This window comes from Sciurus carolinensis, unplaced genomic scaffold (genome assembly GCF_902686445.1).
Source record: "Sciurus carolinensis unplaced genomic scaffold, mSciCar1.2, whole genome shotgun sequence".
Taxonomy (NCBI): domain Eukaryota; kingdom Metazoa; phylum Chordata; class Mammalia; order Rodentia; family Sciuridae; genus Sciurus; species Sciurus carolinensis.
The window spans coordinates 13,701-85,789 of record NW_025920344.1 but is presented as its reverse complement, the minus strand read 5'-3'; the positions used below and the strand labels follow the sequence as shown (position 1 = coordinate 85,789).

General features: G+C 32.9%; 1 pseudogene; it reads right to left on the bottom strand.

The window, feature by feature from the left end:
- Positions 1-29,329: 29,329 nt before the first annotated feature.
- Positions 29,330-59,481, bottom strand: LOC124975620 (cyclin-dependent kinase 17-like; annotated as a pseudogene).
- Positions 59,482-72,089: the final 12,608 nt, after the last annotated feature.

Here is a 72,089-nt window from a genome sequence, read left to right as displayed (position 1 = left end):
AATACATAGCACCACCAACAGACTAGTTCTTGTGGAAGACAGAATCTCAGACAATGAAGATATAATATTTAATCTTGAAAATAAAGTTGACAAACTGGGAAAATGGTAAGAAATCATGAACAGAATGTCCAAGAATTATGGGACATCATGAAAAGACCAAAATTAAGGATTATTAGGATTGAGGAAGACACAGAGATAGAAATCAAAAAAACGAACCATGTCATCAATGAAATAATATCAGAAAATTTCCCAAACCTGAAGAATGAAATGGAAAATCAAATATAAGAGGCTTACAGAACACCAGGTGCAGAAAACTACAACAGATCCTCACCAAGGCACATTATAATGAAGATACTTCACATACAAAATAAAGTTATGATTTTTAAGGGTTGTGAGAAAAAAATCATCAAATTATATATAAGGGGAAATCAACACAGATATCAGCAGATTTCTCAGAACAGAATCTTCTCAAAACAAGAAGGGCCTAGAACAATATGTTTCAAGCTCTGAAAGAACATGAATGCCAATCAAGAATCTTATGCCCAGCAAAACTAACCTTCAGATTTGATGATGAAATAAAACCTTTCCATGATAAACAAAAGCTAAAAAAACATAAAAATAGAAAGCCTGGGGTAGAGATCATTCTCAGTAAAGTATTCATGAGGAGGAAGTGAAAAACAACAATACAAGTCCACAAATGGAAAACTACCCTAAAGGAAAAGTCAATCAAAGGAGAAAGCAAGTCAAGTTAAAAACCAAAATTAAGCCAAAATGACCAGAAATACAAATCATATCACAATAGCAACCCTGAGTGTTAATCCTAAACTCATTAATCAAAAGACATTGGTAGGTTGTATTAAAAAGAAAGACCCAACAATATGTTGTTTTCAAGAGACTCATCTCATAAGAAAAGACATCCACAAACTAATGGTGAAAGGATGCGGAAAAACAAACCATGCACATGGGCTCAATAAAAAAGCAGGGGTCTCCATCCTTATATAAGAAAATGTGGACTTCAAATCTAAGTCAGAAGGGATAAAGAAGGATATTTCATACTTCTTAGGGGAAAAATAAAGGAGCAAGACAAAACAATTTTAAATATTTATGACCCAAACAATGATGCATCCATGTACATCATACAAACCTTTCTCAAATTGAAGAATGAAATTGACCACAACCCAATAATACTGGGTGACTTTAACATGCCACTCTCACCACTGGATAGATACACCAAACAAAGAATTACAAAGATACTACAAAATTAAATAATATAATCAATGTAATATATTAATGTGCATGTATAGAATATTTCATCCATCATTGAGGAAACACACTTTCTTCTAAGCAGCTCATGGATCCATCTTCAAAATAGACCATATGCTATGCCACAAAGAAGCCATTAGTAAATACAAAAAATAGAGATACTATCTTGTGTTCCATCAGATCATAATGGAATGGAATTGGAAATCTATAATAAAATAAAAAACAAAAACTTCTCCTACACCTGGAGCCTAAAAATATGGCATTGAATGATGCAATGATAACAGAAGACATTAGAATAAAATTTAAAAATTATTACAGGTAAAAGAAAACAGCATCCCAACATATCAAAATCTCTGGGACACTCTGAAAGCAGTACAATAAGGAAAGTTCATTGCATTGAGCTCAACATTAAAATAATAAAAAGTCAACTACTAAATGACCTAACATTACATCTCAAAGCCCTAGAAAAAGTAAAGCAGATCAACACCAAAAGTAGAAGACAGGAAGTAATTAAAATCAGAGCTGAAATCAATAAAATTGAAGCAAAAGAAACAATTCAAAAAAATGACAAAACAAAAAGTAGATTATAAAAGTAAACAAAATAGATAAATCCTTAGCCATACTAAGAAAGAGGAGAGAGAAAACTCAAATTACTAAAAATCATGATAAGAAAGAAAATATCATTACAGACACCATTGAAATACATAACATAATTACAAGTTACTTTGAAAATGTATAGTCCAACAAAATAGAAAATATAGAAGACATTGACAAAGTTTTAGAAACACACGATCCTCCCAAATTGAATCAGGAAGACATACACAATGTGAGCAGACCAATTTCAAGCACCAAAAGAGAAGAAGTCATCAAAAGTCTATCAACAAAGAAGAGCCCAGGACTAGATGGCTTCTCAGTTGAATTCTATAAGACCTTCAAAGAAGAACTAATACAAATATTCCTGAATGCATTCCAGGAAATAGAAAAGAAGGGAACCCTTCCAAACTCATTCTATGAAGCTAATATAATTCTCAAACTAGAACCAGACAAAGACACATCAAGGAAAGAAAACATTAGCTTAATATCCCTGATGAACATAGATGCAAAAGTAATTGAAAAAATTGTGGCAAATAACATACAAGAAGGTATTAAATGGATAGTGCTCCATGATCAAGTGGGGTTTATACCATGGATGGAAGGTTGATTCAATGTCTGGAAATTAATACATAATTCATCAAATCAATAGACTTAAAGTTAAAAATATAGCACTCCTTCATCCTCAAAACAGTAGAAAACATAGGGATAGTAGAAACATATATCAACTATATCTATGCTAACCCCACAGACAACATCATTCTTTTTTTAATTTTTAGATGTTGACAGACCTTTATTTTATTCATTCATTAATATGTGGTGCTGAGAATCGAACCCAGTGCCTCACACATGCTAGGCAAGTGCTCTACTGCTGAGCCACAACCCCAGCCCGAAACATGATTCTTAGTGAAGAAAAACTGAAATCATTCCCTCTAAAAACTGGAACAAGAAAGGGATGCTCTTTTTCACCACTTCTATTCAAAATCTTCTTTGAAACACTAGCCACAGCCATTAGACAGACCACGGTAATTAAAGGAATATGAAAAGAAGAAATCAGGTTATAACTATTTGCTGATAACATGATTCTATATTTATAGGATCCAAAAATTTCCACCAGAAAACCTCTAAAACTATTATATGAATTCAGAAAAGTAGGAGGATTTAAAATCAATAAACATAAATCTAATGCATTTCCAGTTATATTTGATGTATCCTCTGAAAGAGAAATTTAGAAAAGCACACCTTTCACAATAGCCTCCAAATAAAAACACTTGGAAATCAATCTAACAGAAGAGTTGAAAGACTGCTACAATGAAAACTATAGAACACTAAATAAGAAATTAATGAAAACCTTAGAGATGTAAATATATCCCATGTTCTTAGATAGGCAGAGTTAATATTGTCAAAATGACCATACTACCAAAGGTTCTAAATGGATTCAATACAATTCCAATTAAAAACCCAATGATATTCCTCACAGAAATAGAGAAAGAAATCATGAAATTCATCTGGAAGCATAAATGACCCAGAATAACTAAACAATCCTAAGCACAAAGAGTGAGGTAGGAGGTTTCACAATACCAGATCTTAAACTATAGTACAGAAAAATAGTAATAAAAATGGCAAGGTATTGGCACCAAAATAAACAGACAGACCAATGGCATAAAGACACAGAGACAAAACCACAAAAATACAGTTACCTCATACTATACAAGGGGTCAATAACAAACAATGGATGAAAAATAGCCTGTTCAAAAAATGGTGCTGGGAAAACTGGAAATCCATATGCAGTAAAATTAAATTATAACTCTGCCTCTCACACTGCACAAAACTCAACTCAAAAGGGGTCAAAGACTTAGGAATTAGATCAGTGACCCTGCACCTAATAGAAGAAGAAACAGGCCAAAATCTTCATCATATTGGCTTAGGATCAGACTTCCTTAACATGACTCCCAAAGCACAAGAAATCAAAGCAAGAATCAATAAATAGGAATTCAAACTAAAAAGCTTGTTCTCAGCAAAGAATGCAATCAATAATGTGAAAAGAGAACCTACAGAGTGAGAGAAAATATTTTCCATTTGCACTTCAGATAGAAAACAAATCTCTAAAATTTATAAAGAACGTACAAAACTTTTCACCAAAAGTACAAAAAACCTAGTCAAAAAATAGGGCAAGGAACTGAACAGACTCTTTACAGAAGAAGAGATACAGGTGACTAATAAATACATGAAAAAGGATTCAACATCTATAGTAATTAGAGAAATGCAAATTAAAACAACTGTAAGATTTCATCTTACTCCAATTAGAATAACTATTTTCAAGAACACAATAATAGATGTTGGCATAGATGTGGGGGAAAAAGTACACTCATGCAATGCTGGTGGAGTTGCAAACTATTGCAGCCCCTCTGGAAAGCAGTGTAGAGATTCCTCAGAAAACTTGGAATGGGCCCACCTTTTGACCCAGCTATCCTATACCTTGGTTTATACCCAAAGGACTTCACGTTAGCATACTATAGTAACGCAGCCAAATCAATGTTTATAGCAGCTCAATTCACATAGTTAGATTTTAGAACCAATCTAGATGCCCTTCAAGAGATGAATGGATTAAGAAATTGTGGTATATATACACAATGGAATATTATTCAGCCATAAAGAATAATATTATGGCATTTGCAGATAAATGGATGGCACTGGAGAATATCATGGTAAGTGAAAAAAGCCAATCTCAATTAACCAAAGGTTAATGCTTTCTCTGATATGTGGGTCATGATACATATAATAGGGGTGGGAGTTGAGAGAAGAATGGAGGAACATTAGATTACATAGAGGGAAATGAGAGGAGGGTGGAGGGGGCAGTGGTATGAAAGATGGTGGAATGAGACTGACATCATTACACTATGTACATGCATAATTACATGAATGGTATGAATCTGCATCATGCACAAACATACAAATGAAAATTTGTACACCATTTCTGTACGATTAATTAAAATGTAGTCTATAGGGGCCTGGGGAGATAGCTCAGTCGGTACAGTGCTTGCCTTATAAGCACAAGGCCCCGGGTTTGATCCCCAGCACCCAAAAAAAGAAAAAAAAATGTAGTCAATAGAGATAAAAAAATAAATTCAAAAAACTGAAGACTTAGTTACTTTATCTTGCCGAACTCTCTGGATTAGGAGAGCATTGTTTATTATTCACTTACATGCTAGAATCTTGCAGTAGTATCACTTTCTATAATGTGGATATTGGTAATTGTTTTCTTTGATGTCAAAATATTGTTACTCATCCACCCACATTATTATTGTTTGGATATGTGAGTATAGGCAGGACAGATCCTAGGGACAAGAATAAAGAAGGGTTAGACACAGTGCAAACTCCTCCTACTGAACTCTAGAGTTGTTTCAGCCACCCTGCATCCTGTATCCCCAGTGTGGTTCATTTTAAACTTATTGTCATTTAGCACTTAGTATTATGCCTGTTGATCTGGCAAACTTCAGTAGACAGTGGGCCCTCAAGATTGGAACTGTACCCTGTTCCCCAAGGTGTCTCCCAGCATCTAGTTTGTTGACTGGAGTACAGATGATGTCAGTAATTATCAATGACCATCTAAATGAAAAGATACCAAAGATTTCATAAAGAGATGCCAACAAAAGGTAAGGGTTAAAAAAATTAAGTGTGTTAACCTTTTGAGTGGGTCATTTGGCTTGTTAAAATTATACATGCCAACTACCATCTCTGTGCCAGAAGTATGATGTACACAATGAGATTTAGGGTCTTATAGGAAAATGGTAATCTAAAGAGATTCTAATTGCTATTTCACTTCTCTGGCTTACTACTGGAATTGGGGTAGGCTATAATTATGTGACGATGTCCCAGGAGAAATCGGGTTTCTTTCTTTCCCCTGGCTCTTATTCCTATCACATGAAATCAAGCTTTAGTCACACAGAGCAAAACATCACATTTTTATGATTTTAAATTCAGCAGAGAAGCAAAAACTAGTAATTTTAAGTAAAATTAGCAATGAGCAAATCTAATACTTTAAAAAAAGTTTTAGCCTGGGCATCCTAATCTTTTGTGAAAATTGTACACACCAACTACAATCTCTGTGCCAGAAGTATGATGTACACAATTAGAACTAGTGTCTTACTGGAAAATGGTGATAAAAGGCCTCATTTTCTGAAAGTTTCAAGGTTAGAACAGCAGAACTCTGGTAATGAGTAGAGAGGAAAGGACTTATGTGGCTACAGTGAGCTCCTGGGGGAAGGACCCAGAGCCTTTGTGGAATTCAGCAAGTATTTGTCTACAATTAATGGCCTCTTCTTTTCCTCTTTATTGGGAATTCTGCAACATGATTGAAATATTACTTGGTGACATTTTAGAAAACGTTTGGGGAATGACAAAATTATACTAATTTTCTCAGAGAGTATTCCCAAGAATAAGTATTGTTCATGTCAATGGTTGTTCTATACATTATCAGGATCTTTGGGAGTTGGGAAGTAAGTACCCAGGGGATATGAAAATTAGGGTCCAGTCATCTGGATTTTGTATTAAAATAAAGATTGCTGAATCCTTAGGTCTTTGATAGGGTCTGACATATATATTTTATTCAAGTGCCTAGTAATGTCCTTGGTTCAGGGATGATACTTTGTTAACCACTGAGGGTCAGTGGTTCCTAGTTTACACTTAGAAATCTGCAGAATAAATTGCACTGTATGTGGTGAGGGGTGATATTGGTGATTGTTCCAGGGGTGATCTACCATTGAGCAGCATCGTCAACTCCTTTTATTTTAAGACAGTGTATTGTTAAGTTGCTGAGGCTGGCCTTGAACTTGTGATCTTCTTGTCCCAGTCCTGAGTTATTTGGATTATAGTCCTGTTTCACTGTACCTGGTTTTATTACTAAATTTAAAGACTACTTGCTTGAGAGTTTTACCAAATAGTCCTGAATTTTCTCTTGGTGACATTCAAAATGAAGCACCCCCCCAAAACTACAACACACTCTGGATGACTGATGGGTTATATGGCCTTGGGTCCTCTTTTTTTGGTTGGATCATGAAACGAAGGGAGAACAATTTTGCACCTTTTAAAATATCATTACTCTTCCAATGAAAGGATAGTTGAACAGAGCAATTTTTAAAATGATAAACAAAAAACATGATATGAGGAAGATTTTCTGAACCTAGACATTTCAATTGATGGGTTTTCACTATGTGGATTATAATTATGCCCCCAATAAACTTAAAAAAGTAATCTCCTTTCAAAAAAACAAACCTCTTCCACATATGTTATTAAGGTATTGGGCAAAGGAAACAAAATATACTTGGTCTACAACAAATTTTAAGTGATGCTAGTAGGATTCCTGTTGTGATCTTTTCAAAGGTAGGCTCTGAGTGTGACAGAGCTGAGGAATTTCTCTGCACACAATCATTCCTGTACATTGATTTTTCATCATCTACAATCATTATAGCAGGCTATAGCAGTTATTAAAGAATTCCAAATAAGGAGAAAAGGCACTAGGCTTTATGGAAGAGGTAGCCTTTCAAACTGAGATATATTTTATAAAGAGATAGATACCAAAGACACTGTGCTAAGTGTTGAATGTCAAGAATATAGATTTACAAATAAAGTGAAATATCTTTTTCAATTGGATAATTTGGCATTTTGAGCTTACTTGTCTGTTCCATTCCAACTTTTTAAATAGACTTTTATCAAATTTGAAAAGCATCCAGTAGTTACAGATATATGTTGAAACCCATTGAAACTAGTTTAAATTTGCATTTGATACTGTGTGCTGAAATTTTTAGTTTGACTAATCTAAGCCAGCATATATCTGCAATGCTCTGAAGAAGGGACTGTTAGAGATATACAACATGTGAATTAACAGGAGGGTAAAAAAAAGTGAGCTGGGACTGAGTGTTTCTTTGAATCCAGGGACTAGACAGATTCTGAGAAAGAAATGCTGCCTGAGCTGAGCCGGGAGAAGGGACAGGATTTTGATAGAGAGCAAAGCATATTTTGGAACTCAATAGATCTGCCTAGTTTGGATAGGGAAAGCATATTCAGGAAGAGACCTGGTGATAGATGAATTCTGAAAAGGAGGTGTGGGCCTTGAAGAGTTTCACCTTAATATGTTGTTATACCTTCAATAGTGATATCCATGTGAAGGAAGAACTCAGTAGAAAGTGGAAGAAACAGGAATATAGGAGAAAATTATTACACTACTTCAAATACTGAAGGGATAGTGGACATAGGAATCAATTTTGAAGACATTTCAGAGGCAGCATTGATGAGAACTTGGGTTTAGATTGAGGAATAAGTGGGTAGTAAAAATGAGAAAGAGGCAAACTGACTATGATACTGGCAATATTTTAGTAACAATAGCTAATGTGAATTGAAGGCTTCCTGTGTGCCAGTCTGGGCCACTTATCATAGTTTTTCATTTAATGCTACCAGTAATGCTATTTTAAAGTTGAGGAAACTAAGGCACAGAGATATTGCCCAGTTTACACAAGAACACACACTAGTAAGTGTCAGAACCTGATTAAAATTTAGTTTGCAACACCAACCACTACTCTCACTGACTTAGAGCAACAGAGAAGAGCAGATCTCTTGGAAAAGGAGCATTGACTGGGGACACTGAAAATGAAAATGGTTGTCAGGTTCATATATGGCCCAGAGAAAAGTAGGCCGAGGACTGAAGTCTGGCTTATGCTGCAATGTAAAAAGAACTGTGATCTCTCTTCCCTGACTCCCATTCCTGACTCCCCCACACAAAACACATGTCCCTCAGTCAGGAACTGATCTTCCTTTTTATCAAGTGCATTTTCCTATTGGTTTCTTAAAGTTGTCCTAGGTTATCTAAGGCCAGGCATTCCAAATATCCTTCTGATGCTACAGGGTTGATTTGACCAATCTTACTCTATAGATTAGATGCTAAAGGATAGGAAATGGGAAGAAATAAAGTTCAGAAACAAATGGGGTCTGACCTGAAGCACTGGGCTCCAGGTTTGCTTGGGGCTTCTGCCAGACATAAGTCCCCAACATTAGCTACTTTCTGGACCATCTGTTGGATGTCTCATATTCAATATACTTTGTACTTTTATTACTGCCATTTCTATTAAATACTTATTATGTGAAGGAAAAATGGAGGGCTGTAGTAAAGAGCCCATATTAAGGACTAAGAAACATGCTAGTAAAGTCATGTTAATGAGAACTGTGACAACTGAGGGTACTCAAATAGTTAGGGGCAGTAGTCAGGGATCTCTTTAAAACAACAGACAAGACTAATAAAACCAAAGGGGATTCATTTTTTAAAATAATTTTTATATAATGATGGACCTTTATTTTATTCATTTATATATGGTGCTGAGAATCAAACCCAGTGCCTCACACATGCTAGGCAAGTGCTCTACCACTGAGCCATAACTCTAGCTCCAGAATGGGGATTCTCTTGAAAATATCAACAAGATGGACAAAACCCCAAACATAATATTTAAAAAAACCCTAACAATGAAAACTTAAGGCCTGCTCTCCTCCATTGTTCACTCCAAGTCAATGAGACTAGTGGTTAGGAGCATAAATAAAAAAAGTATAAAGTATATGTGAAAAATTTGAAAACAGAGTTGAAGTAGATAAAATTTTAGAAAAAATTAAAATTTTAAACCACCAGAAAAGAAAAAGAACCTTGAATATATGAATAACCACTGAATACATTGAACCAGTAATTAAGACAGCCCCTAACCCCTTCCAAAGTAAGAAGTTGGGTAATTTAGTACAGATAAAATCTAGTCAGACCTTAAAATTAGGTGTTGCTGCTTATTAGTTGTGACCTTTATGTAATCAGAACTTTAACTGCTCATTTGTAGCCCATAGATATGAACTGAAATGACAGCCCTTGATAAGCAAGAAAGCACAGATGTAAATAATTTACTGAAATAGTCTGAGAAGTAAAAAATTATATTTACTTTTCTTCAGATATTTATTGTGCTTCTAACAGGAGCCAGGCTTTGTAGTTTGATACTTAGTGCTGAAATTTAATATTTAATTAAACTTACTCTGGACTAAATAGGAATTAAGCTACAAGACATTATAGGAAATTATTTTGACATATATAATCCTAGGCAAAAAAAAATCTAGGTGCAGATAATCAGGTATTAACAGGAGGACTTTACTTCAGCTTGTTCAGTTGGGAGCACAGATGATGGATTTGCTTCAGACCTGAAACTTGTCACTAAAACATAAACTTTTATATCTTGTTATTTATCATATTAGTTGCTAGCAATACATATATTAACTATACACTGTTTTTTTCTTATGAGTCATCTTTCTAATAAGTTTGATACTATTTATCAGTGAAAATATTTTTTCAGGAGCCAGTGTTTAGAGCTCAGTTATACCGGGCTTGTATAGCATGTGTGGGGCACCAGGTTCAATTCTCAGCCCCACATATAAACAAATAAAGGTCCATTGACAACTAAAACAAAAAATAAACTATTTGTGCAAAATGAAACTAAATGCATTCTGCTGTCATGTATAACTAAGTAGAACAAATAAAATATTTTAAAAATACATTTTGATCTCTAAAAGAGATATTTCTTCTTAATATTTAAGATAAACAATTCTCATTTTTAGTTTACTGAGAAACATCTTTGTAGTGCTCTGGAAAAATGATGACAAATTCCAAAATATAGTATTAGAAATTACAGATTTATAAAGAGTCTGATTTACTATTTCTCAATATTTAAAGCAAACCAGCATTCCCAGATAGCCTAGAACTTTTTTAAACAGTATTTAAATATGCTTTAGTAACATCTAAATTATGTACTTTTTCTAGTAGCCTGTCATATAGAAAACATTAAGTACATTATGGGCTTTATTCTTCTTTGCTCTAGGTAATCTTGCAATTGTCATCTGTAAATTATTGTATAAAACAGATTGGCAATTGATCCATCACAGGGGTGATGACAGAACAAATTACTGTAGTCTGTTTGGGAATGTAAGGAACCCAATTTTTTCCCAGGGGATTTGTAATAATTATTTTAATTGTATTGCTCCCTGCAGTTCCCCACACTGCTTAACAGTCACATGTCAGTGCCAATAACGTATGTACAGAGCTGCTTCTCCAGTACTGCTTTCTTTGAGCTCTCAGAAATTATGATGAAGTCTGGCTGAAATTAAAGCCTCATTAAGTAATCAAGTTTGTCCCCCTAAGCTAGTTTACCTGTGTCAAAAGAAGGACATTCTGAAACACTCTGTCCATTTGGTTTGCACTTTTCATAACATGGATAGTCTACATTTATGTTGGCATATTAAAAACTATTTTTATATATTCAAGTATATATGAAAATCCATTTTGCTTTAAGTGAATTTTAATGTTTTTTTATATGCTCAGCTCTTAAGCATTGAACACTGTTGGCAGTGAAGAACTTTTCTTAATGTTTTCAGTGGAACTAATAAGGATGTGAACTTTTTTCTCTTTAATTCTGCATGTGCTGAACTGTGCTTGTATACACACTATAAACAGCTGTGCCTTTGCATTCAATTTCATGTAAAACATGTATATATTTTTATTATTAAGAGAAAATATTTGAAAGACAAAATAAGTAACAAAATACTCTCTAGTAAAATTTATTTTTCATAAGTAGGCAAAATAAGACAGCATATTCATATCACTTTTCCCTTTTAACATTTAATTGCATAAGAATTGCCTTAGGATCTTTTTCAATTAAAATTAAGCAAATGTAATATCCAAATAACATTTTTATTGGTAAAATAAGTCATACTTAGACAATAAACATTCATAAAAGTGTTCTGAAGAGCATTTTTTAAACTTTTGTCACTTAGATATTCATATCTTTTCTCCTCCCTAAAAAAAAATCTGATACAGATAGTCACCAGTCCATAGCATCCAGATTGCTATACTTTCTAGTTGAGCATATTATTTCAAGATTAGCCCTGATTCTTCCTATAGATAAATAACACCCACCTGATATATTTACTGCATCAATAGGAGTTGGGTTTCTCTAAATACCTGCAACCATAATTAACATTTAAAAATCTAATATTTTGAAAACTCACTGGTGATGAATTCAAACATCAAAGAAGTGATTTTGTAGCACATTTGTGAGGATAGTCACAATTTTTGAGGGATCAAAAAATGTACTATAATACAAATATTGAACTAGGTATGAAGACATTGCTTGTGGAAACTGAGACAAGATAATCTGCTTTATATTTTACTAAATTGATGGTAACATTGTAAGAAAACCTGGTAAAAATTCTTCAGGCATCACATCACTGTGGAAATACCTGCAGATACAACAAAGAGATTTTTTTGTGTAGTATAGTTTAGAACAGTGATAAAACATTTTATGTTCTGTAAAAAACAAAAAACAAAAAAACATGAGGCACTGTTACAGTGACACCAAACCTAAACATGAAGCAGGAATGTTCCAAAGTAGGTAAATGAACTAGAAAGTGCTCATTGAAGATTAGGTTAACTGTAATATTTAACTATAAAGTAACAAAAACCAACTTGAAATGTGTCTAAATAGCTGATCCAAACTAGGCATTAAATGGCAGGGATTATGAAAAGATTAAAAAGTGAACTTTATGAAAACAAATTACCTGAATTTTCAGAAACTAAAATTAAGTTTCATTAGAAATTTCAATTTTCAATTAGAATCAAGTTTCTCTCACTTGTGTGGAGACACAGGTTTTAGGGGAAAAATTCAACAACTCCAGTATGCTGTAACTGCAAAGTAATGGGACTGGCTCCAAAATCCACAAACAGTCACTACTGGTACTCCTTCATAAGTTCAATCTTTACTAAAATAAAATGAACTGGTTCAGGGAACTGGCAATTACTGAAAGTAAAATGTGTGATCTAGAAGCTAAAAGGGGCCTTTGAGAATGCTTCCCTGTTTCTTGATCAGGACAGATTTGTAGAAGAAACTGAGAGTTGCCTGGGACCACTGAATTCACTGAAGGTAAAACAGTGATGGGCATTTCTATTTCATTTCCCCAAGGCCTAGCTATAATTAACTAGTGGTCAAAAATGGTTAGAAAAAAATATCATTAAAAATTGTAGGATAAGGGCTGGGGTTATAATTCAGTGTATAACTCAGTAGGGAAGTAGAGCACTTCCATAGCATGTGTGAAGCACTGGGTTCAGAACCAGAAATAAATAAATAAAATAGAGATCCATTGACAAATAAATTAAAAAAAAATACTGTAGAATAAAAGAAAACATAAAAAATGCAAGATTCTTATGGAGAAACTAAGTCAATGGGCAAGAATTTCAGTTAAAATCTTAATATGTTTTTAAAATTAAATGCTGATTGGAAATATTCAAATGAACATAAATCTTATTCTTGTTATCTTTCTTCCTCAAAATACTTTAACTACACTTTACATTTACTTACTAGAAATGGGATAATAAAATTTTTGATAGATCAAAATGCTGTATGCAGGAACAACTATAGAAATAGAGAATAACTCTCAGAGCACTGCTTCATGCTGTGTGTGTTCTTAAAATTAGTACTTTAGTCAAAATTGGCTGCAAAGGGCAGCAAATCCCTCATGTTCTTTTAATGTTTGCTTGATCTGTACTAAAGTGCTATAGCTGAAGATTTTTAGAAATATACAACCTGAACATTGTCTCTGTACATGTCTTTTATGTGTTTGCAAATATTTATTCACTTTCATATATGTATCATTCTTGCTGTGATATTATTCTTGTGGAATAAATACTTTGTGATGAGAGGTTTTAGAGGTAGTATGTTAGTTTTCCTCCATTTACTTGGAATGACCCAAATTACACTTTTTCCATACGGAAACAAGTGTGGAAATGTATCTTGTTACCTACCCTTAAATATGGCACATCAAGAAGCAATTTAATTACAGGTATATAAAGAAGTATGTATAATTATTGAGGTTGAGTTTGAGAGAGTGAAATGGGTTTAAAAAATGGTCCCTTTATCATTTGAATCTTAAATTATATCAACTGCTCTGTATTGATAAGGGATATATGATGAAGAAGAAAAACCCCGAACCATTTTTCTTCCTTTAGGCTACTTTTTTGATAAAGGAGAATGTGATCTGCCAGGTTTGGTGACAGAGGTTACTAGTCTACCCAATCTCACTTCCAGGCTGACCTATTTCTGGCTTTTAGGGGTGAGTTCAAGAACATCTCCATCTGTTTCTGATACAGAAAGACTGGTGTGCATGTAGGGGAGGAGAGGCAGGAGAAAATAATAGAAAAATGGAGACTCAGACTGACAGGTTAAGTACCTCTACAGTGCCAGAAAGGGTCACAGAGAACTGCTACTCACACATTTTATAATGTATTCTTTTAGGTAGAGTAGGAAATCATTCCATTTGTAAAGAAACAAATATTTTAAAATAAATTATTACAGGTACCTCTTCTCAATAAGGAAAGAGATTTTCTTAGTCCAGTTTACTCATGAAATATTTTAACTCAATCAGATTTACAAAATGCCCTTTTATGCTTCAATATGCACAGGCACCTCCTCCCACATGCACAATCCCTTTCTTAACATTACCTGGTACTGTAGGACCCTGACCTCAGGGTTACCACTGGAGAACATACCATATTCACTACCCTCTCCCAGATGAGTCAGGTCCCTAAGACTGTCTTTTTTTCACTAGATGACATAATTTCAGTAAGTGACAGCAACTATTTATAAATTACTTTTTATGTATATATGTTGTTCCAAATTTTTGTCAAAGCTTACACTTTCTGTCCTCTGAACAATCTTAGGAGAAACTGCTATCATGTAGCATTCTGTAGATGAATAAATGGAGGCCCAGAGTGGTCACCTAACTGGCTCAAGGACACTGAGTTGGCCATATTTTAATACCTGCATTGAATATAGATCCAGTGATATTAACATTTATGTACTTCAAAAGAACTTAAACTTACAAGCTGCATCATTGCACAGAACACTACCTGACATATATAAATCTTAAACACATTTGCTATATCACAGTTTTTCTGAGAGAGCAGATTATTGGTCCTTATAAATCTGGATCTACTAGACTTCTCTCATAGTGACTTTTTTCCCAGTCCTTCTCCCCAAGTGATGTGTGCTGAGAATATTTTGATTATGGGTTAGTTCTTAAGTTTCTAAAGTTGCACATTTTTACCTGTTAGGAAGAAGTTTATCTTCTAATTCTAACCAATTTTTGACTGCTGACTTTGTCTTTGTTTCCATCAGATAGAGGAGACAAGATAATTTAATGCACCTGACAAGTTTTACTTAGGACCCAGATTACTTCATGTAGGTGTGCCTTCATTCAATCAGCACATGCTACTGCTTTCCTAACATGTCTCATGTACTAGGGACAGATGAGTGAGACATAATACTTTCCTTCATGGGGCTTACTATTTAAGTGAGAGAAATAAAATGTGAATAGTGTTACCACAGGATTAAGTCTTAGACTGCTAATGGGATGAAGGTAGTAAAATGGCAATGCATGTAACCTAGTCTATGATAAATTAGGGCATGGGTCAGTGAAGTCCTTCTGGAAGAAATAATTAAATGGAGACATGAGGAAAGAAAGTAGTAAAGATAAGAACAGAAAAAAGAACAAGTAGAGAAAAGAGAAAGGTTAAAGATGTGAAAGAAGAAATATTATAGGAACAAAAAAATCAGTACAGCTGGATTTCCCTACACCCAGAGCAGAGCCTATAAATCATCACCATATGAGATAATAATGTAGAATTGGTGTCAAAACATTATAAATTCAAAGGAAATTTGGAGCTTCCAGAAAATGGAAAAGTAAAGAAGGAGTGATTAGCTAGGAGTATTAGAAGAGCAAGATGACTGGAGTGGGCCCAAAGTGATATTTTGCTGATTTTCAATGTTTCTAGAAAAACTATGTACAAAAATCATCCAGAGGACCATGATGTCTACACTTGACATATCATCCATTCATTATCTGACAACCTTAGCTGCATACACAAACATGGAAGAATATATTATGAAAGCTAAACAAATGGAATTAGTGTCAGTACAGCTGGAGAAAATGACTGAAGTTTTTGTGGCTCTTTTAATCAGCACTGTTCCATGAAAGACTCAATGAATTCCAAGTCTGTAGTCACTAGAATTCCATGTTCCAACCTGAGCACAATGTAGTCATCCTTTTGTAAATATGCAAGACCACTGGTGAATGCCAAACTTTACTTAGTTCCTACAAAGTGCTTTTTTATCATCCAGTCACCAGGGACATCTTTATGCTCATCTTTATGAATTTTCCAGGCATCTCAACTGAAGCAGGGCTAAGGTGGAAGAAGCCATTATTATTCCTATCCCAGTCCCTCCTATTTATCTCTCTGCCTCCCTCTCACAAATGTGTATCTATAATGTAGTCCCTATATATAGTGTCTGAAGTAGTAACATGATTAAAAATTTTTCCAGTAAGTTAATTTTTCCACTTCTCTTAGAAGCTGCCAATGAAAAGTCTTCCTGAACACTAAAGATCAAAAATTTACCCAGGCATTGTGATGCATGTCTGTAATCCCAGCAGCTGTGGATGGATCCTACAGGAGTATGGTGAATTTAAAGCCAGTCTCAGCAAAGCAAGGCACAAAACAACTCAGTGAGACCCTGCCTTTAAATAAAATAAAAAATTTAAAAGATCAAAAATTCAAGCAGCTTTATATTCACTAACTTAGTGATAGTCTTTCTATCTTTGTCTAATAGAAAATTGGTGAGTTCAATGGATTTTCTAGATCAGTGATGGAATCTTTTGACTTCAGCTAAGAATCATAACTGAGAGAAACTCCTAACTAAACCCACAATTTAAAATTAATGTCAGAAAATAAGATCCAGTTGTGAACAGAACAGGAAGGGGTGAAAATATTGTAATGTTCCTTAAGTCTACAGTAATGCACTAAAACTTTGGAGATTTCAAGTTTGCTATACATATTTTCTGATATACATTACAAACACACATACATACACACACACAGTTTTCTCAGTAAACCACTCATGAGGTTCTACTGCCTCTTACCATTTGTATATGGTAGACCTTGTTAATGAAAAATGTAATCAATTAAAGAATCTATTAGAAATTTAAAAAACTGAACCAATGACATTAGAAATAATAAATTAAAAGATAAATGTTTTAAAAATACACAAAATTAAAATAACTAAAAAAACCCACAAAGCAGAGAATTAAAATAGTACTCTACAAAAAAAAAAAAAAAAAAAAAAACTACCTGAAAAACAAGGAAATATCAGAGGACTTAAAGCGCAAACTTCATCTGAGACAAAACAAATAGCTATTTGGCAGAACTAAGTCCTTCCTTATCAGTAATTATTTTAATTTTAAATGTTTCTAAGTCCAAAGTTAAAATTCAAAGATTTGAAAAATGATTAAAAAATAGTTCATCAATATACTATCCACAAGAGTCTTAGTTTAGATATACACACACACACACACACATACACACAACACAAAGAGGTTGAAAGTAAAAGAATAGAAAAACACAATCCAACCAAATAGTAACCAAAAGTGTAACAAGGTGGCCTCACTTTTGTGTGGGAAAAAAATAGACTAAGAAAAATTATAGGAGATGGAGGACATTATATACAGATAAAGGTTCACTGTATTAAGAAGATAGAGAATGACTAATCATATATGCACCCAATATAAGAAGCCCAAAATAAACACTGAAAGGCTAAAAGGAGAAATAGTTAGGTAACATTTGGAGATTTCCATAGTCAACTTACAATAAAGGGTAGGATAGCCTTGCAGAAGATCAATATTTCAACAAACGGAACACTATTAATCAGTCAGACACAAGAGACATGTACAAACACTCTACTCAACAACATTCTTCACAGAATGAGAAATAAATACAAAATATTCTCAAGTACAGGCAATATATTCTCAAGAATATTCTATGTTGGGTCACATAATAAATATCAATAACTTTTGAAGAACTTAAATCATGCAAATGTCTTTCCTATTATAATGGAAGAAAACCTGAGATCAATGGAGGAAAAAGAAAATTCACAAATAAACACAACTCAGGGGCACTTGAACACTGAGCCATATCCAAAGTCCTAATTTGTATTTTACTTAGAAACAGGTTCTCACTGAGTTGTCTGTGCCTCACTTTTGATAAGGCTGCTTTGAAATCACGATCCTCTATTTCAGCCTTTCAAGTCACTGGAATTACAGGCATGCACCACATCGCCCGGCTACAATATGCTCTTAACCAAGAGTTACAGAAGAAATCATAGCAGGCATTAGAAAATTCTTTGGGTCAAAAGAGAAAAAAACACAATATATTTACATCTATGGAATAGTCTGAAAACAGTGGTGGGAGAGAGATTTACAGCTTCAAATGCTTACATTGAAAAAGTAAGATGTCAAATCAAATAACCCTACATTTCATGGAACAAATAAATAAATAAGTAAATAAACCTAGCAGAAGGAAGAAAAGATTAAAGATTACTGATAAAGAAGACCCAAGAAAACCAAAAGTTGGTTCTATTGATTACATTAATAACATCCATCACAGAATGAGAAGTAAAAACAAAATATTCTGAAGTACACATGAAATATTCTCCAGAACATACTTTGTTGGATTGATGGGAAGAAGAGATTTCAATTACTAAAATGAGAAATGAAAGAAAAGCATTACTACTGAATGTACAGAAAGAAAAGAATTAGGGGAGAAGAGCATGAGCAACTGTATGACAACAAACTGCTTAACAAAGACAAAATGGATAAATTCCTAGAAACACAGACTGCCAAAACTCTTTGAAGAAGAAATAAAAATCTGAAAGAACTATTACAAGAAAGGGGATTATACCATTAACAGAATGCCCCAACAAAAAATGCCTAGGACCAGATCACTCCACTAAAATTCTAACAAACTTTTAGAGAATGATTAACATCAACCCTCAAAATATTCCAAAAGAATTGGAGAAAACAGTTCTTTTTATCCCTGTGTTTAGACTGACTCTGAGGGCAAGAACCGAATACTGATTCTGTTGACCTCTTTGTTTTAACCTTAATCTTTAAGTCTTGATCTTAAACATCCAGCAAGTCAGTTTCACCAGTCATACAGTAAGAGTACGGGGCTTTAACTTTAATATTTATGATTTTACAGTCATTTACTAAATTTTATTAAATTGGGGATCATATTATCTGTCCCATAGGTGATGGCTTATTATCTTAAATTAATTTAGATTTTTCTTGAAGCAGTACCTCTGTAAAACATTAATCAGTCAACAGTTACAGAGTTTACAAGAAAAATACAAAATGGAATTAACAACAGTAAAAACATATTTAGTTGTGTAACAGATATCTTAAATTTTGACTGAGCTATATATTATATCCCCTGTTTGAGATTACAGTAATTTTACAACAAAAAACCAATCTTTTGAATATAACTTTAAGTGAACTGAACTTTAAGTGAAGTCTGACTTACTTTGGAGCCACTGTAACATGTAGTAAGGTGGGAGGCAGAACTTTATCTCAGGTAAGGCAGGGCTCTACACAAATATATGAATGTTAATTAACACAGTATGATATTACACCTAAAGTATGAATCAAAGAAGGCTGCGAGAGCCTTTAATTTTCCTTTTGTGTAGTAAATTGGCAAAAATGTTTTTTTGTGTTTCATGGTATTAACATTTAAACAGATCAGACTCTCATTATCTTTTAGAAATACATTTACATTTTTATCCCAGTGCAGAAGGCAACTTAAGGTTCAGGTTCAGTTACACAACACTAAATGATATAAATAAATCCCCAATAAAATTTCTTATTTTGATAAGTTTAAATTTACCATTACAACTTTAGGTTGGAGAACACCAGCTTGATAAAATGTTCTTTTAAACCTTTTAAAGACTTGTATACCTGGAAGATATAAACACATTTAATATAAGAGTGATAGAATCATAATTACATTGCTGTTTTTATATTAACCATGTTTAACTTTTAAAGAAAATTTAGACTTTGTAATGTAGTACAATACTTTAACAGTTGCTGTTTAACCAGAGTTGTACAAACCCCTGATTTTTAAGACTAGTTGCTCTAGAGAATAAAACTTAACAGACACAATGTTAAAAGTAAATTAATGCTTTCAGAATTATTGGTCATTTTAGCATATATACTGAAATTTGGTTTATATCAGTACATTAATATTTGACCTTAGGAAAAAACCTTAAATAGTTTCAACTGTTGTGTTACTCATATATACACATAAACCTTTTAAAATTTACCTTAATTAACACTTTTTAATCATATAGACACTCCAGTTGTTTACTTAGATGTATTACAGCCTTATTTTATCACATAAAGACATTTTTATCTAGAGACATTTTTATTAAATACATTTTTATATCTAAAACCTTGTAATGTTTTAATCTATTGATCCCCTTTTTAAAATTTATATTCTGAAACAACACATATAAATCTCTGAATTCAGATAAATTATTCCATTTTAATCCAATGAAATACTTTGTTACTTATAGAACTCTATTTAAATACAGTTGAAACTTTTGGACCCTTTATATAGAATAATACCTGTTAAGACTTTTAGTAATCATGTTTTTAGTGATAACATAAAGTAAATTTAAACCCTTGTTTTATTTACCAATTTATGAAAACACCAAAAATGTTTTAAGTATGTTACCCTGCGGAATTTAAGGAGTTAAGAATACTTGATGTTATATTTAACAGTTAGCATTTTAACTCTCTGAACCAATCCGATATCTCTAACAAACACATCCATGATCAATCCCATATATGTTAAATCTAATTTAGTTATTTTTTGAAAGTAAAGATATCAGAGAATTGTATTGAGTCATATCAGTCATTTCTTTCCTGTTGAAGAAAAACCTAGAAACAACAAATATTAGACATTTTATAAAAGTAATATTATTTATATTTTGACCACCTGGAAACAAAACTGTTAGTAACTTGAAAGCCATACTTTTGCTTACCGACTTTAAAAATCTTTTAAATTATATGAATCAAAATATTTAGATCTATTTTTTTAAATTTTAATTTATGAGATCACATGTCAACTTTGGTACCAAATATATGTAGACATGACAATACACCAGTGTTCATATACATAAAATAAACAGATGAACAAAGACTTTATAGTTTATTTTTTAAACCCATTAGATTGAGAGTTAACCCTTGTAAACTGGTCTCTGAATGAAACAGAGCATTAGGAAAACTTTATATTTGGATAAAATAGGTCTGATTAAAAATTAACCTAGGTGCACCAGATCAAAATTATGAACTCAAAAACAGTAGAATTTTAAAAGCCTTTTTAGCATCCATCACAAAATGAAAAAGAATTAAGAGAATATTACAAGGTTATGGTTTATCCCTTCCTGAAGGAGTTTCCCGAAGAGACAACAAGGGAGCTACTTCCATTGGTCTCCTGGGAGAGCCCCCTCAGGTTGCGGTCTTGTTCTTAACTGGTTTTTCTGTTCTCTTGGATAGCAGCCATCAAAATTTTAGCCTGGAATTTTGGTGGACCAACTCCAATAGTTGGAAGTTCCTATTGGCAGCAGTTTACATTTTAATGTAAGCTTCAGTGAACATGGTTAAAAACCTTTTTAAGCATTTTTTTCAAAATTTGATTATGAAACATTTGATCAGATTGTTCAGGCTGCCCAAAGACAATTTGGTGGTCCCCTGAGGGGGGGCATCTAACCTCAAAATTTGATCATTCTCTCTCACAGAATTTAGAGAGAGAAAAGACATTGCAGCAGGTTCCATAGTCACTGGCTCTCTTCTGGAATTCCTGGAAATTAGTTAACATGCACTGGAGGGGAGTACATGACTGACATGAGAGAGACTGACCCTTATTTACATTTAAAGGCAACAAAAAAACAGAAAAGGACAAACACAGAACAGATAAAACACCAAAGACACAGACAAGTGACCACTCCAGATTCCAGACCAGAAGAACTGAGCAACATCTTGCCAGCCCCAGACTTGGGAAGTAATGCTGTGTCCAGCCTTCCTCAGAGTCCCCAAATGTGGAAGCGCCAGAAACAGACTTCGTTCACCCAAGGATGCAGAAACAGGTGAATCTCTCAGAAAATTTACTTCAGACCTTGGGCGGAGCTCCACAGACCATGAAGCCTGGGACTGAGGAACATCTCTCAGAGGCCTGTCACTAGGAGCAATGCTGCGGCCTCTCCCCTCTACAGGAGTTTCCAGGTCAGTGGTGAGTGGTGGTTACCCACCAGGCAGCAAGGATCTCACTGGGGCCTCCAAATGTTATGGGGTGCAAATTAAGAACAGAGCAATCACTACTGAGGAGTCCAAATTTGAGAGTCTTTATGAAGGTGGCCAGCTGACTGTCTCATACAATGCCCCCCAAAAAATGGTTATTGGGAGAACAGCCCTGACCACAGGGTTGTAGGGTTTCTTATACCAAAAATGACATCAATCATAAGTGTCTGTTGCTGTGATTCAAAATTACAAACTAGCATCATGAGATCATCAACAGAGGGGGAAGTGGGTCAAAATGATTTCTTAGAAGTAAATGAGAACAAAGACACATCATATCGAAATCTCTAGGACACTATGAAAGCAGTACTTAGAGGAAGATTTATTTCATGGAGCGCATTCAACAAAAGAAGAAAAAATCAACAAATAAACAACTTAACACTACAGCTCAAAGCCCTAGAAAAAGAAGAGTAGACCAACATCAAAAGTAGTAGAAGACAGGAAATAGTTAAAATCAGAGCTGAAATCAACAAAATTGAAACAAAAGAAACGATCAAAAAATTAACAAAATAAAGAGTTGGTTTAAAAAAAAAGAAACTCATTACTCCTTCACAATAAGAATATCCAGTACACTAGGAACAGAAGGAAACTTAATCAGCATGATAGAGGCCATATACAGAAAGCCACAGCTAATGGTATAATCAATGATAAAAAGTGAAAGTTTTTTCCCTAAGATCATAAACAAGTGAAGGATATCCTCACTTTTCAGTTCTAGACAGAGAAATTAGGTAAGAAGAAGAAAAGGAATCCATACTAAAAAGTAAGAAGTTAACTATCTCTCCATAGAGATGACATAATCTTCAATGTACCAAATCCTAAAGAATCCACAAAAAATCTTTTAAACCTAATAAACAAATACAGCAGCATGGGACAATATAAAATTGAAACACAGAACCATTTGCATTTCTGTATGCAGGCAATGAAAAATTCCCAAACCAAATTAAGAAAACAATTCTACCTACAATAACTTCAAAGCCAGAAAAATACTTAGAAATAAGTTTAAGCAACAAGATAGAAGACCTGTTCACTGAAAAATGTTTAATGTGCTCAAAGAAATCACACTAAATAAATGGAAAGACAGCTCATGTTCACAGTCTGGAAAATTTAATATTGTTAAGATAATTATACTACCTAAAGTGATCTACAGATTCAAAATTAGTGAAATCTTTATCAAAATCCCAATGGTATTTTCTGTCATTTTTACAATTTGAAGAATAGAAAATTTCATTCTAATATTCAAATTGAATTTCAAGGGACAAAGAATAACTATAACAACCTTGAAAAAGAGTAAATTTGGAGAACCCATACTTTCTGATTTCAAAGCTTACAATAAAGCTGTTGTAATCAACACACTGGTACTATCTGTATGGACAGACATACAGTCACATAAGACTATTGGATTAGAACTGAGAGCCCATAAAGAAACCCTTACAAATGGTCAACAATTTTTAATAAAGAGTTGACTTCCATCTGTGTTCAACTATTTTTTTTTTCTTTTTTGCGGTGCTGGGGATCGAACACATGGCCTTGTGCATGCAAGGCAAGCACTCCACCGACTGAGTTATCTCCCCAGTCCCGTGGTTCAACTATTTTTGACAAGGGTGTTAGTATCAGTCAATGGAAATGAACAGTCTTTTCAACAAATGGTCGAAACAAACAGCTATGGAAAAATGGATATTCATATGCAAATGAATAAATTTGGGCTGGATACAGTAGTTCATGCCTATAATCCCAGTGGCTGGGGAATCTGAAGCACAAGGATTCCAAGTTTAAAGCCAGCCTCAGCAACTTAGGAAAACCCTAAGCAACTCAGTGAGAGTCTGTCTCTAAATAAAATATAAAAGAGGACTGGACCAGAGATGAGGCTCAGTGGTAAAGCAACCCTGGGTTCAAATCCTAGTACCTAAAAATAAGAGAATGAAGTTGTACCCTAATTTTACACCACAAACAAAAATTAACTTAAAATGGATGATGGCCTCAAATGTAAAAGCTAAAACTATAAACACCTTAAAAAGTAAAGGGGCAAATATTTATTATCTGGAGAAACTGGCAATAATTTCTTAAATATGACACCAAAGCCACAGGCAAAATATTTTAAAAAAAGAAAAATTGGGCTTCTTTAAAATTACTAATTTTGTGCATCACAAGGGTACCTTAAAGAAAGTGAAAGAAAACCCACAGAATAAGGAAATTCTTACAAGCAACTTACCTTATAATGGTATGATGTCCAGAATCCATAAAGAATTCTAGCAACTCAACAACCAAAAGACAACCCTATTTTTAAAATAGGCAAAGTACTTAAAGATACTTCTTTAAAGCAGATATACAAATGGCCAAAATGCACATGAAAAGATGCTCAACATCATTAAACTTTAGATAAAGCTATTTTAAAGTTACAATAAGATACCACTTTACCCCTATTAAGATGAAATTAATAATAAAGAGACAATAACAAGTATTAGGAGGATGAAGAGAAACTGAAATCCTTGTGCATTACTACTGGGAATGTAAAATAGTACAAGTTCTATAGAAACCATTTGATGACCCTGTGAAATTAAACAGAATTGTATTCCACTTCTGGGTGTATATGTTATACCCCAAAGAATTTAAAACAGGGACTTATATAGATATCTGTACACCAACATTTCATATAAGCATTAGGCACAATATCTAAAAGAGAGAAATGACTCAGTATCCATCAATAGATGAATGGATAAAGAAAATGTATATATTCATAATAGAGAATTATTCAGTCACAAAAGAAATGAAGTTTGGATTTATGCTAAACAGGAAAGAGCCATGAAAATATACCAAATGAAATAAACAAAATGTGAGAGAAAAATACATTAAGACTCCTCTTACATGAACTATCCAGAATAAGAAAAGTCATATAAATAGAGAGTAGATTAAAGTTATCAGGACTGGGGACAAAGCAGGGAAAATGAATCTTAAAAAAATGATTTCAATTTCTGTTTGGAATGATGAAAAATTATGGAAATGGTGTCAAAGATTGTACAACTTTGTGAATGTCACTAATGCCACTGAACTGCACACTGGCTAACTGTTAAAATATTGCCACTTAAACATCATAGACAAGTTAAGAAAAATACCCATATGAATTGTTCCAATTCTCATAGATAGGTAATTATAACATAATAAGTAGTCTTTCAAACCTTATTTGTTAAAGCCTTAGAAAACAGCCACTCTGTTCACCCATAGTGACACATTTTGTGTGTGTTACCAATACTGCTTGGGAAGAAAACAGAGGAGACATCTTCTCTTACCCTTGAGAAACTTGTCAATTTAAGAGGTTTTTTAATATTCAAATATTAAATGTTCAGATATTTCTGAGTTTAAATTATCTTCACTGTAGTTTTCAGGACCTAAATGATCCTCAAGTATCAATAAACAAATGAAAAACAACCCTAACAAACACTTGTTTGACTGCCAAATTTCTCAAGGAAATAAAGAAACATCCCCAGAACATCCTAGAAACAAGAATTTTATGTAATAACTAAATGTATTTCTTCACCATTAGTATGCAATAATCAAACTTACAAATAAAAATAGACCAAAATTGCAACAAATGAATTATATACCACGTGGAATGGCAAACTTAAGATTGCTGCTATATAAAATGAGAGTAGAGATTATTAAATAATTATTTAGCACTAATACAAAGCAGATATCACTCTTGACATTGTGACTTCATGGTCTTACAAAAGAATCATAAAAGAATATTATCCCAATTTGCACAGTCGTCTTCACCAAAAAAGAAATATGACCCAACAAAATCACATTTTATACAACATGGAGATTTTGTGATTACAAATTTAAAAACAAAATGGAGGAATTTCCAAATAATATTTATAACTTACAAAGTACAATATCAATACAGGTCAGTTATAAATAACAGCAGTTTTATAGGCTACAGGGTTTAATATAAAACCAATTTACAAATGTGAAAAACAGTAATGGTCCATTATTCACCATTACACATGAATCTGTTTCTTCCATAATTTTTAAGTAAAAATTTCAGTATCATAAAATATTTGTGAAATTTTCTGATATTATTTCATTGAATAGATTGTTCATTCCTTTGGTTTGTTTCTCTAAGCCTTCCTAAATCTCAATAATTCTTAAATTTGACATTTTCATGATATCACATAGTTCTTGGAGATTCTGTTCATGATTTCTTACCATCTTCTCTGTTTGTTCAACTTTGTTTTCAAGGTTAAATATTTTGTCTTCAATATCTGAGGTTCTGTCTTCCAGGTGTTCTATCCTATTGGTTATGCTTTCTATGGAGTTCTTAATTTGTCTTATTTTTTCCTTCATTTCAAGGATTTCTGTTTGGTTTTTTTTTCAATATCTCTAACTCTTTATTGAAATGATCTTTTGCTTCCTGTATTTGCTCTTTTAACTGTCGATTGGTGCGATCATTCAATGCATGCATTTGCTCTTTCATCTCATCGTTTGCATCCCTGATCATGTTAATTATGTACATTCTGAACTCCCTTTCTCTAATTTCTTCTGCCATGCTCTCATTGGATTTTATAGATGTAACATCTATATTTGTTTGAGGCATTTTCTTCCCCTGTTTCATATTGTTCAGGTATAAGTGGACTGCTGAGATGTTGCAAATTTCCTCTATTGACTTATAATGTCCCTGAAGATTTCTAGTATATTCCCTCTTAGCCTTCAGTAGCCTGAAGTCTTGGAGGAAGTTGATAATGTGGTGCTCCACAAGGAGACTGCCTCTCTAGGGGTGGTGGCCTTCAGGTGGGGTATATTCCCTGCTAGTGGGCAGAGGTGCCTCCACTTGTTGACCAATGGTCAACCAAAGGGGAACTAGGATGCGGGCTGAGGCAAGGCCTGTTTGTGTCTGTGTCTCTGGTTTTATCATCCTTGTGGGAAAATCTCACCTGGCAGGGAAGTCTCACCTGGTGGGGAGGTCTCACTGGTCAGTTCCCCTCCTGGAGATTCCCCTCAATCCACAACTACCACCTGGGCAGGGCAGCCTTCCTAGGCAATGTTCCCTGGGATCCACACCTACCTCCTGGGCCTGGGAGCCTTGCCCTTTGCAGACTGAGTCTCCTTAGGCTGCCCCTCCTCAGAGAAGCTTCCTGCAGTTCTGGAACCTTCACTCCGCCTCTCAGCTTGTCTCTGTGCGCTCTTCCACCAAGAAGCCTCCTAGGTCCTGGGACTCTGCTCTGCACCTAATCATCTGGCTATGTGACCCCTCCTCTGAGCAGTCACCTGGAGCCTTGTACAGATGCTCCAAGCCCCAGTGACCCGCCTCATTCCTCTTCCTCCAGGCAGCCATCTGGTGTTTTGTGTGGTCGCTTGGAGACCAAGTAACTCACTGTGCACCTCCTCCTCCTCAGGTAGCCTCCCCCATTGTTCAGGAGGTTGCTCTGGGTCCAAACACCTCACCATGCAGCTCTTCCTCTGGGCAGCCGCCGAAGCCCCGGCGGGTTGCTCTGAAACCAAGCGCTATGCTGAGTGGCCTCCTGTACAAAGCTCCCAGTTGTCCATGCTCACTGCTCCAGCAGGGGGAGGGGTGTCTCACCGGGCAACTCTACTTCACAAAGTTCCCTGCGTTCCGGGACTACCACTCCATCTGGGATGCCTCCCCAACGGGAGAGACTCACCCGGCGGCTTTGAGTTAGTCCCAAGTCTCTCAATATCTCCTCTTTTGAATCCTGAGTCCTGGAGCAACATGAAATGCAGCCACCCTCTAGTCCGCCATCTTGAAATAACTCCAAACTTGCCACAATCACTATTCTCAAATAAAGTTAAAATGAAATATATGAAACTCAGTCAATATTGTTAATGATAATAAACTACAAGATTTCCTGAACAGAAATGGTAGGACTCCCAAATGTTTTACAGTGAATGTCAGAAAAAAATTAAGCTATGACTATTTTCATGATATATAGGGCAAAAATTTACATGACCATTTCAACATATACCAATTAAGATTTAGTTTGTAAGATGCACTAAATGATATTCCTTACAAGTGAACACAGAGGTTTAAAAACACTGTTGCCAACACCAAAGTGTGTTTATGATGTTCAAGGAGTTGCATAATTAAAACTGTAATATTTAGCATCTCTGCTAAACAGATAATTCCTTATAATACTTTTAACACAAAATCCTCTTAAGTTCTCATTTCTCTCATGGCTCATTTCAAAAGACATGACAATTTTTAGCTGAATGTCATTAAATGTTTCAGTGAATGTTATTGAAATAGCCTTCAAATGAAACAAATTGTTCCCCAATTATGTATCCCAATTATGTATCACCCAAGTTATAATAAATGTATTTAAGACAAGCAGGACATTTCATCTTTCCGTGGGCTTATATTGTTAAGTTTGAACTAAACTGAAGCACAGCATAAATCATTTAAGTGAATTCTTATACAAATATCCAGTAATATGCAGTGGACATTTCTCAAATTAGAAATAGGTGAAAATAAATAATTTTGGGGCTTTAATTTATTGGTATTTAATGTGAGAATCCAAGAATGTCAGATATTCACTTCACTGAATCAACTTCTCTCACATGTTCTCTTAAACATAATGTGCTTATCACTCTCAGCAACTCTATTTGCCAGTGTTCAGTAAGAAATTATGTAGCATGAACATAAGAGTGTTCAACATGGCTCACTTATTTTACTGTTAAGCAAACTAAATATACATTCCAGGAAACACCGTAGTTTAATTTTCAAAACAAAAAATATATACAGTAGAAAGACAACTTGTGAAAAGAAATGGATGCATTCACACACAATACAGTCACTGCTACTTCTTCAGTCATTCAACTTTGTGTTAAATAAGCAGGAAAATAGTTACTTAGCAGCAATGATTAAACAATACAGTAATGCACTGTATTTCCTCAGTCCTGCACAAAAAATTGCAGCTGTGTTACATCGATAGCTGTAACCTACTGACTCTAATGGTGGAGAATACCTTAAAAATGACTGTACAGAAAAGCATCATACCATGACAAATATAAATACAATGTACTATAGGTCTAAAATAAAGACTCCAATGTGAAGAGGACAGTGTAGACAAATGGAGATTCCAAGTCCACCAAAAGAAAAAAAAATGCCTCCAGATCTGAGCCCTTGATTAGTAAGAAAAGCTGAGGTCTGGACTTGACCATGTTAACAGACAGCATGCTGTCTTCTGTTCTTCCCATGTCCTAAAATACAAAGTCATCTTATGAGGCAGTTCAAGGTTCAGTTTTATCCCACATACAGTATTTAATGACTCCAGGAAGCTACTGTTCCCACCAACAAAGCTCATATTCCACAGTAAGAGTGATCAGCACCATCTTACATGACCCTTTTGGTGATGGGGTCAGTCTTCAGCTTCTATGCTTCAAAGTGATGACCCTGGTGACTAGGGAACACAAGATGTGTCTTCTGCCTCAGGTATCAGGGATGGCATATGCAGTGATCAAGCCAGGTCACTTGTAAAAGATCTTGTGCCATCTGCAACCTTCAGGATCCCTCATGTAACTGAGTCAGATTTCTTTCTCAAAGATTCCTGAACTTCCCACATCATACAGAAAGGTGATTACATGCAATGCTAAACACAAACAGTTGTGGAATGCACTGTATATTGCAATTTTATATAATTTTTATTTGTTCCTGGACCTTTATTTTATTTATTGATATGTGGTGCTGAGAATTGAACCCAGTGCCTCACACATGCTAGGCAAGTATTCTACTACTGAGCCACAACCACAGCCCTGTACAGTGACATTGAAATCAATAATGTTACTCATCAATTTATAAACTAAAAGCTTGGTTCCACACAAAAATTCATGATCAACATGTAAAACGGTTTATGACACACACACCTGTCTCTGGGTGAGAAGAATTTCAAAACCCCATTTCCTTTTGCAACAGAATCTCTTTCAAACCGAATACTGACATGCCTAAAATGCACAGACAAAGGCCTTAGGTGAAGGTCAATATTATTACAAACATATACAATCCAACTATAGAATAGCATTTAAAAAGTATATAGTGATCCAACATAAACATACTGTACTTACAAGTCTATATAGCCCTGCTCAAAAATTTGTCCTTTTTTGTCCATTTTCAGGAGAAAACTAAAGGAAGTAATCCCTTTTCAGAACCCTTCCACAAACTTTGCTTTAAAGCACCATGCAAGTAGGTTTCTCTGAGAAACAAACAAACAAAAAAACAAACAAACAAAAAAACATGCTATTTGTTCCAGAACTTACTGGTTTGGGAGACCTCATCAAATGCATTACCAGGTTCTTATTCTCTCTGTCCTTTATTGCTATCTCATGATGGCATAGAGGTATCAGGTTCTCAAACTACCTTCAGATTTTAGTGAAGAACATGGAACAGATTAGTGCTACTACCTTAAACTGAAATTTGGTATTAATGCAATATCAACTTTAAAAAAAAAAAGAAACACCTGTATTTCAATTCTCATTTCCAATCTCTGTCATAAAGTAGTCTTATGTTAAAAAATATCCTGTAAATGCTGAGTAAAAAGTCTAAAGGATTACTTATTCAATTTACTTGTTGCTGATTGCTATATAAATTTCAATGAATCACTATCCTCTAGTCAATGAGAATGGGAAATAAATAAAAGCTTTCCATAGCTCAGTTCCCAAATTTTCTCCTAATCCCTCACTTACCTTACTACATTTTAAAGTAAAACACTGGGCTAATTTTTGAAACAGAATGTCAGAAGTAAAACTGAAGAGTTACCTCCCACATGGGAAATGTATTATTTTAGTGGCTCTGATAATACACTGATCCCTGTCATAGGGATGGTAAAGTCAGAGTGATCACCAGAAAGAAAAATTATGTGTATATATTAAGGTAAGGTTCTTCCACAAGGAAGCTATCTTATGTTTCAACTGTGTCTCATTAATCTTTATAGAATTCCACTCTTAACAACTGAATTGAAGCTGTATTACACCCACAGATGCCATCACAGATTGTATATTTCAAATTAAATGCAGTAAGATTGATGACTCATACTTAAATATTATTGGTTTCTGAGTTTGTTAGAGAAGTGGCTATATATATATATTAAAAATATACAGAATGAAAAATTATTTCTGATTTGAAAAACTAGAGTGGGGTTCCTTCCTTTAAGAAATTTTGATCTACTTTTGAAAATGACCAATGTTTCATATATAAAATCAGCAACCCTCTCTTTCTAAAGCTCTAATCCATCTCATTCCCCAACACTAGAAAAATTAATACAAAGGGGGGAACTTTTCTATTTTCTTACTTTCTGGTAAAGCAGGTATTCTTGGGTCTAGATTTTGAAAGTATGCATGCTTCATGGCCTCTTCTGCTGAAATCATTTTCTTAGATTCAAACTGTAATAAATCAAAGAACTGCTTCATCAACTTTACTCAGTTACTATAAAAGTTGGACAAGAACAAATCAGTATTTAGAGCATTGTTTTAAAATCTTGGCTGTTTAATATGAGGACTATTTTAAGTACTGATTTAGAGTACTCCAGATACATTTGAATTTGAATTGTCATTGAAATTATATAGTAATAATTATATCTCAATTCCACATTTTCAAGTTAAGACTGGACCTTAAGTAAAACTTTAGATTCCTCTATTTTCTGAAGTGATGAAAAATTACAGTGTTCAACTTTTTCTTTTACTTTTCTTCATGAATCACCAAGGACTGGGGGCAATACACTCAGTGTCCTTATGGCAGATGTTCTTAGTAACCTATCAATCCCCACTGTCCCTTTTCCTTGTTAATTGACAGATGGATCATAAATCAGGACAGATTCTAAGTTTACATTAATTACAACAATCCTGCTCCCAACTTCCAGCCTCTCTTAAAATTAATGTGCTGGCCAATGAGACTTGGGAAGAAGCCTTTCAGGGGTTTCTACTTAAAGCCTTGCTTTCAAGATATAAGAGTAAATGTGGCTGGTACCATCCTTTACCTTCCACTTCTTCTCACTCTGAAGAAAATGTGAGTGGTATTTGGAGCTTGGCAACCTGAAAGGCATTAACTATAAGAAAAAAGAGAACAAAAGGGATTAAAAATTTGGAGAACATGGCCTCAATATAGTTGATAAATGCCAGCAGCTCTTCTTGGTCACAGTGAGAGATCCAGATCATTAAGGGAAACTATGTAATAAATGTAACATATTGTATTATGTATTATACATTTTATATATATGTATGCACATTTATATGTATGTTTAACTTAAGCATGTTCCTGAAATATTCTCAATATTAACATAAATAATCATTATCATTCTACATATGAGGAAACTGAGGCTTAATGACATTTAAGAATTACAAAATAAGATGTGACTTACCTGTAGAAATTTTAACAACTCAATTCCTTCAGAATCTAACATAGATATAACAATAATAAATGTAAAATTTTTCATCTTACCTGATAGAAAATTTTCAGCTAAAACTACTTCCTAAGTGTTTTTGTTTGCTAAATTTAAGTGCCCTAAAACAGATACTCTTGTTGAGTTCAAATAGACTCAAAACTATTTTAGTCTAAAGAGGCTTATCTTGTCATTGACTTAGGAAGAGACCATAAGTAACTTCAATTCAAATTTTCAATGTTCAAGAAAAATATTAAAGCTGTTGAATGTGAGTCTGCATTCTGTCTCAAAACCAAGTGAACTCCATAATAAGTAGAGCTTAATGACTACATCAATTTTCACAGTATTGAAATGAAAGCAAGTGCATAAAAGCATCATTTTTCTATCATATGAGTAAAAACACAGAAAAGGGACCCCAAAATATATTGGTGTGGTTCAAGATAAACACAGATACAAGCCATTCAATAAATTTTTATAGTAGTGGGTACTACAAGGTACTAAACTCAATTTAAATGTGCTTAACTTTATGCAACCTCATTAATCAAGACCACCAAGCCAATAGTTAATAAAGAAATTATCATAACCAGGAAGAGTGGCGGTAGGAATTATTTTAATGGGATTATCTATGGTTGAGAAATCAGAGGTTCTATCTTTCACTGTCTTTCACTGATTAAGTACCATTGCAAGTAGAGAAGTATTCTCCCCTGAGTTTTCTAAGTGGGTCCAGGGGATCCTGCAAACCTAGATATTCTCCAGACTCTTACAGTCTTCAGCATTTTGCCATTCTGGCACATATCCAAAGTACCCTAGGCAGTGACAAGCTTGGAGCTAAGTTCATGCACAATCTGCTTCACAGGCCTTCACCCTTCTACACTGAACATTACCATAGGCAATGGGCAATGGTATATATAGGTTTATATATAAAATATAGGAAAATAGGAATTATACTACTTTGGAGAGACCAGAAAAGGTTAGCATACATGATGATTCTTCCTAAGAATTTCTACCTGAGACTATAAGGTTTTATACTAACAATAAGAAAATCAGTACATACAAATATTTACCAGAAATATTTTGCTATTACTTCCCTTGTTTGAGAAGAAATGGAAGTACAAGAAATATGTTATGTTGTAAGCAATGTGAATTTTTTAATTAAAATAGACAATGTCCTTAATTTGATACTATAGTGACTTAAAAATTTTAATGGAAAATAAAGTCAAGGGGTTATTCTATGTTACTGCAAATATAATGCATTCCACAAGTTAAAACATTCAGAACAATTTTACTGGGAGTTTTGGACTGATCTGGGTGTAGCTGTGAGAAGAAACTGCAACAGAACTGCTGACATTCAGGACATTACATTTTGCTGTGGACTCACAGTTTTTATTCTTCAAGAACACATTATGTCAGTAACGCTGAACAAAATACATATGGGTCATCTGATGTAAGCATCAAAGTCAAAATTTTACTTACAACATTTAGGTGTTTTGTGAGTAAATAGAGAACAATTCTGTAGAAAGCAAGACAAAATTGTATCATGATCTTTGTGGTACCAAATAAGGCATTCTTTCTGGGAAAAGGAACTACCTAGATAAACTCTGGAATTATAATACATAAGTTCTACACTCATTTTATTTACAACTCAAGCTACTTTATACTTTACTAATTTCTCCTTACTGAATTATATAATTAATATGACAAAGGAAGGGGATAATTTAATTAAATTAGGTTCAAAAATATTTAAGAATTGTATGTATTATGATGTGGATGGAACTTTTATTGTGACAAATACTTGAAAAAATTAAAAAGAATCATATAATTTCTCTCCTTTTCATTTAAAAAAAGTACCTGGGTGCATGGCTAATTAGAGGCTGTGGTTTATATTTTGGAAAGTTATAGTTCTTGAATATTGTGAAACATAAAAATCATTTTGCCACTTTGCCACACAAAAGGAAAGTCAAAAGCTCTCTCAGTCTTTGATTTGTGTTTTGGATATAATGTTAAATTGTGTTGACTAATGTTCATATAGGCTCAGGAAAACAATATATGTAAGCTTAAAATTATATTTAAGGAACTCAAAGATCAAAATCAGAATTAAAACACTTATGATTTGTGAGTGGCCACGCCTTACCTCAGATACAGCTCTGCATCCCAACTTACTGCATGTTACAGTGGCTCCAAAATAAGCCAGACTTCAGCTTCTTTAAAGTTATGGTCAAAATATTGGTTCTTGCTGTGGAATCACTGTGATCTCAAATAGGGGATATAATATAGAGCCAAAATTCTCATCCAAATTTCAAGATAGCTCTTGCACAAACTGAATGTTTTACTGCTGATGATTCCATTTTGTATTTCCTTGTAATCTCTATTGCCTGATTAATCTTTTGCAGAAGTACTGCTTCAAGAGCAAACACCATAAATTAAATTGAAATTGTACAGAACAGATAATGTAGACCCCAATTAGATCAAAGGGATAAATAACTGTAAGTCATAGACATTGAAATTAAAACCCAGTACTCTTACTTTATGACTGGTGAGACTGGCTTGCTGGATGGTTAATATCAAACTTAGAGATTGAGATTAAATACAGAGGCCAAGAAAAGCCAATATTTGGGTCTTGCCCTCAGTCAGCCTGAACCCAGGGAACAAGAGGACTTTTCTAAGGAGCTTTGAAACTCCAGGTCACATGACATCCTGATCAGGAATATTGATGAGGACACTAGAGGATGAAAAGCCAATCAGTGTACCTGCCACCATGGAGGGTCAAGAAAAAAGGGAGACATCCCTGGTGCTTTCAAGGGAAGCCACCTCATTGAGGAGACCGTGCCTAATGGACAGCACTAAAGTTAAGGCTCTCAAGTTCTCTATGATTGACCCCTGTGGGAACTCAGCTGAATCTTTAACAGAGAGGAACAGTTCACTTTAAACAGCTTGATCTTAGACACCTAGCAAAACAGTTAAAAACAAAATATAGCCATTCTTGGGCATTTAAAGGAAATAATTGTTCAATGTAACTTAAGATATATACTTGCGCTAGCCCACTAGAATAAAGACTAAATGCTACAAAAGAGAGATTCTTAGGCAAATGTGCCTGATAACTATAAACAGAAACTGCCAGACTCAGAAGTTTTTAGTCAGTTTAAGGCCTACAGACACAGGTAGGCTTAATCTATGTTTGCTAGTAAGAGAAATATATAGATCTCTACTAAATGTTTTGTTTACATTCCTGATAACCTGGACAATATTAAAGTTCCCAAATAAAGATCTTGTCCTCTCCAGCCTTTGCTAGGCCTTGTTATGGGAACAACTTCTCAGTTCTTCGACCCCCTGGTGAGGATATTCATTGACATGTTCCAGATTCTGCAATATTTATCTTGTACTAATCTCATTTTAGTACTCATGTCTTTTTGTTCTTCTCTCACAGAAGCACCCACCTCCAGATGACTTTACAACCTACTCTTGCCCAACCAGAGTTCTACTACAGACCCTTCAATTGACTCAGTTTCTAAAAGTGAACTCCAACTCCTTGCCCCTCGCTGCCCCCTTTCAGCTTGAAGCAGCCCAAGTGGTCATCACCCCATTTCCCTACAGCAGTAAAGGAGTTTCTAAAATTAGAGGGGGGAATGAAGCCAGAATTGGGGACAGGCAGTTAGTGTAGAAATACAGGATCAGTCAAATCGAGGAAATGAAGTCCATGAAAGTCATCTGCTTCTGGAAATCTGGAAGGTGAAGACTGCCCCTGGGAGAATGAACTTTTTACATCTCACCTGCAAAACTAGGCCTAATCACATAGGCAAGAAGGAGAGATAAGGGGGAAAGAACTGTAGGAAAAAAAAGGGACCTTAACCTGTAAAGGATATAAAGTGCACTTGCTTCTTGGGACATTATAACATGAGCTGTGGTCTCCTACTCCCTTCAGGGAGAGGTCTATGTTATCACCTTTAAATAGAACGTGCTTAATATGCTGAATCCTACTACAATGTTAGGATTAGCCTGTATACTCTTCCTTATAATTCTTACAGATCTTAAATGTTTGTGGTCCAATTTCAACAAGAGACTCACGAGGGTTGAGGTCAATCAGGTCCTTCTAAAGGAATCCCTTGATCAAATTAATAAAAATGGGGGAAATGTTGTGGAGAAATCCTAGTTCTTAGGCCACAGCAGTTAATATCTCAAGTGTGTAAACTTACAGAGAGGAGCATTTCACTCTGACCACCTAGGAATGTAAACAACTGCCCCCAAATTTACCTAGTGCTACCAAGGGAACCTGTATAGGGGCCTGGTGGTCTGATTTCCTGTGGCACATTGTGATTGGGTTAAAAGTCTATAAAATGTGTGTTTTTTCTCCTGCAATAAATGAGTTTGCAGGTTGCTCGCCACAAGTCTTCTTTTACACAACTCCTGGGGCCTGGGTTTTGGCTCTATCAGCTTTTACCTATACCTGAGCTAGCCTGGCACACACCCCTACACTTGAATTCATCATTTGAAGAAACATCTGGCCAAGTTTCCTGAGATGGAGTTCCTGAATTTAAAAAAAATAAATATACATAGAAATTTATACATATTCATGTAAATTATCCTTATGCACATATATATAGTCATTACTAAGAAAGTGCCTTAGAGAACATTTTACATTTATTAGATATTTTATTTCAACTGAAATTAAAAGGATGGCAATTATAAATACTTATGGACTGAAAGGTGTAAGACAGGAAGAAGGATCAATAAATAAGGAGATTGTTGTGGTAATTTGGGAGATGATGGTGGCATGAGCTAAGGCATAAGGTAACTGGGATAAAGGAAAACAAATAATGCAACACTTTCTAATGCAGGAAGAAGAGATAATATGGAGATTCAGGGTGGTTTGTATGTGTTTGTAAAAGAAGAAAAATAGGGAGGCTCAATGTAGAGACACTATCATCTAGGAATTGTGTGAACTCACAGGAGTTTAAGACACAGTTCTTCTATTAAAATCTTACAATCTAGCAAATATTAAAAATTTGTGTAAAACCTAATTTTAAATATCAAAATATTATAAAGTAAAATGATATGATTAAAATGGAAAACTGTACAGTAGCTCCTCAAAAAGTTAAAAACAGAATTACTGTGTGATCCAGCAATTCCACTTCCAGACCTAGACCCAGAAGTGAAAGCACAATCTTTAACAGATATTTGTATGCTCACATTCATAGTAGCATTGTTTACAGAAGGTAAAATATAGAAGCAACTCCAATGCTCTTTGATAAATGAATCAATAAACAAACTGTGGCACTTATGTAAATGTCAGAAAAGAAAGTCCTCATGACACAATCTACAATGTGGACAAACCCTGAAGACATTATACTAAGGAAAATAATTGAAATTATTCAGTTCCAAAAACACTGTGTAATTCCATTCCTATGGGGTGCTCAGTAAATTTCAGGGAAGAAAGAACAGCAATTTTCAGGGACTGCAGAAAAGGGTGGAATAAGAATTTGTCTAATTGGTGAAGTTTCAGTTTTGCCAGACAGATAAAAGTTCTGAAGACAGAGATAGGTGGACAATGATGTGAACTTATTTAAGGTCTGAAAACTACACTTGAAACTCATTAAAATGGAAAATTTTATGTTATGCACATATTAGTAGAATTTTATAAAGAGAAAAATATGTTACACAAAACAAGATTTTATAAAATTGCTCAAGACAACAATAGAAGTATATGACTTAGTACATAAATACAGAAAATAAATGCAACTGCCAGTCAGAGGAAGCAATTGCACCCAGAGGCTAGGTTGTATTCAGGAGATGATTTATGAAAAGTTGTGTTTTGAAGGTTATGAGACACAGGCCCCAGATAGAGCAACAGAGCAGGTAATTGGTATAGGTGATCTGATAAAAACACATAAAGCCAATATGGGAAAACCCAAGTTTTTCTGAAGTACATTTAGCTAAAAGGGGATATTTGCATTGAGAAATAGTTTGAAAATGTTGGAAAAAGTAGTTTACAGATATTTTATGGAAATATCTAAGTACTCTTTTAAGAAATGCACATTATAGCTTAATGAGTGCACTGGCCATAAAGGTATTTAAATAGGGGAATATCAAGATCAAGGTGATGTGTGAGAAAGATGGTTACAGTATTTTGATTATGCTTTTATAACAACTTAAAACTACTAGATTCTGATGTATATTAAATAATGATAAAATAATTTTTCTTTCAATTAATGTGTCAATAGTTTTCTGAATTTTTTTATGTGTTAATTTGGCTTTAACATTATGTACAGAAAATTAGAATAGTTATTTTTAAATATTCCCATTCACTTAAAGGTGGAATCTAAAGCACAGATCAGTGATTTGGATAATGAAATTGATATTTAAACATAGATAATCTTGACACCATGCCAGAACTCTTTTTCATTGCTTATGCTGTGACTTTTTAAAATAACAACTCTTTTAAGATCACTATTAGTATGCCTTGTGTTATTAGCTACATGATTGCAAAATTATAAAGAAACTAATTTTGAATCTGTATATATTTACCACTTGTCAATCTGTATTGAGTACTCTGCAGGACCAAGAAGCACATCAGGTGGTCGATTCCATATGTATGACAACATCACTTGAGTAGGTCTTGTGGGAACTGACATGGATCTGGCTAGTCCTCAATAGGGAAAAGAAAACAAAGAATTAAATATACTGAAATCCATTAAGATTATAGAGAATTTCTTAGTTCCCTATCCTCACCATGACTCTATTCACAGGGATACTGAGATGGCTACTCCATGGCTTCTTGAAGCTTCAACAAAATTAGTTTTATGAATTCTGCTGAGTCCATGTGGTCTTAGGCAAGCATATCATTATGTAATTAAACTAAATACTATAATTCTGAGACCACAAATTTTTACTTACTTTTATGTGCTAAATGTACCTGGCATAAGTTGTAGATGTTTAGTTTGTCTTAATATAAGTTAAAGATGTTTTCCTTTTGTTCAAAGTCATAGTGCCAAAATTATTTTCTAGCTGAAATTAAATAATCCAAAATAGGTCAATGACAGTGAGATACACAACTTTTCTTGCCACAGTTATGAGTTTTTATCCCCTTTAACCTAATTCTAACATTCACTTGCTTATACCATTTTTTTATTAAAAATCCTGAAGTCATGAGTCTACAATCCAGTTGAGTTTTACTGACAATTTTCTTGCAGAAATCAATTCAGAAAATGTTTCCATGGAATAGAAATTACAATGTATTCTGTACTCTTCTTGTTACATGGTAAGTTTAGAATAAGAGAGACATCATTGGTTTGAGTATTACTAATTGCTGTAAATGATGCAAAACATTTGCCATTCCTTTGTCAATTTAATATGGAATACACTAATTATCCAGAAATGAAGACTAGAGTTCCCAATTTTATCTGTCATTAAAACTACAGTTATTATCATCTCTAAGCCTCTAAATCCTGATCACTTAAAGAAGGAGCAATTTTGAAAGGTAGATTAAGAAAATAAAATTAATTTTACCATATATTTTATTTCAAACAAGAGAATTTTTTAGGCTGAAATTACTATTACATATAACTTCATATGACACATAATTTTATATATCTGATTACAATATTAAAAATATCAAAAAATTTAAATCAATACTTCATTACATTGGAATAAAATTACATAAGCAATACCAGAAAGTTAAATCATGGCTAAAGGTAACTGGAACAATGCTGATTCCATTTTATTTATTATCAATTTTACTATTAATCTCCCAACTTTGAGAAATAAGTTCAATAAATTATTTTCTTTAATTTTTGATAATTAATAAGATAGAAGGTAGCTGTCTGATTTATCTTTCAGATGCTAAAACTGAGTTATAAGGAAGTAAAGGACAGAGCTATAAATTTGCTTATCCTGTAGGTTTGCAAGTTGCCAGTTGTACTTCCCCCATCACTTTACTCTCCTGCTCCTGAGAAGATCATGAACTAGCATGATTGTCCAAATAGGTTTCCAGTCTACCATCAGAATTTTGGTATTGTATGAAATGAAATAAACAATCTCTCAAACTCAACTAAATGTCACATGATTCTTCACAAACCAATTTTATCATTAATGAAAATGGCTATATTGTAATTCCTAGACTTCTGAGTGTCACTGGTCATGAGAAAAGGGCAGAATTTTCAGAAGGCACAAGAACAATTTACAGTATAAAGACTCAAATTCAATTGACCCTCACTTACTTGAAGCCTCAAGTGTATTTACTTTGCCATAAAATAAATAAATAACAAAAGCAACAAAGTTGATTGTATTATCTCATGGAAAAATCAGAATTTCTTTTCTCTCTCTTTTGTTTCTTTCTTTTCTTCATCTATTTTGTGGGGTGTGTGGAGAGAGAAGCTTACTTACCTTGGCGTAAATCTCGGTGGAACCTCCAAATCTGATACCGCCGTTTACCGGTGACGAGTTCTGCTCCTTCTAATGTTGAAGATTGAACACTAGAGAAGCACGACAAGGCAAGCATATTAAGCAGGTTTATTTAAAGGGAATAATACAGACTTCTCCCAGCAGGGAGAAGGGGGGCCATGGCTGATGTTCCAAAAGTCCCAAGAAGTGAGCACACCCTACATCTTTTATAGGTTTAAGTCTCTTTTGTTCTCCAGTTTTCTTCCCACCTTATCTCTCTCTCCTTCCTGCCTACGTGACTAGGCCTGGTTTTGCATTACTGAGAAACCATGGGCAGGGGGAAGGCCAAGGTGATTCAGGCAGGTAAGGGCCCAGGGGGCATTAATTAGCATCTCCTTGCTTGCAGTCCTTGATAAGGCAGGTAAATTTGGTAATCAATGGGCTCCGGAGGTCCTTGACATTCCATTCTTCCAGGGGCAGTCTCCAACTTCCAAAGGCAGATGGCTTCATGGCTTCATTTCCTCAAATTGACCCGATTCCCTATTTCTACACTAACTACCTGTCCTTAATTCTAGCTTCAATTATACTGTTAAATCAAAAAAAGTTTTACCCAGGTTTCCAAACTTTTCAAAATTTTTGCACATTAATTGTTTAAAAAGGAAATAAAGATTCCCTATCAACTGTCTATTATTTACCTTCCTGCTATTTATTATTTATTACTTGTATCTTTTTTATTTCTTACTGTTTATTTATTACGTTTTACTTATTATTTTCTTGCACCTTATTACTGTGGAAGATAGAATGTTTCCAAATTAGTAGCATTAAAGATAGTGACAAGTTCAAGAAAAAACACACATTTTAAGAATTTCTTATGCTTCAATTAAATGTTTTTATTTCTAAAGTTATTTTTCAGAAATTTTAACTCATGTAATTTCCCATTACAGTACAGATAGGAGACGGCTAGTAGGCTAAACAAAGAGATGCCTGTTATGTTACCAAGAAAACAAAATATTTTGTTTCAATAAAAGATTTTAAGCCTATTAAAAATACACATTTCCTCTCAAACTGATACTTTCAAGAATTGAAAGTTTCATTTCCTCCTAATTTTGTTACCTTTTCAGAGCAAGATACAATTTTTTAGGAAATCATGTTCAAAATTTTGTATTGTTGGGAAAACCATAAACTTAGATTTTAAAAATATCTTATTTTTAAAATAATAATTTACTTACCTTTCCAAACTTTTCCAATTTTATGTAGGTTTCCATTTTCCAAAGGCCAATTTCTGACTGCAAGTAAAACTATGATAAATTGAGTATTTGTTCTTAAAATTTCATCTCTTCCTCAACTTTTGAAACTCTCAAATTCTACAGTGTTTATGAATAGAAACTGTTGGTTACAGTCAAATTGTTGAACATCTATCAAGCTTCAAAATATACTTGATGTTGGAATAATGAACAGATCAAAAGAATCAGTATTCATGATTGAAATAGTCAACCTACCTTATGTATGGATTGGATAATGGTCTGCAGTGAATGCCTTGTTTTATTATGAGAACCCAAAATTTAAACAACCAAAGACTTAGATTTAAGATACTAAAGAATCTTGTAAAAATTACTATTTGATTTTCCTTTTAACTATATCACAAAATAATTTTCTGACCGATCTTTGAATTCCTATGAAGACTTGAAACCAAAAGATTCTATTTGTTTCAGGTTTTCCAATCAAAATACAATTAAAAATAAAATCAATTTACATTATACTGCAGATTAGGAAACATGTAAACACAAAACCAGTAATGTAAGTCTCATTTTTCCCTCTTAAATGCTTTAAAAGTAAGTTCTCGAACCCTTTGTTTTAAACCTTAAACTCACTGCTTATTTTGTATTCAGTCAATAAATGGGTAGGTGGAATATATCAAAATATGTCACAGAAATCCAATATATTCAATGTGTATTTTAAAAGAAAATTTAAAAATGTAAGCAACCTTAATACCAAGGATTTGAAAAAAAAAATACAAACAGGTGGAAAATAGGAACTGAAAGCACAAAATTTAAAAAAAAATAGTAAAAGAAGACAAGAATAAGAATTTTCTTAAAAATGTTTTCTAGAATTTCTTTGCAATAGTGGAAAATAAAATAATAATCTAAAAAAGATTCACTTCTTGCATAGATGATGCTAATGTCCTTAAATAGTTAGTTAAAGGAAATAATGCATAACTTCAGTTTCATATGTATATAAATCATATTAAATTATTAAAATACTGCATTGTACTCCAATCCTAGAGAAACAAATATGCAATTTTTCTGAAGCTGTCAAATAAAATAAAACTGATACTTAGTGATCAGACTTGGCATCACTTACCACTTTAGACAAAACAATAAACTTTCCAAATTTGAATGGTCAAAAGTAGAAGAAGTAGCACAAGGAATTGTTTTTATCCTTTTGTTACAATGACATACACCAAGTTAAAATGTTGTAGAAAATTGCAGGTCTAACTAAGAAGTGCTCAATTCAATTTTGATAAACTAAAACTCTAATCATAGGTAGTATATTACTACATGATTGAAGAAGTGTTTTCTTACCTTTTTTCTTTATGTATATAATTTTTTTCATGAAAAACATTAAATTGGGGAAATGAAGTTTTAGAACCATCATATAATACCTACCCAGGTACTCTCTTGTATGTAACTAATTATTTAGTACGATCTTGCTTTCTACTACCAAAAGCTGGGGAGAATAATGAAGCAAAACTACAAGATACAACACTTTCCAGAAACAAATGAAGATTTTTTACTTCATTATGGATAATGAGGACAACAACCCACTCTCTGGTACATGACAATCTGATTCCAATAATTTCTCACTTTAGATAAAGTGAGATTTACAAGTTTAACAAAACCAAGATAAAATGATATTGTTTTCTTATCCCTATCTGTGGAATTCAGATGTTTTAATTTACAAACATGGAACTACTGCACTTCCAACTTCAATTTTAAGTTTTGGGTCTTCTTTTACTGAGAGAAAACAACATGTTTTGAAAACATACAAAAATCAGTATAAACAAAACAATGAATATCCATAAAAATATATATAAATTCATTGTCTATAACAATGAGAGTACATGAAAAGACATGACTGTGACCTAGAAACCTTTTCTTCTCAGTAGTAGGGAAATTTTCTTACTCATTTGTGTATGTTAAGTTAATATGAGAATGCCCTTAACATGAAGTACACAATGGTCTAGTGGTGATTATGACAAAAACAATGGAGTTTGATTACATAAGTGTACTGACCATAAATTAATCATTTTAAAGGTGAAAAGTTATTATACAGTGTAAGGAATGACTTGTAAAGGATACATGAAAAACTTAAGATTACAAAGAAACACTCTTCAGAGAATAGAACTTAATGCCTTTAGAATATGCTAAAAATCTGTTTTTTTTTTTTTAAGAGTAACAGGTTGAGTATAATTAACTGTGTATTTCAACTAATGGAGGGGATTGTGAATGTTCCCAACACAAAGAAATAATGAAAAATTAAGGTGATATATATGCTACATATATACATCTGTTCAGCAAACATATATACATGTATTGAAATGTCATTATATACAATAAATATATAAAATTATTTGCCAATCAAGAATAAAATTAAATATAAAGAAAAAATTAATTTAATTATCATACTGTAATTATGAAGTCAAATTTGAATAATCAGTCTCTAATATAAACAGCATCATTGAATTCCACCCATGCAAAAAAGTGGAGAATTCAAACAAAAGACAGTTACATTAGTGAACTATCAGCTCCTAATGCAAAGAGTAAAGTATACTGCAATACCCATTTTAATAATTTCCAACCTTAAGGATTTAATGATCACACCTGAATAGTAATTACTATAATTAATGAAATTTTAAATGAAATTTTTTGAAAAATTTGCTTGCATTTGTATCTGTTGAACACAAGATTAACAATAGATATAATCACTAGCTTATTCACATGCTTTCCAGTGAAAATTATTCAGAGAACAGAAGACAAAACTCATTTATTTAACATTTACAAAGCACAATGTTAGGTGCTGAGCATTTAGTGAAGACAGACAGACATGATCCCGCTTTCAAGAGTTCAAAATCTAGAATGAGTTGCACCTTATTTTGAATATTTTAAAACTTTAAAAGTTGCATAGAAACAGAAATAATAACTAAAAAGTACAAAGAACTTTATATTTTAATATAATATAAAGCTTCCTTAATTCTGCTTTCCAGACAAAAGGTGATCATTTTTCTGATATTTCATTGTTCTAAGAAAATACTTCACTTTTTCACAGCCTAAGCAAATTCCTATTCAGAGAGCTCTTACAGCAAAAGCACATGAACACTAAAAATATACATACATAAGATAAATTACAACTTGTAATATTTCCTCTTATAATTCAGTGTAATTTGTAAGCAATAGCAACTGTAACAAGAGAGTTCTACCTGACTTTGTTTCCAGCAACATAATTCATGCATCACGGTCATCAAACTGTATTAATAAGCTGGAGATGCATTTCCAGTTTAGCTTTAGAACAAGTGAATAATATGCTGATGTTCTACACATGACATGTTAAAGGAGAGTACATAATGAAAAACACTGTGAACAGCAGGAGGTTGCTTCAAACACCCCTTTCCCTCCCTGTGAGAATTACTGAATTGCTCTATTTAACAACAATGGGTTTTGCTCCTTGACATGTGGGGACAGAAAAGAGACTGAAAACCTCAATTCTACTGGCCTTTTTTTTTTTTTTTACAAAAATTATCAGCATAGGAAAGGAATCCACACAGTGCGAAGAAATAAGCACTTCTAATGTACTTAATGTCATATTTTAACATAATGACACAAATGTTCATCTATAGATTTTCATACTATTGATGTTACACTTAAAAGTCTCATAAAACTTGTACTGGGTATGCCATTATTGGAAATGCAACAAAATGCAGATGAATTATCACTATCAGCATATAAGATTTCCCATTAGTTTAATATTTAACTGTGTTAAGAGAATACTTCATTTATTATCAATATGTATAAAAGTACTGCCTAGCACTTCCCAATACAGTAAACAGTATCATTAATATGAGATATGAATACTAAAGGTAACATGATATCCTGCATGGGATTCTGGGACAAAAATGGTTGGTAGTAAAAAACTAGTAAAATTTGAATAAAATGTGGAGTTTAATAGAGTAATGTACCAATATTGGTTCCCTAGTTGTACAAAATATATTAAAGTAACATTCTACTACTAATAATAATTGGGTATATGGTATTTACTTTGTAATTTATCTGCTAATCTAAAATTAAAACAGTTTATTTAAATAGAAAGTCAATGGGAAAGATGAAGTTAAGAAAGGGAGACTGAATATAAAAGACTTATAGGTATAACAGATATTCCGATAACCCTGAGAAATTGAGATTGGACAAAAGGATAACATGATTGAAAAGAAGAGAGTAAGTGTAGACAGATTTTCATGATTGTTATTCAGAAAATGGGTGAGTTTCAGCTTTACAGCATTTGTTTTGTTATTTAGAAGAGATTGGCTCTTTGCTTACAGTAATACAGTGCATTATGCAAAACTGAGGGTCCACTTGAGGTTAATGGCCTTAGATTTATAGATTCCATCAGCCTTCCTTGTCACTCCCTCCACCAAAAATGAATTCTAGGATTCATTTTCTTAATTCCCATCTAAGATGAGGGGTATGCTATCCATGGAAACTTGAACTCTTAATACAATTGAAGAATATTTGTTTTTACCCAAATGCTTTCCATCCATTCCTAACCTCACCCTTGTTCTTCAAACATAAAGTCTAAGATTCAGATTTCTGTATTGAAGAATAGACCTCACTGAGGAAAAAAAAATCTAATTTAGATACATAATGAATGCAGCATCTATGTAAACTTGAATTCTAAGTGTTATGACAAATAATTTTCTTTTCCCACCTCTTCTTCACTATCCCATTTATTTGCCTACTTCCCACCTTCAAATATAAACACAAGGTAAATATTTTTCATTTTGAAGAATAAATTTTGAATATATATTAAAAACAGTCTGTTTAGTAATATAAATGATAACAAAAGGGATGCATGGATAGAAAGTAAAATATAGCTGGCATGATTAATCTGAAACTTATAAACCATTTCAAAATCAAAAAGCATGGGAAATGGATAGTAACAGACAACCATAATAAAAAACCTAATTACTAAGCGTTCACAACAGTGTTTCATGTAGACTGCAAGAGACAACTCTTTTTAAATGACAGTTTTGAGAACTGCATTGTAAGGGTTGGGGACAGAGCACATTGATAGAGCACTTACTTGTTATGCTGGAGACCATGGGTTTGATAATCCCTGCAAAAGCTATCACATGGTATTAAATCATTTTCCCTCCCAATCAGAACAAACAAAATTCAGAATTAATCTAAGTACAAACCTTTTATAAAAATTGATAACCAAAGAAAACTTTTGACCAGAAAATTAAGTGACAAAATATATTTTAAAATGTTTTAATCAGTGATGTGCATAATTATGATAATCACTGACATGTACCAAAATCAAGTTGGTTACACTTCGTCAATGTGCTCAGAGTGTATACAGAATAAAGTAATCATACAATTTAGAATATCTAATTAAAACAGAAGCTTTTGTGAATAAAAATATCCCATGATATAATATATGGAAAGGAGAGAAACACCTGTGAGAATCTCAGAAGTCATCATCAATTGTTCCTCCCTCAGACACAAAGTTCAACTGGGTACCTGGTCCTGTCTATTTTCTCTTAGCATGACCTCAAGGGTCTGTTTTCTACTATTTCCATATGATGGCCACACCATACCTAATTTGGAATAAATTCCTAATTCATCTACGTGCCTCTTGTCTATCTCTCCCTATAGTTCATTGTGTCTAATTCTCCTAAAGCTATTATTTGAAAGAAAAATGTGATCATGTCAGCCCTTGTTTAAATAAACACTTTATATTACATGGGATGTATACTCCTTGAATGGATTGTCTCATGCTTTTTATAATCTTGTCCATTCTATCTTTTCAAATCCTATTTTTAAAATAAATTATTGCATTTCGACCCTTCTTATCTGTTACAATTTCCCTAACATAACATACACATTCCTATCTCTGAGTTTATTGCATGAAATTTCCTCTGCTTAGAATGTTCTTTGTTCATAGAATCATTTTCAAATTGACAAATTCCTGCCCATCTTTCAAGGACCATTTCAAGTGCTTCCATCTCTGAAGACCTATGACTTACAGACCACTTACTTTTTGCCCATTTTATTCATTACAACACTTTATATGTATCCCTAGTAGAGGACTCTAGTCATTCAAAAGGTATAGTGTGCAATCACCTGAACTTATGTCAAAGATCAAAGTGCACCAGAAAAAGTTGTCCTTTCAATAAAAGTGCTGGAAGAATTTCTACATTCTAAAAGATGTTCGTAAGACATAAAACTGAAAAAGTTCCTTTATGTAGAATGTAAAGAATTCCTATAAATCAGTAAGAAAAAAGTGCAAAAACCAGTAGGAAATAGACAATAGACTTGGGCAATTAATCTACAAAATAGGATACCTAAATGGCCAACAACAAACATATTTAAAAGTGTTCAACTTAGACAATGAAATGCAAAATAAAATCACAATGAGACCACTATTTTACCAGAAAAGTTAAAATTTAAAAAGAAAAAGACAGCTTCAAAAATGGGCAAGAAGGGGGAGCTGAGTCAGTAGAGTGCTTGCCTTGTAAGCACAAGGCCCTGGGTTCAATCCCCAGCACTCAAAAAAAAAAAAAAAAACATAAAAATGGGCAAGAAGACCAATTAGAACTATCATACATTGATTTTGGAAGTATAAATTAGTACAACTACTGTGGAAAACTGTTTTATATTTTCTAGGAAGACTGAACATATATACATAATATGATACAGTAATTCCACTCCACTCCTAGGTATAAAATGTTACATATGTTAAGCAAAGAAACATTCACAGGAGTAGTTTTAGCACTGTCTGATAATAGTAAAAAACTGAATAGAAGCAAAATGACCATCAAATGTAATACACTAAAAACTACAATATGCTTATATAGTAAAACAGCATGCAACAAAAACAAATGAAATATCACTATAAGCAGTAATATAGACAAAACTCACAAACTTAACACAGCAAAATATACCAACCACAAAATGCATACTGTACACTTTCATACATATCAAGATACAAAGCATATAGTACATATGTGTTTGTACATACATACAAACTGTATAAATAATATATATCTCCATGTCTATGTAAATTATTGAAAGTATATTTCTATACTGCATTACACAAGTTTCAGTGGTTTAAATGAGAATAATCAGAAAAGAGTTATTAAGCATTTTAAAGGAAATTAATAATGTGTACTTATGAGAATAAGAAAGTTTCAGGTATTAAAACATTCTATAAAATAATATGGTCAAAATTTTATGATATATGAAGGTAAAAATAATCTTTGGTATAAAAGAGACAAGAATCATGGCAACAGGTGGGGGTATTAAGTGAAAAGAAAGGTAACAGAAGGGGCTTTCTGGGATTTATAAGATTTTATTCAATTGCATACTACTCATACAGGTATGTTAACACTGCAGGTACTCTTTGAGTTGTAGGTTGATGGTTTGGGTACTTCACTGGATAATCCATATATATAAACAAATGTTCATTGTACCTAGTATAGTATATCTAAGAAGATATTTGTGTAACATATTCTGCACATCTAGCATATATCAATAAAATTTACCAAAAATAAACTATAACATAGCTAAAACCCCATTCCAATATGCATGCATGTTAAGGGTTCCAATAAACTCCTAAGAATGGAAAATGATAAAACCTAGAAGGTTTACATAATATTAAGGGCTGGCATTTTAGCTGTTTGACAGAGCTTGCCTAGCTTATACAAATTTTGGGGTTCAATTCGCATAACTGCCAAAAAATTTACAAGGTTTACATTCGGATAATAGAAAAAGCAGATCTGAGGATGCAGGTAGGAGACCAAAAACTTACTAGAAAAGCTCTATGAGACCTCCAGCTCAATGGTTGATCAAATGGTGGACTGTTGATCTGCAACTTTTCCAGATATCCATCAGGTATTCTGATACCTGTAGGTAGGGATAATCATTTCTTTAAATCCTACAAAAAGATTTAAAAAATAATCAAAACAAAAAATGACAGTGTATTTGACTTTTGATTTATGTACTTTAGAGTAGTATTTTGTAGCAAAATTAGTTGAATTTAACCGCAGTTTAAAAGTTACCTACATTGATTATGTACAATATATTGAAGGCAAAATATTTACTGCTGTAAGCAAAGGCCTATGATGCACTTTTACAGAAATGATATGAGACAAATTAGACTCAATTTTTTTAGGATAATTCCATTAATAAATTTAATTTGGATTTACTTTTAAATTTTTACACCATACGATAGGAACAGGCATATAAAACATGTGATCAGTATAAATAATTAAACAAGAAGATATCATTATTTTAAATACAACATGTGAAAGAACATTAAAACATTTTCTTTTCACTGTTAATAGAAGTAAAAGTTGTTCTATTTTATTTAACTATAGAATGTGAGCTGAGACAAACTTCAAGGAGAAACTTGCCTCTATCATCACATCAAGAAATGTCAATTCTATAAAAAGAAATCCTTTTATAATAAAATCATGAAAAACTAAAGAGATAAGAAAGGAACTGTGTAAATATTTACTGAGAGATAAAAGACTTCAATACAGATATATACTATATTCCAAATGGTTAGACTAAGCAATGCAACAATAGTGGTTATCACCATATTAATTTTAATATTTTATAAAACCCAAATCAAATACCAAGATTATTTTTGCCAAAAATAATAAAATGCATAAAACATCTAGAATAATAAACAAAAAAAAATCTCCAAAAGTATTCTTGAATAAGAATACATGCTCTTCAACTTACCATGGGGTTATGTCCTGATAAATCAATTCTAAAATGAAAATACCTTTAAGTTAGAAATGCACTTAAATATGCCTAACTCACTGAATATCACAGTTTAGCAACACAGAACTCTGTAGAGTACTGTAGTTTAGTCCTGTGGCTTCATGGCTAACTGAGAGCTGTGATACTGCATCACAAAGTAGTATCATACTGCATATTGCCAGTCAGGAAAAAAATCAAAATTCAAAATGTGAAGTATGGGTTTTTATAAATGTATACTAATTTTTTGGCATTGTAAAGTTGAAATCATCTGGTAGGCAATGATGAATCAGAAGTAGCTCCTGTGTATATGTGCAAATGGAGGAATAAAAAAATAAATTGGTCTATATACTAAAATAAATTAAACTAAAAAAAACATATAATCTATAGCATGTCACCTCCTGGGGGGAAAATATATAATTCAATCTACTTATAGACCCAAATGCCAACATATTTTATACCTGTGATAAAATCACATATAATATTAAGATAACTAAGGACAATTTTATTATTATTTTAATATATCTATATAATTACACAAATATCAAATTGCTCTTAAGAGTTGAAAGTGTTGATTTATTACAGAGAACACTGATATTGTTTTTCTTAACTCACTCAGAAACAATCTTTTAACAATAAAAATATAATCAACCACCAGGACAGACACTCTAATCTTCATTATCTCTACAGCAACAAGAAAAGAAACAAACTTCTATTTTTAAAGATTTCATTTTTTGGGTAGAAAAATATTAATATACAGTACATACTGAAATAATAGTCATAATTTCTGTCTTTAAAGTTATAATATCCAATTGATAAAAAAGAAAATATGTCATATAACTTACATGGAGAAATAATTTACTATGTACAATAGGGATTTTTAGGTGCCATGAAACACAAAGGAAATGATACTGGTATGTATAAAGAAGGAAAAAAAAGCCTGGTGTCTATTTTATTTTTCTCTCTTAAATATGAATTTGAAGTATCCAAATTAATCTCAAAGAGATATAACTGAAATCACATTTTCTGAAAAGAGGACTTTGCTAAGGTCCTCTAGAATGATGTCAGTCTAGATTTCTGGAATTTAAAAAAAATTACTTTTCCTCAACAGGGAACTAAAAATGAATATTCTGTATTCAGTAGAATATATAATACTATGATTAATGTGTACTTGTCTTGGAATAATAATTAGGAAAAAGGAAATATTAAGAACACAACTCACTCATATAAGTATAATTATAACAGCTCTCTTTATGACAATTTTCAAATTACTTTATTTGCTTGATATATATGTATATATATATGTGTGTGTGTGTTTATTTATAAACAGAAACACATACAAATATGTGTGTTTGTGTATATATATGTATATATATATAAAGTGTTACCTCCATTGAGATCTCTCTATGTTTATGATTTCTTAGACAAACACCTGTAGGTGACTGTACTTCAACAGATGACTTCTCAGAAGCTTGGTCACTCTCAACACCTGATCACATTTGTAGATATTTGGAAAAAACATCTATATCAAAAAAATGAGACAATGTTTAACTTAATGAATACTTATTTTATCCTACTATGTAATTATCATTATAGGTAAAATAGAGAAAACCAACATACAAAAATAAGAGCATAGCAATCATTTATGGTCAACTGCATAAGTGTGCAGTTAAGAGATCAAAACATTAACTCAAAAGTCTTCAAATAGGAAGTACTAAAAATCCTTTTACACTGTTGGATTATGAAACATTATGAAAGGACTTGCATTCAAGTCATTATCCAGAGTTGAATAAAAATTACAGTCTGGAAATATACATTTAAACTTTTAATGAATAATAGTTACTTAAAAATAGTACTTTAAAAATTGAACTCAAGGGTTTCTTACCAAACCAATATTAAAATTTACCTTATTTCTGTATTTTTGTCTTGGTAACTTAATACTAAAAAAATTCATATTCATAAGCAGTTGCAAATGATAATGGAATACACTTCTATTATAAAGAGATTCTGGGAAATTTTATGTTGACCTCTAACAGAAAATTAACTTGGCAGCAAAAATCACTGTATTGGTGATTGATTCTTAATCTCTTAAAATTTGATATCAGGTACCGCTACAGTCACAAATTTTTTTCTGTCACACTTAAAAATATTAAAGAATTTAAATATGCCTTATGTATCTGACAACATTTGAAAATTTTCCTACATCAATGAAATGTAGATCAAAATATAATGCTTAAATATGTAAATGTGGTTGCAAGAATGTATAGGCAATACCCAGGAAGCAAATTTAACAGAGAGAGAACTGAAGGTTAAAACTCTTAAGCATAGACAGACTGTCACAAACTTGGTAGGAGAATGCTGATACTGGCAGGAAAGTGCTTGAGTTTAGGTGCACAGTGGGATAAAACGTGAAGCCTTGGGTGTCTAAACTGCAACTGAGTCCTCACAGAAACACCAGTCTCTTCCAAAAGAATTATGAGGTAAGTTTGGTAGTCTCAGACTATGAATAAAAACTTGAATACTACCTGACACAACCAAGTTATTATTTTATTAACAAACAAGTATGATTCAGACACAACTGTTCATTGGTAGTCTTGATCCCATCAAGAAAAATGAAAACAATGAAGGTTATGTCAGAACTTTACTAATCTGTCAGTGGGGTAAGAGGTTTCTTTGCTATAGTAGTTTTTGAGAACCAGAAGAACACTTACATGTTCAATTTTTGTGCCATTCACTACATAATAACTAAAGATCAAGTAAATTTAAATTTAATCTCTTTTTCTAACACCTTCAACATTGCTTTATTAAATCTAGCCCAGTACAAGAATAGATGTTTTTGTATGCTTTACGAACTAAACATTTTGGGTTTTTTTGTTTGCTTTTCTTTTGAATTTTAAATGTTACTAATCAAAGAAAAGAATATACATCAGAGACTATAGTCCACAAAACTTAAAAATATGCTAACAAGCCCCAGGTTTAGACAAGCAATAATCAGCCAAGCCCTGACCTGTAGTGTTTTCTGATTTCTTTTGGCAACAGTCCTCCATAGCAGACTTCACACTACCAACACTACACTGATTGTGTAACAATGGGAAGAACATGCAGTAGCACACCATTACATGGTACTTTGCAATATATATACCACAAAAGTGACTCTTACCACATAGATAACAATAATAAAAAGCACTAGAACAATCAGAAATACTCTTGCATATTCATTACTTTTATTTCTGAATTCGACTTAATTATAAGTTCATATGTTTAAACACTAATAATAGCCATGTTTAACAGGAAACATTGCTAAAAATATAAGAATCATCTCTCAGTGTGAGCTGATTGCAGCACACCGTTCTGTGGGATTACATCTAAACTGGTAAAGGCTATACACATTACCAAAAGATAAAAACTGCATGAGTTCATATTTCCAAATTTTATGGAATACATCAGGAAATATTCTGCCATGGCAAGAAAGGATACAAGCAGTACAAAAAATGCTCAGAAACTCCAGTAAATATAATTATCTAATGAAACAATAAAATTGTTCTGTTTAGCTGGGTGTGGTGACACACACCTGTAATGCTGAGGCAGGAGGATGGTAAGTTCAAAGTCAGTCTCAGCAAAAGCAAGGCACTAAGAAACTCAGTGAGACCCTGTTTCTAAATAAAGGGTAAAATAGGGCTGGGGATGTGGTTCAGTGGTCGATTGTCCCTGAGTTCAATCCTGGTACTCAAAAAAACTTTCAAGAAACTTTAAATTGTTTTGTTTAAAAACATAACATTTGCAAAAGTCAAATCAACATGAATTTAAAAAAAAATCACCAGGGCTGTGGTTGTGTCTCAGTGTTAAAGTGTTTGTCCAGCACATGTGAAGCACTTGGGTTTTCTCTTTGCCAAATAAAAATAAATAAATAAAATAAAGGTCTTGTGTCCATCTGCAACTAAAAAGTATTTTGAAAAATTTTAAAAATTGATACCACCAAAAATGCTCAGGGAAGTATGCATAAAATAATAGAAAGTTTTAAATATGTATTTTCCTAGATATTTAAAAGGAAATAATAATAAAAGAGTAACAGCTGACATGATAATCTAATTACTGTACTAGTCTATACTGATTATTTCAAGCATTTATGAGGTATGATCCTAAATTAAGCACCACCCTAAGTTGCCAATCAGTTTGAAATTCTGCATGTCCTTCTTATGGGATTTGGTTCCTTTCTGATGGACAGATATTCAAATATTATTTCTCTGTAGTATCAAAAATACCCTCTCTAGAATCTTTCATTTTTTTGATGTACTTCCTACTCTTCACTTGTTTTTTTTTTTTTTTTGAACTGGCAAAGAAAGCAGATAATAAAAGCTGGCAGACTAAAATCTAATAACATGCAAGTTCCACATTCAGAAAGTTAGATAAAATAAACACATAATCAAATTACAAAATTTGCTTTCATTTTTGGACATTGCCAGGATGGAGCCAAGTCTTCCTCTAGTAGCACTGTAGGGTCCCTGCAATGGAGGTTTCTTGAAAGACCCCATGTATTGGTGGAGAAAGGAATGAGTGCTGTGAGATGGTGGAGGCCTGCCAGTCTTCACCACAAGCTCTGTGGTTCACAGTATTTAAAAATCATTCCAGCACCAGTCCAAGATTCAGGATCACATGGAAAGAATTAAAAAGCAGAGCAGAAAACTAAAATTGTAACAGAGATCATTACATATAAAATCATGTCTAGGACTACTCACACAAACCAGTAGAGTTAAAATAATTTCTATGAAAAATATTTATAAAATATTAAAAATATTTTAATTTAACTAATATCTATTCCTTTCTCATGTAATAAAAATTAGTAGATAATCACAAAGCTAATATAATGATTTTATCCATTTGCTTACTTTAACTATCTCAAGATTGTTTACATTCATTCCTTCACAAATTCACTGCCTAGTATGTGCTTTATGATTAAGCATGCTATAGAATATAAAAGATAAAATCCTTGCTGAAATGAACTTATATTCCTATTGAGATACATCCAGAAAATGGTGTCAATTAGTGAATTAAACAAAAGAACTTAAATATCATTTATACAGACTATGACATTATTGTCCCAAAGTTGAGATTTTAATATAAAAAACTTTTAAGCAATCACAGGTTTATTACCAAGCAGAAACATTCCTAAAATATAATTCTTGTAAGTTATTTAGGCCAGGTGCAGTGGTGTATCCCTATAATCCCAGCGGTTCAAGAGGCTGACACAGAAGGATCTCAAGTTCAAAGCCAACCATAGCAACCTAGCCAGATTCTAAGTAATTCAGCAAGACCCTGTATTAAAATAAAATATTAAAAAGGCTGAGGATGTGGCTCAGCATTTAAGTGCCCCTGGGTTCAATTCCTGGTACCAAAAATAAAAGTTATTTAGTTATAAATAATATGAACAAGACTTTGTAAACCTGTTTCAAATTTTGAGTATAACCCTAGGAACAGAATTGTTGCTTCATATAATAATTTTATATTTAAATTTTAGGGTAAACAGTATGAATTAATTTTTGAAAAATTTTAAAAAATTAAACCTTTAAAAAATCTGATGGGCTTAGAATTCTCTATTCTTGCAGATACTTTAGAAAATAATTCTACACTTCTCTTTAGTGTAAAATAATTTTTATTCTAACAACAACAAACCTAAATTACATAAGGAAAGAATGTGATGGAGCAATTATCAGGCACTGACCAAAAAGATGCAGAATTTTGTCAAAGTTAATAATGAAAGCAAGGGAATATGCAATATCAGATTGTGGTAGTCCTTGCTACCTACAATCTCTTCAATTTCTATTATGATGTCCTCAAGTATTATATCAAGTAAGTCTGGTGAAGAAGAAATTCAACAGCTTCTATTTTTTCTTCTCTACTACCTGTCAAAGTTACTATTGTAAAAGAGAATGTTATTAAAGAAAACAATATATACTACTTGAAAACAATTAGATATTGTAAACATTTCACCAGGTTACAAAATAAGCAGGTTTAATGAATAATATTAAAATATTTCATAATATATGTAGTCTAAAATAGTAAATAGCTCTCAAAAAAGTAGGTCATTTTCTTTGATTCATAGCTTTTTTAAAGAAGAGGTATGTCTTGTATTCAAATACTCATTTAAGAATATGTCATGGGGTTGAGATTGTGGCTGAGTGGTAGAATACTTGCCTTGCATTTGTGAGGCCCTGGGTTCAATTCTCAGAACTACATATAAGTTAATGTATAAAATAAAGTTTGATCAATAACTATTTTTTAAAAGAATATATCCTAGTCAAATGTTGTCATAAATACTTACAATCCCAGAGGCTTGGGAGGCTGTGGCAGAAGGATTATGAATTCAAAGCCTGCTTCAGCTACTTAGTGAGGCCCTGAATAATGTAGAAATATCCTTTCTCAAAATAAAAAATAAAAAGTGATGGTGATGTTTCTAAGTGGTGTAGCACCCTTCGGTTCAATTGCTGGTACCCCCCCCCCCAAAAAAAAGAAAAATTGTCCTAGTCAGGAATAGTGACTCATGCTACCTGGGTAATTGAAGTATGAGGATCACCAAACCAAAAGTCAGCTATTTACCAAGACTGTTTCAAAATGAAAACTAAAAAGAACTAGGTATATAGCTTAATGATAGAGTAGCACAGTGTTCAATTCCCAGTAGCACCCCTCCCACCACAGATAAACTAAACCACCCATGAAGATGCATACTGTGCTTATTTTACTTCTGAATATCATTGACAAACATAATGGCAAGGCTCTTCTATCTTAAAAATGAACTCACTGAGCTGTGCATGCTAATGAGTATCAAAAGTTCAAAGGTAGCCTTAGCTATGTAGCAAGGTCCTAAGCAGTAAGGCAAGACCCTAAGCAAATTACCAAGGCCCCATCTCAAAGTGTTAAAAAGGACTAGAGATATGACTCAGTGGTGAAGCACCCCTGGGATCAATCCCTGGTATCCAAAAACAAACAAAAAATGCCCCCAAACACACTGAATTTAAGTAATACCAAGAAGTCAATGGGTTTCTGACAGAAAATTAGAATTTTGTTTCAGGTATATAGCAGATATCATCTTGCAAGAAAAATAGAAGATTATAAAATAAATTTCAGTATTTGATACAATGGCAACACTTTTCCCCTCCATGTAACTATATCCAAATTATTATTTAAAATTTCCTACAAGCCCATCTCTCCTGCCCCACATTAACTACAAAACAGCAGCTCTCAGTGAAGTCCCTGCAGAAGCTAGGAGGTCTGGGACAATAGATACAATGCTGTAGACTTCGAAAGCAAAGAAAACTAGGCTGTGAAGTATTCATTCTGTGAAGTGTTCAAAGATGAGCATCCTTGTGTAAAAAATTACCCTTCAGAGAAAAGAAAATATGGTATCTGAAGCCTTGGTAGAATAAATGACTTCCTGGATTTATTCAACCAAGTGTTTCAGCATATCAAATCCCAACCCATGACTTCTGACTTAAAATACAGATCCCTTTCCACTACACCTTTCCCTCCCTCAGAGCACAAGCATCCACATGCAATGCAAGGGGTGAGGGTGACCATATTTTACCTGCTGTCACAATTCTCTACAGCAGAATCTTTGACACAGTGAGGAAAGACTTGCCAGGTAATCTGTGTGTCATGACACACTGGCAGTCAGTCATGTAAGTTCCTTTCTGGTAATTATAATATTATTAGGGGTATTTTCATTTTGAATATGTAGCCAAGTTCTAAAAATGTGGCTGAGTTTACATTTTAATTCATTCAGTTTAACAAGCTCTTTATTTTATATCATTATCTGTGTATTACTACTTTGATTTGTACAAAGGACTGTCACATGCATGAAACATTATATGCCTACCTGTTCTATGTACTCTCAATACTACAGAGTCTGTAACAAACATAAAATTGAAAAACAATAAAATTTACTCATGATGAGCCTGAGGATTTAGTAGAGAGTCAATATGCATATATCATGTTGAAAAATCTATGCTGAGAGCACAAACACATTTTACAAATGTTCTATGAATTTTTAAGTTGCATTAATTCAGGTTATAAGACTAGCAAAAATATTTAAATGTTTTTAAATATTTAAAAAATATTTAAATTTTAAATAGTTATTTAACAATTAGGATAATATTAGGTGATATATCATTATTTTATGAACTAGTGAAAAACGGAAATGTGGGATGGAATAATTCATTATGACTTGAGACAGGCATAGTAAAAATGTTGGAGTGAATATAGAATATTCGAGTAAGCATGAGAAAGATATACAATGTTGTATTTCCTAAACACCAGGGAATGAGAGAAATAAAATGTCATTTCTATGACTTTATCTAGAGAGCAAATTCACATTGTTTATAAAGTATGGGGGAAGAATCTCCTCCATCCCAAATATGTACTATTAGCCTTGCTGCTGTTTTCTTCAATAGTCATTTGTTCAGCTAATTCAGATAATGATTCACCAATATTCTGGCACTCTGAGTGAGGGATAGCTTTCTCTTAAAATTTTTCATCCTATCAATTGAATGTGGCTTGAAAATATCCTGAAAGAATGAACACAAAAGTGAAGTTGTCAGTATTTTACTGCTCAGGAAAACAATGTCACTCTAGATTTCCTGGGAATATTCAAAATAGAATATGATGAATATAATCAGGAACATATTACTTTGTCAAACATCACAAAATTCAAACTTTTATTTAAAAAGTTGCATTCCCTAATTAATACTGTATTTATTTGGCATTATTAGAAAAGCATAAATTTTGCATAATTAGAATTTAATCACAATAATGAAATTTAGAAGAATTGGAAATTTTCTTAAAATGTACTTTCTAAAAGATTTTCTCCCTACAAATCACAATCACAAAGGAACTAGTCAGTAGGTATGTTCAAATATAACCAAGGGTTAGGAGAGGTAAAGAGGAAAGGAAAAGAATAATCTTTGATCTTTTACTATCCCATTTTTATGTATTAGGAAATTTTCTCAAAGAAGTTCCCTGGTCCAAGTCAGAAAAATAACAAATAATTAGACATTAAAACAGGATTGCCATTGACTTTATCCTCCACATGCTGAAATCAGGACATATTTCACATTTAATAGGATGTCAAAATGTAATTGAGAGCATTTTTTCTTTCTTATACATATGAAAATGAATGATACAATTCATGGTGTAGTCTTACAAATGATGAAACAATGAACTTGCTAACAAACCCATTTCTTCAACAATTTACCCATCACTTCTTTCTGATTTACTTTCTGATTTGCAATGAGCAGGTTTACCAGATCATCATTATACTTTAAGTGTTATCCTACATAAGAGTGAGGTCTTCATAAATTCCTTTATGCTTGGACTGTGGCTGTGGCTTAGTTGTGGAGTGCTTGCCTGGCCTATGTGAGGCACTGGGTTCAATCCTCAGTACCACATAAAAAAAAACAAAATAAAGAAATTATATCTATTTACAACTAATGTTTTAAAAAAACTCCTTTATGCTAAAATACATGTTTTACCAACCACCTCTGTTTACCTATTTCTGTCTTTGTTTTGCTTATTGTCTCATTCTAAGGCCCTATTCTAAGTAGTTGAGTTTGCTGAACAGGTGACCTCTGCATAAGATACTAGTTATGTAATAACTTTGTTTGCTCAGAGGCTGAATAGAGGGTATCATGTACAAATTTAAAAGTAGCAATAATTTTGTTCCTTACCATCTCCATTTTATATGTATGATACATTTCAAAATAAACACAATAAAAATATAAAACCACACATATTGAAATAGCAAGAATTGCAATTACACTACAATAAGACTTCTTTTCACTCCTAAGCTGTAAAATAGGAGGCAGACTTTGGTGAATTATTGAAAAGACTTCATGCCTTAGCTTGGTTTTGTTATAACACCAAACTGACATGTATATTCTGCTGAACATTTTCTATGAATTTGTCTTTTAGATTAATATTTCTCTTTTCAACTATATCTAACCTACAATTATACCTATCTATTGGGTTCTTAATTTAGTTACTATATTTTATCTGTCTCAAATTTTCCTTTTCTTTTCTGTAGATCCCACTTCTCTAGTAAAATTTTCAATCTCCACATTCATTTTCATAACTAGATTAGTTATGATATTTTAATGCTTCTGTAACTCCCAAGTCTGTGTAATCTGTATCAAGAGTATTTTGATGCTTTGAACCATTCCTGTTCTTGATTTTTTTTCTCTTGGTCTTACTGTATACTTAGCAATTTTTTATTGACTGCCAAACACTGTATGTGAATGATTTTATGAAATGTCTATAGGAAAAACAAACAGATTCTAGATGCTGTTACCTTCCACCAAAGAAAATTTAGTTCTTTTCTAGAGGGAAGTCAAATTAGATGAACAGATCAGCTCAATCCAATCAGGAACAGAGATGGCTTGAGACTGAACACTATTATAAAGATTGACATGCTTGTGGTTTGTCCTCACTCTTATGACATAATCCTTCAACAGATTCCACTGTAACCTGAGCCAGAATAAACTACCAAAAGCTCCATGCAACTACTCTAGTTGCTTTTTGCTTATTTTTTATAACCAACTCAGCTTTTATCCTTTTTCTCTACACAGCTTAAGAGTTATAAAACACAGGAGAAAGCCCAGTACAGAATGTGTCTGTGTCCTTCTCTCCTGAATCTTAAGTGACTCAGCAGGTGTACAATGCCTTCAAAAGGATTTTAGTTTTCTAGCCCTTGTAGTAGTTTCAGCAGAAGCTTTAATCTTCTACAAGTTACTCCATCATAGGCAAAAATGGAGGCTTTAATGTAGATTTAAAGATAACATAACACAGGTATTTTACCAAGCAAGAAGGTAGTCAATGAAATAAAAAGTTGAATCCATAAAGAAACCTATTTAGTGTAGAGCTGTCCTAAATGGTATCTCATATCTGACTGTCAAATTCATTGAGCTACCTTCATGGTTAGTCATCAATGCCATTCATTTAAACATACTAGATATTTAAAATGAACCAAACTATGTCACTCTCATCTCTCTAAATGAGTCTGAAATAAGACTTCACCCTAGAGACATGAGAGAGAGTCCCTCTAGCAAGCCATCAAGCATGGTAATTTTGTCTACCCCAACAAAATCATCAAGAAATCTATATTGTACAAACATCCTTAGAGCTGGTAGTTCCTAACCACCAACTTCTTAGACAGCAAAGCTTTTAAACACAGTCTTATGGTTACTGATGTCTAACCAACTACATAGACATCATTTCAGAATCTGGGCACACAATTATTTTTTAAATTGGGACCTGCCTATTTCAAAATATTGAAAACTGGAACCTGCCTATTGTTCATAAGAAATAAGAATAAAATTAAGAAAGTACAACAAGTGATTTATATCACATAGTAACAGATCAATTATATATGGATTCAGTATACATTATAGCATAGAGTCTGGATTTGAAATGGCAGTCAATAGCCAAATGTGGCTAATAAGTACCTGAAAAAGTTAGTATAGACTTGTGCCATAAATGTGAAATACACATTAAATTTCAAAGACTTAGTAGGAAAAAAAATAATATAAAATAACTCAATAATTGCAATGAATATCTTAGAAAAAGAAAACAAATGGTAGCTGCTGGAGAAAGAAGTGAAATGAGAATTACTGATTACCTGGTAGAGATCTTCAGTTTTACAAGAAAAAAAGGATTCTCATAGGCAGATAATGATGATAGTTGCAAAACATCATGAAGTATTTTCATAACAAACACAGTAAAGGTTAAGTCAGTACATATTAAATGTATTTTAAAAAAACTAAAAACCCTTAATTGCCTAGGATGGTAATAAGCATTTATTATCTCACAAAATTTTAACTTTAATTAAATTTTAATTGCTCTACTAATAATGAAGAAAAGATACTTTGGATATATTTAAGTGAAATACATTACTAAATTAAATCCATCTTTTAAAAGTCTCTCAAAAATACACATTCAAAAGCTTCCTAGAGAAGACAGAAAAAGTCTTTCCCATGTATAAGTTAATTTCTCACTGAAAAATATGAAGGCTGTCTGTTTAGCTAAATATTTCACAAGATCAGATTAATAATGTTAGATTGGGGCTACAGAGATGGGTAGTGGAATAATGACTTTCAGATATTATTAGATTCATATGTAGCAAAAGTGTAAAACATTTGAGTACTCCATGTAAAAAGGAGGAGAGAGAAAAATAATAATGACAGAAACAGAAGAACCTTCATTTGCACTAGTCCCATGGAAATAACTTTGATAGTTGCTATTATTTTATTTTAGATGAAATAATTCTGTTAGACATGCAAGAAAGCTATTTCAGGATCTACTAATTTAAAGCAATCAGCTGTATACAGATAACAAAAGCAACAACTTGTTACAGCCCAGCACACAGCATCCAAAGCAAAAAAGCTAACCCCTAAATATAATTACTTTTTAAGGTAACTGTGACCACAAAATGTGTTTCTTACATGAAGATCTGTACATTATTTTAAAGAACTCAAATGATGTCTTGATGTGAACCATACATCCCAAGGACGTAATGTTTTTAATTATATGGTTCCACTGTGGGGATGTGGGAAAGTTTTGGGAGAAAAAATGAATAATGGAAGGGGTGGAGTTGTCCAAAATAACCACTGAGTGAATTGTACTGCAGCTTTTATTTATGAGATAGCCTTATTTTTTTATGCCAGAGTGGCTGCAAAATGAAAAACAAATTAGAAAATATATTTTGTTTACAATATATAAACATTTAGGTATTGAGTCAGAATGAGAATTTTTGAACTACATAAGAAAGTTCAGTATTGACACATGAAAAGAGTTATTGCTGAGCAATATATAGTGCAGAAGACATTTCTAACAACTCTCTGACTGTTCTTAAAGAGATTGATCAATATCAAAATATAGCAAAAATGTGATTCAACAAACATGGCACTACAAAATTTCTTAACTGAAACTTTTAAATATTTTACATGAGTACAAATTAATTTTAGTTTCTTGTATTATTTAAACATAATATTTTATGTGATACATTAGAACATTCTAACTCAGTTTGCAAGAAAATCACACTATAGTTTTGCTTTGTTTTTTATTCCACTTCAAGAATTGAAGACTGAACAACACTAAATATTGTGGCACTGCTTACTTGGACAGAGTATGTCATCCAAATTCTCTTTGATAAACAACAATGAATGCTATGTTTTCTCTTATAAAATCATCACAGATGCTTCATTACTTGTAGTGTGCATGTGCTGAAGATGAACTATTACTCAAAACATTCACATGTCATACCTTGTCAGAAGAATAAAATATATCAAGATCATATGCAGAATAAAATAATACAGAAAAGATGAATGCAAAGAAGAAAACATACAATTGTAATGGTACTGGTTCTGAAATATTCTATTATTATTTTACAAGATAGTTACCATGGTGAGGATATTTTCTTTTATAAATATTTCTGTTCCCTGTTTCCTCTGCAAAATTTTGCATAATTGAGTATTCATTTAGTGCACAGGGACATTAAAATATTCAGGTTGTGACTCCTATAGGAGATAAGCTTGCTCAATTGCTTTAAAAGCATTCTTCTTGGTATTTCCTGAACTTTCCCTCCCAAAAGAAACTCATTCAAAATAAAATAAGCCTCCTCAAAATGAAAGATGATATCAAGTTCACAACACTGTTAAGTAATTTACACATAACAGTTAATTTTTTTCAGGCTACTTAATTCATTTTCCTGATCTTCAATAGCACAGCAAAAGGCAGACTAGGGAATCTTTTGATAATAATCTTCGAATCTCACCACAAAGGAACCACATTTGGGTTTTCTTGATAAATGGTCTGAAAAAGTTCCCATGTGATCTTTTCTTCTCTTTGCATAACATTGGGACATACTATTTCAGTAGTCTACACTTGACCTGACAACCGAAAAAACAACATACACTGCATGGCAGCTGCAGGCCATGGACATGGTGGAGCTTAGCAAGGGTAACTGAAGGGAAGATCCTGGAAATGTGCTAAGGAAAAGAACCCATGCTTCTGTAGTGAGGCAGATTTCAAGAGATGGAACGTCTGGCAAAGTGCATTGAACAAAAATGAAGATGGGTTTATATGGGAAAAGATAAATAATTAGAAAAATAGGAAGTTAGAAAGATGAACAGGACATTAGGACTTTAGAACATAGTGCCAAGAATTTTGGGGTGTCATATGTCTTTAATTTTCACAAGAATGTTTATGGATTTTCATATAATTTTAATATGAAAAGAGAGCTCTATAAATGTATTTCTTAGTGTGCTGAGTCTCTTCATCCTTATCTCCAGCACATACACAGAGACAGTTATAAACTCTAGACAAAGGAACAAAAGGAATCTTACCTGAAAACACTAAAGAAGGACTAAGTCAGGACAGAAAATAGAGATCCATTTAATTCTTTTAAAAAGGCAATGTCATGGCATTGGGATGGGCACAGGTTTTCCTTCCTCTTTTTGCTTGAGGAGAGGCCACAGGGTGGAGGGGGATAAAAATATCTTTAAAGAAACCTGTAGCCTGGGTTCATGAAGTCCCAGAAAACAGAGAGTTAATCCTCAGATCATAGAAAGTGAGAGATAATGCCAGAAAAAAGAAAACCTGTTGGTGGGGACCCCAATTTTGTGGATACCTTCTGCCCACATCTCTGTCTAATGACTGAAGGAGATGTTTGTGGGCATATTGGAAACAAAGCTAAAAGAACTGATATCTGAAGATTCATGAGGAGGAAGTTTCTGATAACTGACCTAAGGACAACTTTAGGAATCTAAACTGTTGAGGCTAAGTCATGAACAAAACATGACAAATGTGTCTGTGCATGTTGTGTGCATGTGTATAAAACTGGTGATCCAAGTAGTTGGAAATTGCCTTATAAAAACAAAATTAAAAAAGAAATAATTCAAAATGATAGAAAATAAAAAATCATATCTCAATAATAACATTGAATGTGAATGCCATAACTCATCAACCAAATGACAAAGTCTGTAAGATCGAATTAAAAAGGAAGACACAACAATATGCTATCTTCAAAAGACTCTCCTCATAGGCAGAGTACTACACTATTAAATAGCTACACTATTAAATAGCTAATGGGCAAAAACATTCACAAGTTAAGGTATAAGGATGGAAAACAAATATCATTCACTTGGAACTCATATACAAGGAGGCTTTAATATTCTTATATCAGAGAAGATTTGAAGTCAAAGTTAATCAAAAGGAACATAGAATGTCATATCACACTGCTTAAGGGAATTATACATCAAAAAGATATACCAATTGTAAATATTCATTTCCCTCAAAATGTAGCATCTACATACATCAAACCTTTCTCAATTTCAAGAATAAAATAAACCAAAACACAAAAATACTGGTAATTTTAATTCATTCCTATCAACAACTGATAGATCTTCCAAACAAAAACTAAATAAAGGTATAGAAATAAACAATACAATTAATAATTCAGACAAAACTGACATATTGAATATTTTATCCATTAGTGACTGAATATACTTTATTCTCAACAGCACATATATCCTTCACTAAAATAGATCATATTTTAAACCACAAAGCAACTCTGTGTAAATGCAAACTATAACTCTAATACCTTGGATTATATCAGATCATAAAAGAAGGAAATAAGAAATCATTGATAAAATAAAAAAGAGTGGCTACCCTGACAACTGGACAATAAATACTACACTATTAAATAGCTAATGGATAGCTGAAGAAATCAGGGATGAAATTTTAAAAATACATAGAGGTAAATGAGAACAGTGACACAGCATATTGCAATTACTGGGACACTATGAAGGAACTTCTAAGAGGAAAGATTATTGCATTGAGTTCATTTGATAAAAGAATAGAAAATTCCAACTAAATAACCTAAAATTACATCTCAAAGCATAAGAAAAGAACAAATCTATACCAAAACAGTAGAAGACAGAAAATAATTAAAATCAGTACCAAAAATCAATGAAATTGAAACAGAAAATTCAAAAAGTAAATAAAACAAAAGTTGTTTCTTTGAAAAATTAATAAAATAAGCACTTAGCCAAACTAATGAAGAAAAGAGAGAAAACAAATTACTAAAATTTATGAAAATGAAATGTCACCAAAGAAACTACTAAAATGCAGATAATAGAAAGTAGTGAAAATCTATAATTTAATAAAATAGAAAATCACAAAGAGATCAACAAATTTTTAGAGAAATACGACCTAAACAAATTAATGTAGGAGAACACAGAAAATTAAAATGCCAATTTCAAGCAATGAAATAGAAGTTACCATCAAAAGCCTACCACAAAGAAAAAAAAAAAAAAAAAAACGACCAAATAGATTCTCAGCCAAGTTCTTCCAGTTCTTCAAAGAAGAATTTATCTCAATATTTCTCAAATTATTCCATGAAACAGAAAAGGGGAAACACTTCAAAACTCATTCTATGATCCTAGTTTTACCCTGATACCAAAACCAGACAAAGATTCATCAAGGAAAGAAAACCTCAGACTAATATCCCTGATGAATATAGATGCTAAAATTCTAAAGAAAATACTGGCAAATTACATACAAAATTATATTTAAAAGGATAGAGTACAATGATCAAGTGAGTTTCATGCCAGGAATGCAGGGATGGTCAAACACACATAAATCAATAAAATAATTCATCACATCAATAGATTAAACACAATAATCACATGATTACCAAAATAGACAAAGAAAAAGCATTTCAGCATCCATTCACATTCTATGCACTAAATAAATTAGGGATAATCAGAATATTCCTCAATATTGTAAATGCTATATATGCTAAACCCAAGGCTACTATCATTATAAATGGATAAAATTTAAAATTTTTCCTACTAGAAACTGGAGCAAGAGTAGGATGCCCTTTTTTACCACTTCTTTTCAACTTAGTACTTACAAACCTCGCTAGAACAATTTAAAAAAGAAAGAAAGAAAAGTGATATGAATAGGAAAACAAGATCTTAAATTATCTCTATTTGCCAAAGACATGATTCTATATTTAGAAGACCCAAAAACTCTACCAGAGGGCTTCTAGAATTAGCAGATATGAATATTAACAGGATATAAAATTAATACCCATAAACCAATTGTGTTCCTATATATCACTGATGAATCAGATGAAATGAAATGAGAAAACTGCCATTCATAAGAGGCTCAAAAAATGCTCAGGTATCAATCTAACAAAAGAGTTGAATGACCTCTATAATGAAAACTACAGAACATTAACAAAAGTAATTTAAGAAGAACTTGGAAGATGGAAATATTTCCCTGTTCTGGATAGGCAGAATTAATAATGTCAACATGGCCATAATACCAAAAGCATTATAGAGAGTTAACTCAATTCCTATAAAAATTCCCATGATTTTCTTCATAGAAATAGAAAAGTCCATCATGAAATTTATTTGGAAAACCAAGTAAACCTGAATAATTAAAACAATCCTTATTAGAAAGTTGAAATAGGAGGCAACAGTATTATGCCTTAAGTTACACTACAGAGCTATAGTAACAAAAACAGCAAGCTATTGGCACCAAAACAGACATGAAGAAAAAGAGGACAGAAAACACAGAAACAATTCTACATATATGCAGTTAACTCCTTCTAGAAAAAGGTGCCAAAAACACTTGACTCTTCAGTCCACAGTACTGGGTAAACTGGAAATTCATGTAGAATAGAGTAAAATTTATCTCCTATCCTTCAGCCTACACAAAACTCAACTCACTTTAGGTCAAGGACCTAGACATTAGAAGAGACTGTTTACCTCATAGAAAAAAAATAGAGGACAAATTGTCCACTATTTTAGCATAGGAACTGACATCCTCAACAAGATTTCTAAAGCACAAAAGGTGAAATCAAGAATCAATGAATGCATGACATCAAACAAATATTCCTCAGAGAAAAGAAAATAAGAATGTGAACAGAATGCCTACAGAATGGGAGAAATCTTAGCCACCTGCACTTCAGGTAGAGCATTAAACTCTAGGATATATAAAGAATTCAAAAAACTTAACACACACACACACACACACACACACACACACACACAATAACCCAACAATTAAATGGGCAAAGGAATTTAGCAGACACTTCACAAAATAAATACAAATGGTCAACAAATATATAAAAAAAAATCCAATATCTCTAGCATTTAAAGAAATGCAAATCAAAACTACAATGAGATTACCTCCCACTCCAGTCAGAATGTTAAACATCAAGAATACAGGTAATAACATTGGTGAGAATGTGGGGGATAATTGTCACTCATACATTGCTGGTGGTACTGAAAATTGGAGCAACCACTTTGGAAAGCAGCATGGAGATTCCTCAAAAAACTTGGAATAGAGTGACCATTTGGCCCAGTTATCCCAGTCCTCAGTATATATACAAAGGATTTAAAATTAGTATACTAGAGTGATACAGCCACATCAATTCTTAAAGGAGTTTACTTTGAAGAGCTATGGAACCACACTGTGTGCCCCTCAACAGATGAATGGATAAAGAAAATGTGGTATATATAAATAATAAAATATTACTCTGCCACAAAGAATGAAATTATGGTATTTGTCAGTAAATGGGTAGAACTAGAGTCTATCATGGTAAGTGAAATATGCCAGTCTCAAAAAACCAAAGGTCAAATATTCTCTCTGATATGTGGCTGCTAACACAAAATAAGTTTTGGGAAGGGAATAAAAGGTTTATTTTATCAGACAAAGGGGAATGAAGGTAAGGAAATGGCATGGGAATAGCACATTCAAATGAATTGGACATAATTTTCCTATGTTCATCTATGACTACACGACCAGTGAACTTCCACATCATGTTCAACCACAAGAATGGGATCCTCATTAGAAGAAAATAAATTCCATACATCTATAATATCTCAAAATATAGTGTGTATGTGTATATATATATACACACATATATACACATATATATATATACATATATACATATATATGTATGTATATATATATATACACACACACATATAGCTCACATTTTCTTTATCCATTCATCTGTTGAAGGGCATGTAGGTTGGTTCCATCATTTAGCTATTGGGAATTGAGCTGTTATAAATATTAATATGGATGTGTCACTGCAGTATTTTGATTTTAAGTCCTTTGGGTTTAAATCAAGGAGTGGGATAACTGGTTTAATTCCAAGTTTTCTGAAGACTCTCCATACTTTTTTCCATATTGGTTGCACCAATTTGCATTCCCACCAGCAATAAGTGAGTGCACATTTCCCACTGCAACCTCACAAACATTTATTGTTGGTTGTATTATTGATAATTGCCTGATTGGAGTGAGATGAGATCTTTGTTTTTTGATTTACATTTCTCTAATTGCTAGAGATGTTGGACATTTTTTATGTATTTGTTGACCAATTGTTTATCTTTTTCTGTGAAGTGCCAATTCAGTTCCTTAGCCCATTTGATTGGATTATTTATTTGTTTGTGTGTATGTTAAGTTTTTTGAGTTCTTTATATACCCTAGAAATTGATGCTTTATCTGAGATGCATGGTAAAGATTTTCTTCCAATCTGTAAGCTCTCTCTTCACATTATTAGATTTTGTCTTGTGTTGAAAAGCAACTTTTAGTTTAAGTCCATCCCATCTGTGATTCTTGATTTAACTTATTGTGCTTTAGGGGTCTTGGTAAGGAAGTCAGTTCCTAGACTGCATGGTGAAGATTTGGGCCTAATTTTTCTTCTATTAGGCACAGGGTCACTGTTCAAGTGCCTAAGTCTTTTACCCACAGCGAGTTGAGTTTCACACAGGGTGAGAGATAAGGGTTTAATTTTATTTTGTTACATGTGGTTTTCCATTTTCCTAGCACTACTTGTTGAATAAGCTATCTTTTCTCCATTGGATATTTTTGGCACCTTGGTCTCATATGAAATACCTGTATTAAAGTGGGTTTGTCTCTGTGTTTTCTTTTCTGTACCATTGTTCTACATGTCTGTTTTGTTGCCAATACCATGCTACTTTTATGAATATAGCTCTGTAGTATAGTTTGTGGTATGGTATTGTGATGCCATCTGCCTCACTTTTCTTGCTAAGGATTGCTTTGGCTATTCTGGGTCTCTTATTTTTCCAATTGAATTTCACATTCCTTATTCTATTTCTATGAAGAATGTATTTGGGATTTTAATAGGAATTGCATTATATCTGTATAATGCTTTTGTTGGCATCTTCAGGGGCAGAATCTGTGACTGAGTCCATGGTGGCTCTGTGAGCAGTTGCAGCACCCAAGGGAAAAAAAAATCTGGACATGTGCCATAGAAAACATTTAAAAAGTGACTAGTAGCATATGTTGCTAGTCAGTAAGTCATGGCTAGTTTAAATCCCCTGTACCAAAAAAATAAACTTTTTATATGACTCTATAGAGTAATATCTTACGTACTACTTACTATATGTGTGTGTGTGTATGTGTGTGTAGTTCACTGCATAAACAGATTTAAGTACAAGTTCACATGATTATCTCAACAGAAGCAGAAAAGTCTTCTGACAATATCCAGCACCCATTCATCTTTAAAAGTCTAGAGGAACTAGTGATAGAAGAAAATTTCTTAACATTGTAAAAGCCGAATATGAGAAACCCAATGCTAACATTATTGTGAATGGAGGAAAATTAAAGCATTTTTTCTAAAAATCAAGAAGAAAACAGGATATAAACTCTCACCACTTCTATTCAACTTGAATTTCAAGTCAGAGCAATCAGACAAGAGAAGAAATCTAATGGCATGTGCATAGGGAAAAAATTTAATTGTGTCTGTTTGATAATGACATGAACCTTAACTTAGAATATTTAAAATGCTACATTAGCAAATATATAGAGCTGATAAAGAAATTTACTAAGGGAACTGGATATAATGACAACATATATATATCAATAGCATTCCTATGTTGCAAGAGTAAAGCTGCTACAAAAGAAATTGGGAAAAAAACCTAACTCACAGTACTCTAAAAAATACTTGGGAAAAAAATCTAACCTATGAGGTGAAAGACAACAATGAAAACCACAGAACACTGAATTTTAAAAAATGGAAGCAGAACTTAGGAGGTGGAAATACTTCCCA